Below are 72089 nucleotides of genomic sequence, written 5' to 3' on the forward strand. Positions count from 1 at the left end.
ATTGAACTAGTACAGTTTTGCTATTGTATATTAAGGCCCCAAGTTGGGTATATAAAAATTGTGCTTAAAAGACAAAAAAAGGAGAGATTTTGGTTTTTGATTGTGGCTCCTGGAGTGGATGTAAAACTGATATGACTGCCAGTTTCTAAAAGAGCTCAAATGTGTTTTTTTTGTCCTTGAAAATTTCATGCATCCACATGAAGTGACGAGGGATCAAAAATACCAAAAAAATGAAAAAGCACCAACTTTCGCCCTATGTTTTTCAAGGCAAACTTGGAAAAATATTCATAGTATGAAGGTAAGGTATTGCATGGCTTCAGAAGTTATTATAGACAAAAAACAGCTGATTCTGAGGGGTCAGGTGGAAACATTTTCCACTTTTGGTCAATTGTATTTTGAATTATCCAAATTTGTTCTACTGGTATTTCAATATTACAATCAGACCTTATTTAAAGTGTTGATCAGAATTAAGAGATCAATGTTTGGACCTTTTGGAGACAGTTTTAAATGAACTGACATTATAAAGACAAGCCAAACAAAACACTGCATTTGAATTTTATTTTTTTCCCCAAGTGATACATCTATGTAAAAGATTTCATGACCTCGCATGACAAATACGGTACAGCTTTTTCACTCCTCTTTACAGCTATTATAAGATTTTTGATGAACAACAATTTTTACATTTTGCAAGATATGTATAGGACCTGACGGGTCAGTATACTGAATGGCTCAACCAATAAAGTCTTACCTTTCAAACAAATTTCAACATCACAATAATGAATGTGAACCGAAATACTTAATCTTTAGAAAGCTTTCCAAGAAGTCTACTGAACATAACGGCAAACAACAATATTTTGGAAATTCTAAGGATATCAAAATTGCTGCAATTTAATCTTTAATCATATGCGACTGAAAGTCTCCTGGTTTGACTCTGTTCACCATCCACACACACACATACGGATCTTGACATGTGTGGCCCAGGTGGCATGGCACATGAGCACAAATGTCTCAAAATAATTTCTTTTTTTTTAGTAAAAAAAAAAAAAAGGAGTACATTTACAAGAGAATAGCAAATATTAAAGCGTATTTCCCCTTCTCTCTTGACTGACAACAAGACAAAAGAATTACAGTCAGGTGTGTCGAAGCACCAGTGGAGTCAGTTTTTAGAGCATGTCCTACAAGTAGCAGGTCTTAAAGGGTTGGGAGTGCCGGTGAAGAGGAGTGGAGGTCTTCAGTCCAGAAGACAGCTTGATCACTGAAGATTCATAGCAGAGACAGAACATCAGACACACACCAGCAATCTCAGCAGGTGTTAATGGTCCTCCACTTTGGTGTGACCGCGAATTGTAAAAACTAATACACTGTATATGTGAATCAGCCATGCTTGAGATGATTACAGGAGTAATCCTGGAGCGCGAACAGACAGCTGTTAGCATGGTGGCGGTGGTACCACTTTTAGCATCATCCCTGCTGATCGGAATGACTCAGTCCATTGTGTCCGGGTACAGCATCAGCACAGTGGTGTCAGTAATCAGATGTTTCCCTTATTAGATATGTGTGGTTAGAAGAATTCAACAAATCTGCATACTCAATCAACAGTAGATGAAGACACTAATACAGCTTTAGAAACAAAGGAAAGCCCTGAAAGCACTCCACCTTTTTTTAGTGTTTTATAATTAAACATCAAATCAAACTGCCAAAACTCTGTTAAATACACAGAAATATCCTACATAATAATGATCAGTCAGTTGTGAGGACAGTATGGCAGCAGGTCCACAGCTTCATGAAACAAACAAACAAAAAAAATCTGCAAATATTTCCTGTTTTGTCCAATAACTGAAGAGAACAGTTGTCCATTTTGAGTCAGTTGGTTTTTCTTGTGTGTGCAGTGTTCAACCCGAGAAGAAGTCTTTCCAACTACGCTGACGTATTGATGGGCCTGGTGGTGGTGATAGAGTAAGACATACTGTGTGTGCGTGTGTGTGTGTGCATATATATGTGTGTGTGTGTGTGTGTGTGTGTGTGTGTGTGTGTGTGTGTGTGTGTGTGTGTGTGTGTGTGTGTGTGTGTGTGTGTGTGTGTGTGTGTGTGTGTGTGTGTGTGTGTGTGTGTGTGTATCTCCCAAGGGATATCCCATTCCTTTTTCTTCTTTTTTGGTTCACAGGAGAGAGAACATCCTAGCTGCCTTCAAGTCATAATCAGCACAGAACAGCCAGCAACACCAACTATCACTCCACACAAAGCATTAATCCTTCTCTTTCACCGTGCCATTCACAGCACACTAATACAGGAAAGGTTTATCAGGAAAGGTTTCGTGTCTATCTTTGGGATTTATTTGAAACATACAAATAAGACTATACTCTGATCAGCTGCAACACTGAAACCACCTGCCTCATATTGTGTAGGCTCAGCTCGTGCCACCAAAACACCTCAGACCTGTCAAGACCTGGACATCACAGACTTCTGAAGGTGGCACCAAGATGTAGGTGCATAGGGTGATCTTCCTACACATCCAACAGATGCTTGATTGGATTGAGATTTGGGGAATTTGATGGCCAAGTCAACACATTGAACCCACTGTTATGCTCCTCAAACCATTCCTTAATAATGTTATTGGAGTGGCAGGAGGCATTATCCTGTTTAAAGAGGCCACTGCCATCAGGGCATGTAACGAGATTCGTCTTATCCAACACTGTTCAGGTAGGTGTCAAAGTAACATCAACATAGGTGCCAAGACCCACAGTGTCTTGGCAGAACATTGTCCAAAACTTCACACGGCTTCCACTGGCTTGCCTTTTTCCAATAGTCCATGCTGTCATCTCTTGTCCAGGTAACTGAGGAAGACACACCCAGCCGCCCACGTGAGTTCAAAGGAACTGTGATTTATCAGACCTTCCTTCCACTGCTTTTCCTGCTTCCAGAACATCAACTTCAATATCTCACTCTCTGTCAGGTGCCATTATAACAAGACGATCAAAGATATTCCCTTTACCCGTCAGTGTTTTTTATTGTTGCAGCCAACCAGTGTAAGTCTTTTTGAAATTTCTGCTTCAAGTATCAAATGATATTTTTTAAGTTTCATTCCCTCATTATTGTCGCAACCTCTCATATATTTTTTTCTTTCAACTGACGTACGTTTAGGAATACACTGCACTATATGTGAACCTCAAGTGCCTAACATATTTTAACAAGAACCTTGCAAGATCCAAATGAGGCTGCTGAGGCTACAGTATTTCTACTTTTCCCTTATCCAACACATGGAGAAGAACAATTAAAAAACACACTTAAAGTGATTAAAAGTCTTTGATAATGAGTGCTCCATCTATCTGTATCAACTCAAATTTATAAAATTTTCTTTATAATTTTGACATGTATAGGTTCAGTGTGCAGTACACATTTTACCAACTGTAAAACGTCTTCAATTAATGATTTGTTGCTATTAGACAATATAACTATTATCTTTCATCTTTAATAAATAAGATTACATTTTTCCCCCAGATAGTCACAACTTATGTTTGTCTTTTTTTTTTTTTTTTAGCAGCTAGGACGTGTTTACCCAGCACGATGGCCTCCTTTTGTTTGCATCCACTGATGCTTCCGTTCTCCTCCAACTGTAGGCGAGCAGAAGATGGACAGGCAATTTCAACAGAGGAGGCAGGCAGAGAAAGAACGACAGAAAGATATTGAGAGAGCAGTTGGGGATTGTGGGTCAGGTGGTGTGGGTTGTGTGAAGATGGGAGAGTGGTGTTTCTGTGCCTATCCATCAGTGCCGTTCTTGTTGGGGGTGTTGATGGTGGTTCCGTCTGGCTGCTGGCCATCTTTGCGTGGTGGCATCCTCTCATTTATCCTGTCCAGGCCACGCGCTTCCTCAAAGTTGCGAATCTTCCTTGTAGGAGAGAAGCCTTGAATGGCTGAAGGGCAGAAGAGACACCAAAGAAAATGATCAGAAACTGGAAACCCTTGAGTAATATTCCTACTTTACAGCAAGTATTTGCTGTCAGCCACATTGTTTAGCTTCTTATCAGCCTCAATCAAACTGGACTCCTTGTGGAATTTTATCTGATAAGCACAAAACGCAGTATCTGCCTAATACAGTACACATGATCCGCAAATAAAAAACATGCACAGGTAAACAATGACTCCTAGTGTTCAAACACCAGTGGGACAAGCTAGTACAATAAAACACGTCACACTTTATAGACTTACGGTGATGTCCCGAAACAGCCAAGGGAACCAGACAGAAAACATGTGCAAATGAAAAGCAAACTTGTAAACGCTGTTCAGACATACTTATCAGTCATTTAAGTTATCAAGGTAAACAGAGAATGAAAACTCAGAGGTGAATGTTTTACAGGTGGATTATTCTGAAACAAGGCCCTCAAGGACACTCTTGCACAACCAGATATCTGTGATAATGAAGGATTAGTTCTCTATTGAACTGACCATATTTAAATTCAGTGATTACTAAGCAGGGCTACTTGTCTTAATAATTGGCTAATTTAACAGTTAAGAAGCTGATAATTACCAAACAAATAATTAAAAATAGCTAAGGGCAATGCATATACACTACCATTCAAAATTTTGGGGTCACTTAGAAATGTCCTTATTTTTTAAAGAAAATCAGTTTTTTTTAAATGAAGACAACATTAAATGAATGATAAATAAATTAATGTGGTAAATGACTATTCTAGCTGGAAACGGATGATTTTTAATGGAATATCTACATAGGGGTAGAGAGGCCCATTTCCAGAAACCATCACTCCTGTGTTCTAATGCTACATTGTGTTAGCTAATGGTGTTGAAAGGCTAATTGATGATTAGAAAACCCTTGTGCAGTTATGTTAGCACATGAATAAAAGTGTGAGTTTTCATGGAAAACATGAAATTGCCTGGGTGTTCCCAAACTTTTGAATGGTACATTGTGTTAAAATAATCTGCTAAAAGTAACAATGAAGTAGTGGAAACAATTGGCTACTTAAATAATTGGCTACTTAAACAACTGGCTACTAATTAGCTAAAAGCAATGGCTAAATGCTGAAATAATAAGCTAAGAGTAATGATTAAATAATTAGCTAAAAGTTATAATGAAGTAACTGCATAGTAAATATAATTAGCTACATATAATGATCAAGTAGTTGATATTAACTAAATAATGAGCTAGAAGTGAAAATTAGGTCGTTGAAAAAATTTATAAGAATAATGAGATAAATAAGTAGCTAAAACAGCTAAATGGTACAAACTAACATTTAAATGTTAAGTTCGTTAGCTGAAAGTACTGGCTAAATCGTGGAAATAACTAGCTAAAAAGTACCAGTTACTCAATATTCACTTTAAAGTAAGTTGGAATTAGCACATTTGAACATGACTGGTGGGTTCTATTAAGTGGTGTCTGAGTTTGTCTATTCTGGATGTGTGATAAAGCAGACAAGAAAGTTGGGAGCACCTACACTACCGTTCAAAAGTTTGGAGTCACTCAGAAATTTCCTTATTTTTGAAAGAAACTGTTTTTTCAATGAAGATAATTGAAAAAAAAAAAACATTAAATGAATCACAAATCCAATCTAGACATTGCTAATGTGGTAAATGACTATTCTAGCTGGAAACAGCTGATTTTTAATGGAATATCTCCATAGGGGTACAGAGGAACATTTCCAGCAACAATCACTCCTGTGTTCTAATGCTACATTGTGTTAGCTAATGGTGCTGAAAGGCTAATTGATGATTATAAAACCTTTGTGCAATAATGTTAGCACATGAATAAAAGTGTGAGTTTTCATGGAAAACATGAAAATGCCTGGGTGACCCCAAACTGTTGAATAGTAGTGTTGTTTAAGTGAGACTGCTTGTATAAATAGTCCCTTTGCTGTGTCCGTGTCAAGTTATACTTTCTATCTGTTGACGTGTTCCGCACCTAATCTATCCAGAATATGATCTGCTACCCTCTGGGAGGAGATACAGGGTACATATGGGTTTGAAGAGACGCCTGAGAATCACTATGGTGTTGCATGTTTGATAACTTTTGTATTCTATGTGATGTATGATGTATGGAATATGTATTACTTACTTCTTTTTTTTTTTTTAGGGCACTTCGCCAGAAGTCCAAGACAAATTTCCCTATGGGGACAATAAAGTATATCTTACCTTATCTTATCTAATCCTAATCTAAATCTCTTTCATTTTGTGGATTTGATAAAATTAGTGTTTCTCAACAGGTTGAGGCCTGTTGAAGCAGCTATCATCACTCAACCAAACGGAGCAGACAGTGTAGCAACAGCCAACTGGTGTAACAGGATTAGTTTCTGTGAATATCCCAGGCAGGGATGTCCCTGGTCTTATCTTAGCCAGGTCTTAGCAGGCTTTTCTCTGCATGGGGACCCACACTTGGCAACTAAAGCCTATGTGGCAACACTCTTGTCCCTTGTTGACTTGTTGTCAACAGCGACAAAGGACAAGGTTTGAAACCCAGTCTATATAACTAATTACAAAACATTTTGTAACATACGCTTTCTTTTTCTAAATCAGTCGTAAGCCAGATTCAACTAACACTGGTGAAATCAATTTTGTTAAAACAGTTTCTTTCAATGCATTTTAATAGACTATTTCATAATTTTTGCAACTAAATACAGTCATATTGTTGTTTCTTTTAACGCTTTTCTACCCAGTAGAACACAAACTCATTTTATAATAACAGAACCAATGTGATCAGCAGACACTGATTATGCAAGAGGAACCAGTAATACATTATCAGTAAGTGGGCAATCATTAATATAAAAAGAGTGGGGAAACTAACAAATAAACAATAAAACTACACATTTTAAGAATAGGACTGTTTTTAAAGGGTGAGTTACACACACAAAACACAAACAAAAGGTTTGAGCCATACAGCCAATGCATACCTTTTGCTTTAGCTGCCTCAATGGTAGCTATGTTAATGGGAGTTGAGGAAGAGAGGAGAGGGGTTGGAAAGGGAGTCATCAAAGGCAGCCAGAGACAGCAAATGCAACAGTAAAATCAAACTGCAAACCCCAGTGTAATAAACAGATAGCAGAATATAGGCCAACACCCATTTCATGGTCATGTAGGGGTAAAATGTCATCAAAACACATTAGTGAGTGGGCGGTAAGGTAAGAGTGAAGAAGGCTGTTGGAGATTTAAGATGGTGCTGGTGTTAAAGGGTCATGTGACGACTTAGGTGTGGAGAGTTGAGGGGGGATTTGGCTGAGAACTAAGAATCTAAGAACTGGAGCGAGATGGGCAACAATGACCAGGCAGGATGGCGCATTTGCACAGTCCAAACCTGCAGCACACATGCAGTCAGATGCTCATTCAGGCAGAGACAATGATAAATAAAAAAAATTAATATGGATCAATATATGATTGCAGGACATTTTGTAACATAGTTGACAGGTATCATACTTGACATTTTTTTGCTGTTTTCAGGCCTAAAAATCAACATTTCTTTTCTTCCAACCAAACACCACATGGCATTTTTAGACAAAGATTCTTCTAAATATTATATATACAATTCAGTAAAATTGAAATTGAAAGTTATTTATAAAGATAATGTAGTAAACCTGTAGACGTGCGATAAATCCACACTTGACTCACACACTATTTTATATTAAATAACTCAGAAAGCCTTGGAGTCTTGCCACTCTTTTCTTCAGGAGGAAATGACATCATGTGGAGCAGATCATGTGATTTGGAATTAACACACTTCCTTGAGAGGTGTTTTTGTAATGGGTAAATTATTTGAAAGTGATTTCCAGGACACAGATACAATTTGTTATTTTCCATATAAAATTTGATATATTGCCAAAAAAGAAATATCTGTAAAATAAATAAGCTCATTTTATTGTTGTTTAGCTAATTAGAAGGTGGTTGTTACTAAATTCAGATGGTTATTTAGTTGACATTTTAGTGATATTCAGTAATTTTTTTATTAATAAGTGACAGTTTCCAAAATAAATAATTATGGAATTTGTAAAGCCATGATCATAACATAAAAAACATTAGTTTTTTTATTTTTAATAAAAATGGATGCAAGACATATCCCATGGACTTCAAAAATCCCTCAATTATATATTGATCCATATAATTTTAGAAACATAACAAACATTATGAATATTTCTCTTTTAACATGGATGCTTGGCATTGTGGAACTCGACATATTGAATTAGTTAATTTGCTTCTTATCGGATGTGTAGGTCTATTTAAAGCATCTAATTCAATCACAAGAAATATTTTTCAGAGAAATGGTTATGAATTCTTACTGAAAGAGTTGCGTTAAAACAGAAGTCTGCATAATGAATTTTTGCCACGTCTACTTTTCCTCTGCAGGACAGCATAGCAGCAGGTGCTTTGTTGTTGGTTACACTTGGGAAAACAGTTTGTCCTAACGTCCTCAGACAGAGCTGTGTGCCTCAGTGCATTCTCTCAGAACATCAGAATATAATATCAGCAGTAGTATAGTGGATTAATAATAAAGAAAACACAATCATATGCCCTCTCTTTGTTTGAACCAGCCTATCTGACCTGAAAACCATGGCTAAGGGAGCAGACATGGACAATGACAGTATCCGAAAGGCCATAACGTGGTTTCTCCTTCGATTGCTCTGCAGCTTCTGTGAGCTTCCAGTGTGGCTCTCAGCATGTCCTCTGGTGGACAAAGCCAGGCGCTGACCTTTAGATCAGAGGGTCAGTAGCCACGTCCAGGTGGCAGGATGACCTGTCACCTGGGGGGGTCAAAGTGTGCTTCCTGTGGCGGGCATGCATCATTGATCTAGAACCTTTCAAAGAGACTAGCAGAACAGGGAAGCTAGTCTTCACAAACTGGAAGCAAGCATGGAAAGTGTTTAGCTTCAGATGTTTTTGCAATATGTATATTGCTACAATTACATTTAGAACATTCCCAACTCTAACCAAGCTACCTCATTGCCCACGTTTTGACGATCTACTGTGATTGAGCTGAAAAAGCCTTTTTGGTTCTTTGCAGGAATAAGGAGCAAACAAAACTGTCAGCTTGGTTTCAACTGCATGAAGGTGTTCTAATATTGACATTTTAGCAACTGCAGTAATGTTGACCTTTATATCTCGCTCATGATCCTTTATTTGACATTATACATCTACTTACTTGAACTTAAACGAATGTGTCTACATTTTGGAATATTCATTTAGTTGCTTGAGTTTTAAAAGCTAGATGAGACAATTTGTACTACTCCTGTTTGCAGCACTTGCTTTTTGTGCTATTCTTCATCATAAAGCCTCAAAACAGAGCTGAACAGCTAATCTAACTGTGTAAAGACAACAAAACCCAATTACAGACAAACAAGAGGCCATGTTCCACTGCAGGAACTTACATGCAGTTTTAGGGTGGCCTGAACATTTGTGTGTGTTCTTCAGGCAATGAAGTACCTATTCCAGTGAATGTACTTCTGAGCAGCCCTGAAAAAATGCTTTTCAAATGAGTCACACAAACGTGGTATAATTTGTTCATCAGTTAGCCTTAGAAGTGCCTGGAGGTGGGGTTGTTGCCTTCGGACAGAGCAAAGCCAACTGTTTCTCCCTGTTCCCAGTCTTTATGCGAAGATAGCCAGCCCTGCCTAGGTGCTGGGTCCAGCTACAGATTTGCTATATAAACTTGAGCGCAGTGTCAATCTTCTTACCTAAATCTTAGCATGAATATCAATCGGTATACTTTCAGGTTTGTACGTTTGCCTTTCAAACTGCAAATCTTTCCTCGTAAGTATAGCTTACAAATAGTATTAGTGCACTGTAGTTACCCAGTGTCTTGAATAGTTTTCTGAACTGATGTGCTTGAGGATTAACAGATCATGTAACACCGCTTCTTTGCCATGAAGAAGGAAAAAAACAGGTTTGCCCATGAAATACAGTGTTTAGAACAACACAGGCCTGGTGACAAAGAGTGAGAAAGTGTCCCTAAGGGTTGACAGTCTGCCAAATGGCAGCTTCCAAGGATGAATCAAAGAGTAGGATTACTGAGTGTAGAACACACTTACCAGTCTGTAAGGTCTGCTTTCCCCCTGACAACACTCCCAGCGGAAGAGTTCCAGTTGGAGTCAGGCCTTTGAGTGTTAACACACTCTCACTTTCCTCCCTAGTCCACAAACGAAACACAGGCACACAAGGTACATGCAAATTACATTTTAGTAAACAAGGCGACAGACACCTGGTGGTTATGATGCTGTTCTGCAGCTATGAGGTCATGAGTTCAAGCATCACAGGATGTTTAACCTGTGTCCACTCACTCGCTGCTGGATAAGAGTGACAGACTGTCAGTTGTAAGTGCTTCAAGCCAAACTGCTAATATGTGTCCTGGATTTATAAGTGGGTCACTGACAACTTGTGTCAATTTTAGCAGCTGAAGCAATATTTTTTAGGATCAGTTAGCAGTGTAAAGATTGGTGTCAACACACTTTTATGTGAACATTTCTTTTACATTACCGTTCAAAAGTTTGGGGAGACAATTTCATGTTTTCCATGAAAATTCATTTTTATTCATGTGCTAACATAACTGCACAAGGGTTTTCTAATCATCAGTTAGCCTTTCAACATGATTAGCTAACACAATGTAGCATTAGAACACAGGAGTGATGGTTGCTGGAAATGTTCCTCTGTACCCCTATGTAGATATTCCATTAATAGTCAGGCGTTTCCAGCTAGAATAGTCATTTTGGTAAATGACTATTCTAGTTGTAAACAGTCTAGACATTAACAATGTCTAGACTGGATTTCTCATTCATTTAATGTTAACTTCACTGAAAAAAAATGCTTTTATTTTAAAAAATAAGGACATTTCTAAATGACCCCAAACTTTTGAATGGTAGTGTATACAGTCATGTTAAAAATGATTAGACCACCCTTGTTTTCTTCTATTACTTGTTCATTTTAATGCCTGGTACAACTAAAGGTACATTTGTTTGGACAAATATAATGATAGCAACAACAATAGCTGAGAAGAGTTTAATTTAAGAGCTGATATTTAAGAGCTGGCCATTTTCCATGGTTTTCTTGGTAAGAACCAATATCACTGAAATTCTTCCATCAATAGCTATGGCATCGTACTGCCAAAAACCGTGCTGTTAGGCATTTCATGTTTTCTGTCTGTTTTAGTCACATGATACACACAGGGGTTAGTACTTGATTCATAACCATTTTTTCTGATGACTGCAGCCATGCGTCTTGGCATCGCTCTCCACCAGCTTGTGACATTGTTCTGCTGTCACAGCAGCCCATTCTTGTTGCACAAATTCAAACTAATTTGTTTTGTTTTTGGGCTTGTGGTTCTTCATTTTGCGTTTGATGATTTTCCACAGGTGTTCCATTGGATTTAGATCTGGTGATTGAGCAGGCCAAGGCATGGTTCCCATGTTCTGGTTCTCCATTCAGGCTTTAACTGACCTTGCCGTGTGGCAAGGAGCATCGTCTTGTTGGAAAATCCAGCCATTGGAGGCAGGAAAGAGTCTTCCAGCTGACGGTAGAAGAATGTTTTCAAGAGTAGCCCTGTACATACCCTGGTTCATTCGTCCTTCACACAACTGCATTTGCCCTGTTCCACCCATACTGAAACAACCCCAGATCACCACTGATCCATCCCCATGTTTTAATGTAGGGGCAAGACAGTCTGGTTTGTAGGCTTCTCCAGGCTTCCTCCTAACCAGTAAGTTGGCTGGAGTGGGCATCAACTGAAAATTGGATTCATCACTGAAGAGAACCTTAGCCCAATCATCAACAGTCCAATCCTTGTGATCCCCAGCAAAGAGTAACCAGGCTTTCCTCTGTCTTTCCTTGATGAAGGGCTTCTTCCGTGCCCTGTGTGACTTCAGACCAGCTTCAAGAAGTTGGTTTCCAACTGTCCTTGCCGAACAAGTCTCATTTCTCCAGTGCCCACTCTTTTTAAGGTCCCTGGAGGTCTGACCACAATTTCTGACACAAGAACGAATGAGTGATGGTCAGCTGGTGGGGTAGAAAGACGTTTCCTGTTGTGGCCAGCTAGTTCCACCCATACTGAAACAACCCCAGATCGTCACTGATCCACCCTCAGGTTTTAATGTAGGGGCAAGACAGTCTGGTTTGTAGGTTTCTCTAGGCTTCTTCCTAACCAGTAAGTTGGCTGTTGTGGCCAGCTAGCAGTTTGGTAGTACCATGTTGGGCTTGTATTTTCTTTGTGTAATGAACGGCTGTCTTGGAGATCTCCAGTTTTTTTACCATCTGTCTCTCACTCATGTCAATTTCCAGCAGTGCCAAGATGGATGCCTTTGTGGCTTCACATAATTCTTTTGTTTTAGGCATAATGTGCGAGCTGACAACTTCTGGGTTGGGTTACAGCTGCAATGTAAGCTGGAAACCACTCTAGGCCTTTGCATCTGCAGTGCTGCTTATGACATGAAATGGCCTCTTATATACCCTGGGAATACAATTAAGATTAAGCATGTGAAATAGGACATGAAGTATTATTTAATCAGCTGCATTTTTTGTCGTGTTTATTGTATTCTTCAGGTAATATGCCTTTAGTGGTACCAGGCATTGAAATGAACAAGAAGTTGAAGAAAAAAAACGTTGGTCTAATATTTTTTTTGTGATTGTATTTTCAAAAATTTTCTCTACTCCTTCAAAAGAGACTGTGGGTTACATCTGAAATCGGACCTTTGCAAAGCTTTGCAAAGTTGCAAATTGCACATTTTGAAAATTGAAAAAAAAAAAATGATAATGGAAAAAATAGATGATGAACATGTTTTCAGATACTGAAATGTATCAGTATATTTAATACCACTGACCCATATACACTGGTCTGAAAGACAGACTGCTCTACATCTTACCCACTTGCAGCAGTGTGACAAGCTAGTAACAGCAGCAGCATAATCCGGAATAATGTCTAATGCCATTATACTGTCTAGGTGCTTCGTGACTCATCTTGTGCCAGCTCATTAATCCTGGCAGACCAACATTGTGTTCTCAAACACAGCTTTATTGTGGACTCCCTTCCTTTCACCAACTCTTCTGCATCCTACTGGCCCTGTGGTAAAATGCATTTTATGTTGCTATTCTGACAGCTGACTGCACTGAGAGCCATATATATGAACATAGCGTGTTTCCAGATAGAGTATTATCATAAAAAGGGAATAGGATCATCAAAGGGACAGTGTAAAAGACAGGGTCAGACCTGAGAACAGAGAAGACTCGGGCCATTTTTCCCACAGCGCGAATCTTGTTCCGGATCACCTCCTTACGCATCGCTGAGGTGCCACCTGGGAACAATTTCAAATTGGAAGGTTAAAACATAGCACATTGCTGTTTCCATCCTTTGCTACTAATTTCTTAGTACTTAATACTCAAAATAAAACAAAAAATGCTGGTTGAAAGACTAGGGAGAAAAGAACAAGGGATGAAGCAGTAATACATCTAAGAGATGAACTAAGTGCAGAGCGGCTGTACTTCAGGGAGCAGACTTCTCTCATCAACACCAGACGTGACAGAAGTTGAATTATGCTGAAGCACTGCGCAGAAATCACCTTCCAGCATTTGATGTCAAGTAAGAGTGTGCTGGGATTCATTTTCAATTCATCTAATTTAAAAAGCAAATTAAAAATGTGATTCCCAGAAGAACCAGAGATGGTTGTGGTGAAAGTCTACGATCTAAACACTGTAAATGTGCACAAATGAGCACACATATCATATCTATATATATTTAGATCAAAGCGACCATTATTGTATCAACATCTCTGAATTGTTAAAGCTTTTAGACAAAAATGTGAGTAATATTGACACTTGCTTCCTGCAAGAACAGTCATCTCTTAGGAACAGTCTATCTACCATCACGATAAATTTATAGCAGATTAGGTACTGTTCATAACAGCTAATGTTAACTTCTTTAAACTAACGTACTAAAAGCTCTTAACCTGAGCTTGGTGCCACTCATAGATTTATCAGGCTAACGTCTTACCATTCAGGCCTTGTTTACACATACATGGGTATTTCTTAAAACGGGTTATTCTTCGTTCTCAAACAAAATCTCTGTCCACATCATGCAAAAACACAATTGATGTTCTGTCAAGAGCATGCCAAAACAACAGACGGTGATATAATCCTAACCGTAAAGCCAGAATGACCTATTAAAATCCTGAAAAACACTATTAATGGTTTTCATACCAACAATGGAAGGAGGGAATCATATGTATGGACTGTTTCTGATGCCTCTATTCATAAATTTAATAGAACAGCAATTGTACATTTGTGTGTAAACATGTAAAAAGTCCTTTTAGGAACATTATCACCAGCACTACTTTGCCCACATCCGCCACTGCACAAAATCACGTCATGTAAACAAAGCAGAAAACTGTGCTCATATTGACTCTCAAAAGCCAAAACTCCTTTTCCCCCTATATATCAATACTTCAAACGCAATTACAGTCTGAATATATTCAACCTAGAAGGAGTTTTTCAAAAGCTCTATTTTCAAACTGTGTTTGTGTGTGTTTCAAGAAAAAAATCTAAATGTATCATGCAGACTGAATCATATTAACCATAAGAGATTTTGAAGGTATCAGCTGGCCAATTTCTATTTGTGACAAAAATTAACATCACCTTGTACAGTGTACTATCTATTGCCAAAATCAAAAGAAGGCATCGACCAATATAGTTTATTTGGGCCAACATAATTCAGATTATTAATAGTCAACAGTAACCAACATTTGGGGCCATGAAAATCAAAAGTAAAAATGACATTCAGAATAACAATGCAAAACTTTAATTATCTACCTTTGTTAACTCATTATTATTATTTTTTTTACAAATGTTTAATTAAGAGAGAACATTTCAGCATATATCTTTCAGTGTTGGTTTTAAGGTTGGCAGTTTTCCACATTGTGTAACCAATCAGATAGACAGACCACAGTGTAGAGACTACAGATGGGGACTCAGCTGCATGGCTGTATCGCATTTATAAATTAATTTTTGATGAGAATCAGTTAAAAAAAAAAAAAAAGGATAAGTGGACAAATACTACACACCAATTTTGATAATTATCTAGTCTGATAATCAAATCCCTAATGAAAAAGGTCTAAGTCCAGATTGTCATTCTTTTAAATGTACCTTCATAAAGATCGTCTCCCTCGGACATGAGCTCGTCATCAGAGCAAATGTTCAGTACATTCACCAGCATCTCCGTCACTGTCAGGGAGAGAAGCCACAAAACAACTTAAGTTAAGACTGGCGCCAAATATATGTTTGAGGCACGTTTGTGGCATTGCCTGTCCTCACTATGAAAGTTTGTTTTATCTGGAAAAGAACACTTTCAGAGTAAATTTAAATTTCGTTTTAAACCCAATTGTCTAAAAGGTATACATTTATACAAATTATGGTAGGTCTAAATGTTCTGCTGATGTTCAGCAGGTTGAGATAGAACCAACACACCTTTTACAATAATTAGCCTTTAGCAGGAAAGCCACAAAAACGTCCCAATGTAAAACCATGCAGTAACCAGGGCATTATGCACTTGATCATTTCAGTTTCCATCTTGTCAACTGTTGGGCTGCTTTTTTCCAGATGGCAATTTCAGATTTAGATATGGAAGTTTCTAAGGAGCATAATGGCAGACAAATTGAGTAAATTGGCTAAAACATGCAAAGCATTTATTTCTAAAAGAACTTCTGACTCTTCAGTGGTTTACAAAGCAAGCAACATTTACTATTTCATTGTGAATTGTGTTCATCTCTCTCTGTTAAAATTCCACCAGCTGTGTTCTGAATGAACAATGAAAAAGTACACTTTTTCACACTTTCAATTTACCGTAAACTGACCCATTTTAAAATTCACTCCTACTCTGGACAATTCTGGATATTCTACAAAGCCACTGGATCATAGACAACTGCATATAACATTTATTTTTAGCTTCCTAGCTACATTTTCACTTTCAAACAACAAACATACCTTTCTCTCCAACAAAAGGCAAAGACCATGTAAAGACATCCATAAAGTTGGGCAACCAGTAAGGGTGGGGGGAGCAGTTGAACTGCCTAATGTTCATCACGTTGTTCTCATATTTTAACACAGCAGCTAGGATTGACAGAGTGAAAGAGATAGGAGGAGAGATTCAAGGTCTGAAGCCTGGTAAATACAAGAAGAACAACATTAGTGAGAAAAAATGACAGAAACCTTTGTTGTTGTAGACGTCTAGGTAATTTGGAGCCGAAAAGATTGTGATTAATGAAGGGAAGCCTGTGGTCTGGCTTTTTCTGTACATCCGATACCTGTGCAGCCACAAATAGAAACCCTCATTACGTATATTCTACAATAAAATCTGCTGAAAATTCATTTTCAAAATATCACTTACCCTGCATCCTGTGCTTCATGGGCTCTTATTACTGACAGCAAGTTATTATTTATCAAAAAGTCACAGACTGCCGAGTAACTGCAAAGAGAAAGAGAACCAGAGAAAAAGAGGGCAAACCTGTTAAACCACTGTCAAAGCTTATTCCAAACTTAAGCCATTACAGCACCAGCATGATGCCACTCAAGGCCAATTGACTGTTGTTGGCCTAAAGAAATACTTTGATATTTATTTTCAGCAGGCTGTGCCGTCTGGCCTGTTGAGCTAGGGGTTTAAATATGCTGAGCATCCAGAGGTAGAAATCTGAGTATTTATGGGCTCCATAAAGTTGAGAACTAAAGCCAGAGGAAAAGCAGGCAAGCTCAGCTGAATGAGGCTACTTTAGGGTACCACTAATCCACTAGTGAAGCTCAAGATATATTAGTGGGGGTACACAAATCAGAATCACGCCAAGGTGGATCGTTTCTTACAGTTACCACCTCTACGGATTTAAGACCAGGCAGGATTCAGCTGAACCAAGTACTTGTGTCTTACTTTAGCTTAAACCACTAGCTAGTCTAAAATTGTGATTAACCCAGTGGTGCCACTGAATCTTAAGAAACTAAAACTTCATCAATATGTTGGTTTTTTTTAAGGGCAAATGTCAACATCGATTATCAGTATCAACAAGATCAATGAGTCATATGTGAAACTGATATACATTTGTAGTTAAAAAAAAAAACTAAATCTTGATGCCAGAATAACACAATCTCTAACAAAAAACATATTTATGCTTTAAAGAGACAAAGTTTCAACACCTATCCTTAAGTTTCAATCGGCTATTACTGGAAGCATGTAACAAATCAGCTTAACCCTTCTCCTGTGTTCAGGAGAAGCTAAAGAGCATAGTGACTACAGACAGAGAGAGGAGGCTGAAACACAGCCAAATCAGCACATTTATAAATTCATGTAATTTATTGGGAATCCATTTAAAGAAACAACAATACCAATATTTGAAGGTAATTACATGATTAGGCATTTGATCCTATTTTTGTGAAACATAGAGTAACTAATTCTCATTTTACATTACTATCAAACAGCATTTTAATGAAGCATCTATAAGAACCAGTCACCTCTTTCATACTTTGGTGCTAATATGTTAGGAAGCTAACACCGCCGTTGCTAGTAAGCTCAGTCAGCAGTACTTGGGCACAGAAGTGCTATAAGCTAAATGCTAACTGGTGCTAAAGAATTTGGGGAAAATGTCTGATTGCAGTTTTTCTGACATTTAGTGGGATTGCGATTTGAACTGCAATATAATTTTGTAAGGTAAAGTTAACTGTCGCATAAGTAGGTTGGTATGAATTTGTGAAACCACTTGACATAGCAGTTTAGGTGTGAGACGTGCTGCATAATATTGTATACCCTAAAGTTTGCCAGTTGCATTGTACCAAATATCAATTTGAAATTTTATTAATCATTCAGCACCAATGCCAACTGATATCAACAGGTACAGTATTTACCATTTTCTTCAAGTTTAATTTAGAACATGCTAATACTTGCTAGTTAACACTAAACACAGCTACGTACAGCTAAGGCTGATGAGAATTATATTAGCTTTGCAGGTCATGAACTCACATATAAGACAAAAATACATTTTGGTGTGATGATGACAATGAGCAGGATCATCAACTATGTTACAGTTTATCCTGAAGGAGACCTAATAGAGCAAACTACATATAGAATAAGACCTAGTTAACCTGGTGAAACCTGTTTTAATGAAGAGATGCATTATTCTGTTCTTTGTACATACATTTGTGGCTACATTTGAACTTACACACAGCTGATGTAACCAACAGGATATCAACAAAGGCAATAAATGGTTGGACTTTCATTCAGAAAGAGATTTTTAAAAATTGCTCCCTGACATTAACATGCTAAAATGTTTGCCTGTGCAAGTGCTATTCTGTTTAATTAAAATAACTGCTTGATTTTTCTTTTCTAAACAGCCTGTTATATCTTTTGACCTACAGAACTGCACATAAGTTAATTTTATTGTGCTATTAAGTTGTTTATTTGTCTGCTATTGAGTATTTAGAACCCATTAGACTGATCGGTGGCACGATAAGTAAGACTGCGGTCTTGTGATTTTGGGGGCAGTCGTGGCGCAACGGTTAAGTTCTGGACTACTGATCCAAAGGCCAGAGGTTCAAACGCCGATGCGGCCACTGTCAGGCCCTTGAGCAAGGCCCTGAACCCTTCCTGCTCCAGGGGCGCCATACCATGGCTGACCCTGCGCTCTGACCACCCCCCCAATTGGGAGGGGGTCAGAGGGGGTCAATAAGCTGTTTAACCTACAAAAAGTGATGCACCATCCTCTGACCTGTGTGATGCAGTCTATTTTATATTTCATTATCATAGGTCATTATCATTGTTAATATTTCAATAAAATCCTGTATTTGTATCACTCTGGCAGTGGTACTTCTGCAGAGTTCGACTACAGCACGATGAAGGCAGTTTAATGTAATACCTGAAAAAGTAAGAGCAACCTCTGACGGAGTTATGGTTGAAGTGTTCAGATGTCTTTTCACTGCCATAGTCCTCACCAGGGTCAGCCCAAATCAGGTCGCACATTGGCCCAAATGCTGGAGGCTCTTTAAACCTGTCTAACTGTTGATTACAAAACACAAATACACTTGCTTGAGATGATGTATGATTTACGTCAAATTCTTACGAGCAGGAAACCACACTGTTAAAAGGAAATGTAATTTTGCAAATGTAATTTTAGATGAGTAAAACCATATAAAAAAAGCCATGGAGATTCATAGATCTTCCGTGCTTCATTACTACTTCGTATGTCAGTGGGGATCACTTACTTTCCTTATGTCATCGAGGCAGTTGATTTCCGGTGAGAGTCCACCATGTACACACAGGAACTGTTGGTTAAGTAGGGCAGCGAGGGGCAGGCAGTCAAAGGCCTCCATACAGGCATCATACACCCGTTCAGAGTATTTAATTTTACCTGCAGCAAAAACACAGCAACAAACACAAAATACAAAAAATATGTAATTCTTGCTGTTCATTTCTGTATCTGTATTTGCATATTATAGTAAAAAAAAATATTAGATCATCCTTGTTTTCTTCTATTTCTTGTTAATTTTAAAGCCTGGTACAACTAAAGGTACATTTGTTTGGACAAATATAATAATAACAACACAATATCTCAGAAGAGCTTAATTTAGGAGCTGATATCTAGACATGTTCCATGGTTTTCTTGATAATAACCGAAATTACTTCAGTTCTTCCATCAATAGCTATGGCATTGTACTGCCAAAAACCGTGCTGTTAGGCATTCCATGTTTTCTTTTCTGTCTGTTTTAGTCACATGATAAACACAGGGGTTAGTACTTGATTGCATAACCATTGTTTTTGATGTTTTTGATGATGCGTGTTTTGGCATCGCTCTCCACCAGCTTGTGACACTGTTCTGCTGTCACAGCAGCCCATTCTTGTTGCACAAATTCAAACTAATTTGTTTTGTTTTTGGGCTTGTGGTTCTCCATTTTGCGTTTGATGATTTTCCACAGGTGTTCCATTGGATTTAGATCTGGTGATTGAGCAGGCCAAGGCATGGTTCCCATGTTCTGGTTCTCCATTCAGGCTTTAACTGACCTTGCCGTGTGGCAAGGAGCATCGTCTTGTTGGAAAATCCAGCCATTGGAGGCAGGAAAGAGTCTTCCAGCTGACGGTAGAAGAATGTTTTCAAGAGTAGCCCTGTACATACCCTGGTTCATTCGTCCTTCACACAACTGCATTTGCCCTGTTCCACCCATACTGAAACAACCCCAGATCACCACTGATCTACCCCCATGTTTTAATGTAGGGGCAAGACAGTCTGGTTTGTAGGCTTCTCTAGGCTTCCTCCTAACCAGTAAGTTGGCTGGAGTGGGCATCAACTGAAAATTGGATTCATCACTGAAGAGAACCTTAGCCCAATCATCAACAGTCCAATCCTTGTGATCCCCAGCAAAGAGTAACCAGGCTTTCCTCTGTCTTTCCTTGATGAAGGGCTTCTTCCGTGCCCTGTGTGACTTCAGACCAGCTTCAAGAAGTTGGTTTCCAACTGTCCTTGCCGAACAAGTCTCATTTCTCCAGTGCCCACTCTTTTTAAGGTCCCTGGAGGTCTGACCACAATTCCTGACACAAGAACGAATGAGTGATGGTCATCTGGTGGGGTAGAAAGACGTTTCCTGTTGCAGCCACCTAGCAGTTTGGTAGTACCATGTTGGGCTTGTTTTTTCTTGGTGTAATGAATGGCTGTCTTGGAGATCCCCAGTTTTCTTCACTACCTGTCTCTCACTCATGTCAATTTCCAGCAGTGCCAAGATGGCTGCCTTTGCGGCTTCACATAATTCTTTTGTTTTAGGCATAATGTGCGAGTTGACAACTTCTGAGTTGGGCCACAGCTTGAATGTAAGCAGGAAACCGCTCTAGGCCTTTGCATGTGCAGTGCTGCTTATGACATGAAATGGCCTCTTATATACCCTGGGAATATAATTAAGTTCAAGCATGTCAAATAGGACATAAAGTATTATGTAATCAGCTGCATTTTTTGTCGTGGTCATTGTAGTCTTCAGGTAATATGCCTTTAGTGGTACCAGGCATTGAAATGAACAAGAAATTGAAGAAAACAAGTTTGGTCTAATAACTTTTTCCATGACTGTATCAAATGAGGTCAGGAGGAAGTCGACTCCTTATAGGGCAGGAGCAGCTAGGATACAATGCCAGGGACAACTTAGTGCAGCAATCAAATCAGGAAAGTGTGTGAGCTTTGTACTTGAAATAAATGTGCATAATTAAACTTGTGAAAATTTAAGTGTAGTTATTGACCCCCATTTTACCTCTAAATTAAACTTTTTTTTTAATGATGAGACAATTCATCCATCCATCCATCCATTATCTATACACCGCTTAATCCTCACTAGGGTCGCGGGGGGGGCTGGAGCCTATCCCAGCTGACTCGGGCGAAGGCAGGGGACACCCTGGACAGGTCGCCAGTCTGTCGCAGGGCCACATACAAAGACAAACAAGCACTCTCACATTCACACCTACGGGCAATTTAGAATAATCAATTAACCTCAGCATATTTTTGGACTGTGGGAGGAAGCCGGAGTACCTGGAGAGAACCCACGCATGCACAGGGAGAACATGCAAACTCCATGCAGAAAGATCCCGGGAAAGCCGGGACGCGAACCAGGGACCTTCTTGCTGCAAGGCGAAAGTGCTAACCACTACGCCACTGTGCAGTCCTGAGACAATTCATTATTTGACTATTTCTGCCAAATACTTCTGAAACTAGATCAGAGATCTAATCCAGTTTTTGCAGCTAGAGACGGCTGGAGTTACATTTCGGGGATCAACTGGTCGAAGGCTCCGCAGCCATACGTAACTCGTGAGTTGCAAGCTGTACAACACACTTTGCAACTAAAGTACTTACAACATGTGTATTGCAGGCAGTCATTCATATCCAAGGTGTGATTGATTATTTACATATTTTAAGACTACTACAATATTGCTTCAGTAAAAACCATGTGTGACCTTGTCCTTTTTTGAAGCTTGAGAAAATTTGGACTGCACGAGTTGACTGGTGGTGTCGATGTTGCAATTTTGTACACATTTCTTATTTCCCTCTTTAAAGTCAATGAGTGTTTATGCATTTATATTGTGTTTTCTCAATATGCCACTTGTCGTGTGTCACAAGATGTGAAGACATACCAGACTTTTAGAGTTTTAGTATCTTAGTGAAAATAAAACTGGCATAACACAAAACTGCAATAAAACCTCTCTCTTGACTGCTTTAGCCAAGTATGAATGAAGACTTCTTGTTGTTTAAGATTCAAATATCAAAAATGAATAACAACAACAACACAACAGAAATTACAAATATTGAAAGAAGGAAACTGCTGGGGAGGTGAAGAGATCAACTGCTTTAAAACACTGTTTACTACTATGTAAGCTATATTACAACAAGTCAAAGTCAGCGGGCAGTTATGTTCACAGTTGCAATAAGCTTGGGCCATGAAAAGCCAGCGATGTGAACCACTGATTTACACTTAAGTGGTTAAATCCAAATGAAACCATGTTTCTGATGATCTTTTTAAAATATAGGTCCTTAAAAGTCATCAAAAATAACTAATATTGACTGAAATGTAATATTTATTGTGAATTTTTAGCTATATCACTAACCCTAAGTTGTAATCCTTTACAACTGCAACACCTAATCTCTGAAGGGAATCCATCATTTCAGGTAAAGACTAAAGAACCAGAGCAATATACTAATATTATATTCAATAACATATTCAATCAGAAAGCTTTAGACTCTTCATTCACTAAACATGTTTTTGCTGCTGCATGAAGAAATAAGTGCTAGACACAGGTGAGTAATTTGCAATTTAGTCAGCAGCCTCTGAGCAAGCCTTATAACTCAGACTAACAAATGCCATTTTTTTCCAGCCTCTGAAACTTTATCTTCCAATTTAGTCTACACACATGCTCTATGAAATAACAGATATTCAAATCTCTAAGTCTACACTGCCTCCAACAATCACCATCCAAACCACTCACAAGTGTGTGTGTGTGCTGATTAGGTGGTGTGTGGGTGTGTGTGGGTGAAGATGTAGTAAGCGAAATCCATTTGCAGTTGGCAAGGCTTTGTCTTTGCTGTCTGCCAAAGTGACTTTGTCTCCGAGTTTGCATACTAATACAACCCCACCTGCTTTGCACACACAGAGAGATGGATTCACGCACACAGCTGTCACAGATTGAAATCAGTGTGTGTCTAACTGTCTGAAACGCATGAACAGCATGCCTGGCTGCTCTCCATGCTCCAGCAATTCATCGTCTACAACATGAAAAGGAAAATCTTTCTTCTCTTTTGTGGAGACTGTAATGCTAATGAACTGCCACATCTTGTGATGGGACTTCCACATTCTCCACACACTTTGTAACAAACACGTCCTACTCGTGGGAAGCTAGTCATGTCATTAAGAAGAATCTGTCAGAGCTACCACACTCCTTTTTCTGTGGAACGAAGCTCAACTTTATAAATTCTTTTATTTTTCAAAATTGTGTTTTTATGTTTCTAATTTGTATATGTGCTATGAGAAAGTGACAGGATCAACAAACCTTAAAAAATGCCTGACAGGTTGAGGGAAAATATCAAATTGCAATTTTTCTGACAGATATTGCAGTTTGATTTATCAATCCATTTTTTACAGTCAAGTTTACTGTGCAACAGTTTTAATAACCCTGACACAACAATTTAAACCCTGAGTCTGATGGCTCATAACGTACATCCTGAATTTCAGCCTTTGCCATGTGCTAATTGCAACATTTCAATATGCAAATTCAATTTAAAATCAATTAAGTGCCTAAGTGATCCTGGACTCACATCACAGACCTGATTGATGCAGACCATTCTGAAGTGCTACAGAGAGCATAGGAGCACATCACACCGGCCTTCTTATGGCTGAAAGAGGCCCTGCACTTACATTCCTGTTTGAAGGTGAAGTACTCTGTGAGGTGCCGGCACTCGTGGTTCCCACGCAGGAGGAAGAGTGTGGTGGGGTGGTTGATCTTGAGCGACCAGAGGTAGAGAACACACTGGTAGGACAGACAGAGAGCGAGGGAGAACACATAAAAAGTCAGAGGTGTGACAATTACAACATTTAGCATTGACAGAGAAAAGCAGCAAATGGTCCCAACAGACATGCTGGAACCAGAGAACGACTGGAGCTCTAGCCTGAAAAATAACCCAATCAAATCAGCATAGTTGCTCATAGGTTATTTGCCGGTCAACTTTTTAATTAATCACATAATCATTTCCATTTAATCAGATAAATGGCCATCAATCTGGCCAGCACAACACCATCTCACCATAGGAAAAGCCAATTAAAGTAAAATTTGCAGGTGAAGAAAATTGATTCCGGACTTGTAGTTAAGTGGTATGAACCTGCCACAGGTATCACACACTGACACACACATACTCAAGTCGGTCCAGCCGTCCACAACAAATCTAACACAGAGCATGAGACTTGATGGTCTTGTTGGATTCAATGTTTGCTCTGCAGACAGCACAACTTGTTGTACAGCTGCGCTCTGCACATAACAGCAAAAGACCGTCAAGTAGCAGTAGCCACATAGATTCTCCTCTTTATCTTTTATGTTTTAGTCTCACCTCGATCAAGTGGCCTTGATCAAGATAAGTTTAACTACCATTTATGCTTCATGTTGCAGCAACAGTCTACAGATGATTTTAATCAAATGGAACCAGTGGAAATTCACATCAGTTGTGCCAGGCTGTAAACACACCTACAAGTAACCATGGCATGCAAAAATGGGATTTATTTTGCCTTTACTAACATATCTTATAGTAGAAGCAATAGGATGCTTCCCTCTGAGCATAGTATAAGCTTTAACAACAAAACGCACGCACGTGCACACACACCTGCATACACACCTGCATACACACCTGCACACACACACACACACACACACACACACACACACACACACACACACACACACACACACACACACACACACACACACACACACACCAGCATTTACAATCCAAATAAACTTGCTTCCTCTTGAGTGCTCAGAAAAGACACTGTTCTATAGCTACCACTCTGAGCCCCTTGCTTTAACATGCACCAGCCATGGCCTGCTATTAATTCACTGGAACATTAAGAATATGGTGCCAGGGTACCCAGAGCCAGCAGGTGTGTATTCACATTAAAGACAGGGGAGACAACTACCGTATCTTATTCCCTTCTATTGTTGAGAGGAATATTGAAGTGTGAAGTATAGGTAAATGTGTTGAGGAGGCTGTCGCTGTGACTTGATCTCTTATGTGCGGAGGCGGAGAGAGGGACATGGCTTGGACAGGCTGGAAGCTGACATGGGTTTTAATGAGAGCCCTCTGCACTCTTTTAGCCAGCCACTCTGTATCGGAGCCTGGAGTCGAGGAGGAAGACAAAGGAAACGGCACAAAGCTTTGTGTGGCCGACATGAACACTGGCTACCTTCACCTCAAATCCATATACACACATACTTCAGCCTGTGCCTGGGGTGTGCAGGGGCTGGGCTGGGAAGAGACGAGTCAGTGCACTGACACTCTCTTGGATCAAAGAGAGCCCACTAAGTAGATAAAGAAGAGCACACAGAATAAAACGCATCTTTCACATTCACTGAAGTTAGACTGACAAATTGCTGGCCAGCAATGGTACAAGATGGTGAATCTTTTAGTTGCCTTGGTAACCACATCCTGATATCCATTTTACTCTATCTGTCTTATGTGCTATTGAAGTGAGCTCTGTGGCCTTTAAAATGAAGAGAACTTTCAGTGCTGCTAGTGAGAGCAAACAGCTATAAATGTGGAGCTTTAAGACTTTGTATTGCTTTGTAGTTTATACATTTATCATTATAGTTGTTTGGTTACAGTCATGACTTTTGCCTGAGAGTGACAAATATCTTAACCAAGTGACAGCTGTTCATTATTGATTATGTTTTACCAGTTACTTTCTCCATTAATCCAATAACCATTTTTAGGGTCCGACCTATTTATCGGGCGGCCGATAAAAACGGTCGACTATAGCCCTTTCCAAAATAATCATCATCGGGCCGGACTTTTGCCGATTAAACGCCGATATATTCTTAATTTTTCATAAAATAGTACATGCTGTTAAATGATGATGTTGCACCATTTGTCCAATACATGGAGCTCTGACTCCATTCAGTCCTCAGTAACGTACAGGAGTAAGCTACAGCCAGGCAACATTACAGGAGTGGGCTCAGTCGACAGGTGAGTTTATAACCGCGTTGTGACAATGACTCAACATGTCTCCTGTTTCAGTTTAACTCTCTTTGCCATGTGTCAGACAAGTGATGCATGCTTCGTTGTGTCCGTACTGCTTTTCATTTACATGCATCTACATCGGCATCGCTAAAATTGTGCTAACCTAGCTTAAGTTACTCCCTGTCTGTTTATGTTAGCAATAACATCGCTGTAGTTATGCCAACCTAGCCATAGCATTAGTTAACAGCTTAAAAGCCAGTAAATAACTACAGAAATAACCTAAGTGTAGAAAATATTTTGTATAGTGTTTGCTCTTTGGTCGTCAACATGAGACAAAGCCTGTCCTCCTCTGCTTATAATGTTAGCAACAGGAAAGCAGCAACTGGCCAGGACTAGCATCCTTGACATCAGCATCAGAGCTTCTATCATTCTCGGCACTGTCACCAGATTGAGACTGGGTTGCATTTAAAAAACCTACATAGTTTGGCCTGAATTTAAGATGTTTGGCATCAACATCTGACCATCTATGGTTGTAACATTTGTTGGGAATGTTACAAGTTGTCATCAAATCCAGCAATGTTATCTTCATTGTCTCACAGATCAACTCAGTGTGTATGGGAAGGCTGCTGAAACAGGCAGCACTAATCTGAAGCTTAAATGAAACAACTGCAGTTATACATGGGGTTAGTAACATGAATAAAATATTTTGTTTTTGTTTTCCTTTGGTTTTTAATGGGAGGCAGATGGGGAAACACTGTATGCCATTAAAGTCAATCCAATGTCAGGCAGTCCTTAAAAATGAACCAGACAGTATATTCACAGGCCAAATGACTGGTCCCTTTGGGCAGCATTCTTAATTATATTAGGATAATTGCTTGACTACAAATTATGCAAGCATACAATGAATGTTCCAATACTTTTAATTAGCTGATCCATGTTAGATCTGGCACAGTACTGACAGCAGGATGAACACTCCTTTCTGATCACAAATGTGCTTCAGCTCTACAGTAACACTGATAAATGCTGTGGCTCAGACAAGTTAAACAGTTTTTCAAGTGACATTGAGGTCAACCACCTCTTTTGGGTTGGGAGTGCTTCAAGAGTCACTTTCCAGTGGAAATAAGTGGGAAAACAATCACAGTGGCAATTTTTAGTGTCTTCGGTGGAGATAAACCTACCGACTTCACCATCAGCCTCTTATTCCTTATTCTGTTTCAATCCCCTCTTTTCATCGTTGACATTTCACCCACATCAATGTACTATTGAGTGCCTATCAAAAAACCCTACAGGGAGGTCAGAGTGTTAGCATACTGCTTTGTTAACTCTCACACGGAGGCCACTAAACTCTGTCTTTGTTGAAAAAATGTAAAAACACTTGAGATAAATCAGGACTGCTTAACCACTTAAAGGGAAAAAAAACTATTATCTACCCTTCATACTAGTCACATCAACAGAATATATTTCCCTTTATCATATTTCTAAAAAGAGTACTCTACCCACTGCTAGACTCAGTTTTCAGAAAGTTAAGTGAGGTCAGATGATTCTTATTATTAAAACCTTGTAGTCTTTAATCCCCAACACAACAGTCTCCTACACCTGTGAGATAACTTTTGGATTGTAAGCTCAATATTGATTTGTAACAACACTTTAGTGTAAACTACAAGGCCTCCATGTTCCATAACAAGTGCTAAAAAAAAAAAAAATCAGACTAAGTCCTTCAAACTTGCAGGAACAAATTGAGAAGAGGTGAAGTATTCTCATGTTGAGTCATGTTCAATAAAGAAGACACTGTTATTATTGTTCCTCACTGTTCTCACTCTTTCATTGCCACCTGGTACAACTTCTGCTTATTTTTTTGTGAGCATCAATCCTAACAGTTTTCAAAAAAACATTTAAATGGCTGGCTAACTATCCATCCATCCATCCATTATCTATACACCGCTTAATCCTCACTAGGGTCGCGGGGGGGTGCTGGAGCCTATCCCAGCTGACTCAGGCGAAGGCAGGGGACACCCTAGACAGGTCGCCAGTCTGTCGCAGGGCTACATATATAGACAAACAAGCACTCACACATTCACACCTACAGGCAATTTAGAATAATCAATTAACCTCAGCATATTTTTGGACTGTGGGAGGAAGCCGGTGTACCCGGAGAAAACCCACGCATGCACAGGGAGAACATGCAAACTCCATGCAGAAAGATCCCGGGAAAGCCGGGACGCAAACCAGGGATCTTCTCGCTGCAAGGCGAAAGTGCTAACCACTACACCACTGTGCAGCCCGGCTGGCTAACTAATTTCAACAATTTGTCTACTCGAGCAGAAAAACTGTTTTTCATGTAACATATGCAAATCATAAATAAAGTACAATTGTTGGGAATATAGATTTTTTTAAACAATGAAACTGGGTCACCATTTTAACTGCAAAGAATCCGAAGCCTCAACAGTCCCAACCCTCCAATCAGGAACCTCAATAAGAAAACTGGCATGTAGTTTGTGCAGTCAGACTGCTGCTCCATGTTCAAATCCTCAATCTTATTTTTAATTGCTCCAATAAGTAGCCGCTGAACTGTGACCTGTGAAGGTGCCACTGAAAAAGAACTTCACACAGCAAAACCAATTTAGCCAACAAGCACTACAGCAAGATTTGAAACCAGCACTGCCGTAATATTCTCACTACAGGTAACTATCTTAATAATCTTGACAGTCAATATGGGACGCACCATCACTATCCAGTTTGTTTTCATTACATCAAGTCCTTTCAGATTGGCATGCAGCCAGTGGTCCTAATTCACATGCACGACACTACTAGGCAGCATCAGCAGCCATCAACACACTGACAACAGGCCAGTTTACAGTAAGATCTGACATTATGACAGCTTAACCCGATGCTAAGTTAAATATATCCAGTGTCACCAATCACATACCAATGCCAAAGAGCTGTGACAATAGACCTAACCATATCAAAATGTTAAGTGTCTACTGTTGACATTTTGAATTGGTGTGTTTATCATTTAGTCATAAACCAGTTCATTATCACTACAGCAGAAATGAATGAGACTTGGCCTCAACAGTCTCATTTTTCACTTCTTAAATGCATTTAATTTTATCTCACTGTAAATGAAAAGTTGAATCGTGAAGATAAACCATAAAACCAATTTCTGTTCTAATGGAAATGTAATCAATTCAACAATGGAACACTGAATATTCCATTTCCACTTTATGAAAAAAAAAATGCCTATGGGTTAAATCATATTTTAATACTGACACACTCGGAGTCAACAAATGGATGCTGATCAGCCCAGTGAAATCAGCATAAGTGAACAAAATCTAAACCTTGTTTGACAACTGAGAGCAAAATATTAACTGCTTAGTTCACAACAGTACTCAAATGACTTTTATACAGTATGATGATAAATCATCCATGCATTATCCATACACCGCTTAATCCTCATTAGGATCATAGGGGGCTGGAGTCTATCCCAGCTGACTGAGGGTGAAGGCAGGGGACACCCTGGATAGGTCACCAGTCTGTCGCAGGGCTACATACACAGACAAACAATGTCACTCACATTCACACCTACGGACAATGTAGAATCACCAATTAACCTCAGCATATTTTTGGACAGTGGGGGGAAGCCGGAGTACCTGGAGAACATGGAGACAGGGAAACACAGGGAGAACATGCAAACTCCATGCAGAAAGATCCCGGGAAGGCCAGGATGCGAACCGGGGATCTTCTAGCTGCAAGGCGACGGTGCTAACCACCACTCCACTGTGCAGTCCACGGTAAAATCAGTTTTTAACAAATTAATAAAACGTAATAGCACAACTTACCTCAATACTGAAGTATCCTCGATCTACGTAGTCACCAAGGAAGAGATAGCGTGTGTTACTGGGTGATCCTCCCACTTCAAACAACTTCATAAGGTCAAAAAACTGTCCATGGACATCGCCACATACTGCCAAAAGACAAACACAAATCACTTTCAGAAAAGTCAAGCATGGAAACATCCAAATAACCAAATGGAAGCCTATGCATTTGATTACCACGCAGATTGCACATTGACATTCCATTCAATTCTTCAAATCAGTATTTAAATCCAAACTTAATCCACCTACAATCCATTATGTCAATTTTCTACAAGGTTAATCATAGAAAGCACAAAAAATACATACTAAATACCTTCAATACTGACAGTTTTCCATGTTTTAAAAGTGTTTCCTAACCTTGATGATGGGTGACATCTATAATAACAGCAAGGATATTAAAAATGCTGACCATGGCAGTGCGAGTTTAATTCAGATCAAATGATTCAACTGATGCGTTTCGCAGTAACATCCAGAGCAATTTTATTTGGCTTTTCAGATTAACTCCACGCATCTATTGAGTTAATTGATGCAACAAATTAATTTTACACCCGCCAATCATATTCACTGAGAACACCAAATAAACATGACAAATACTTTCTTTATTTGCATTGTTCTGTCCTTGATGCGTGCTGAACATCTACGACAGGCAGCTAAACACTCCACTTCAATCAAAAACTGTGGCCGTGGTTTAACGGGTTTATTGAATGAAGCAAAGTGTGAAACGACGATACAATCACAATGTCACGTATGTTAAAGCTGCCGATTACTCCATGCGCTGTCAACTTCTACAAGTTACTTCTTGAATAAAGTTTTAATTCAAAATGAACAAAACATAGACAGCTGAACTAAAAACAACCAGTCGGTGGTGTTATTGTGCAGCAAGCTCTCTCTTCTCTGCAAAAAATACATTTAAATAACTGAAAACAGATATAAGCAATGATTTTTTGAACTTTAACACAAATATTATCACCCAAAACAGAACATGCATAACATATAACAGCAGACTTCAGAATATTTCTCAGTCCTATTGAAGTCCATGAAGCAGTTAGCATCCTCATATTATCTCTTCTAACATGCAACTGTGAGCTTTATAGGTTGTACTGGCTGCTCAAATCAATCATATAACCAAGCAAAGATAGTTTATCACATGCTATTTTGGCTTTAATTAAAGCTTTATGTGAGAAAACCTGAGAAATAGAGGATCATATTTTTTAACAGCTGGTTAAAAGGTCAGCTAAGAAGGAGCAGATATTTTTTATTGACAATTGAGTTGACTCTGAAAGCCTGCAAGACCCTTTGATCTGGCACAGGAGTCAGTGTACACCAACTGCCAGTATACAGAAACAGCACTGGAATGGAATAAGGCTGAAGAAGGTGCTGTGTTTACTCATAATTTTCAACACTTTCTCTGATATCTGGAAGTGACAAATACAGTGGTCCCTCGTCATATGGCAGTTCACTTTTAGTGGTCTCACTGCATCGCGGATTTTTAAATTGCATTTAATATGACAGATTTTTTGCTATATCGCAATATATATGTATTTTTATATATTTATTATAGTGGCAAGCTGTGTTGAAGAACCACGCTGGAGAAAGGCTATCTGCCTTGTATGCACTCTGCATCTGGCAGATGCTTTTTATTTTCATCACTAATTAAGATATGTGTAACAGAAATAAACAGAGCAAATTCAATAAAGATTTGTGATGGAGTTTGTATTATTCTCCATTTTGACACCAAGATTTATATTCTTACCACAAATGTGTATCATGTCCAAATATCGGTTGTCAGTCTTCTTTGTTTCCTAATAATAAGTACTGGTCTTGGAAAAAACACATGGTTGAACCTCGATAGTTTCTTTGGGCTACTGGTGGCTATCCGCCAGCCTACCTGTTATAGGTGCCTCCACCTCCAACATGCACTTCTCTTGACGGAGAATGTTGGCCCCATCATTGATGATCCTGAGAGCCACATCTTCCTCCACCCTTCCCTCCTTGACAAGATGGGTGCGGAGCAACTCAGCATTGGGCTTGCCATCTTCAAATAGCTCTTTTATAGTCAACTTATGTTGTGGAGGGTATGGCACAGCTACAGAGAAAAGAGCAACATGATTTGTTAAGATAAGCATGTCACAGCAGAGGTTTTCAAACTGAAGGACCCCGCTGGGTGGGGGGAATATAAGAACTGAAGGAGAGAGATGCAAGGTGTGAGCCACAGTTTGTGTCAAAATTTAAACTGCTCTCTTGAGTCATGATTCTGTCAAATTTTAACAGAGACATGATGATACACATTTTTATCACATTACTTTCAGTGTGACTAACTTTTCCTCAGAGTATCATTATCTCTCATGAATAATTTGCTTATAAATCATGCAATAATGACAATCTATATGACCAGAGAACTTGCTGCAGAATCATTGTTTTCTATGTTTTCTTCTTCATCAATGTGATCCAGTGATAGATGTCTTACATCCTTGGGCACATTACAGACAGGAAGTGCTAACAATTAATTCTTCATATTTTTAATGGTGCTATCTTTCCAAACATAGGCTTAAAAACAGGCCTCAAACTGGAGCACACAACAAATTAAGTAACTGATTACTGGCTGTTCTCATCTGCCAAAGCCTTGAAAATATGGCAATTTTGAAAGTGATAAGGCTTGAAATTTTACCGCTTCTCTTGTCCATTTACTAGAGATTTCTGTTGGAAACCAGGGCTTTATTGTTACCACTCACAGATTCAACTAGCATGCCATTCAGTTCATTCTGATGGCTTGTTCAAGTTGAAAAACATATTCAATAGACAAATGAAATGCTGCTGTGAAAGAAAAGATGTCACTTTCCTAGTATCCATTCTCCTATAACCTCAGATCAAACTGTCAAGGAGAAGAAATATGCTGCATCTGAGGCTGCATTTACTTAAGCTGCAATCATGAGAGGTGATATTTGCATTGACTGAGCCATGGTAAAGCCAGTTGCACAGGAGGAGGGACGCATACACCTACGTGATAATGCCATGTGAGAGATGCACAAGACAGACAGAAGGAAGCCTTGTGCTTCACTTGACCCACCCTTTCTTGGTATGCTGCTCCACACCACCTACACAATCTTTTTACCATCATCATAAAAGGTCACTGCTTTTGAGGCTGAGACCTGAGAGCTTCATGATCAAAACACAGTTAAGTGTAACAAGTAAAACTGTGAAATTTATCAGAGAATTCAGCAGTAGGGAAGTAGTGCAGTTGAGGCAGTTACAAACTGTGTAAACATTAATGACACACTAAATGAAGACAGCTATTCCATACTTGAAAAGATAAACAGTGTCTTTTATGATGTGATTAGGAAAGCAATGTTTAATCCAATTCTCTAGAATGGGACCTTAATGGAGGAAACTATATCAAGTACTAATTCATGAAAAGTTGTGTAACTGTCAGTTTTAAGTGTTCACTGAGGAGATTAGTGCTTTAACATTGGCAGCAGCTTCATTAGTTCAAAAAGCTCCAGGGGCAGATAGCTGTACTTAATCTGTACTTATTCAAAACAATAGTAGAATGTGGTCCAAGCCCTCTCACTCCCAGGGCCTGTGAGGTAAAAGGGATTACTGCAATATGCCTAATAACAGGCCAGACACACACGAAATGCATTATGCCACCAATTAAGCATGGTGTAAAGCTAGTCTGTTACACTGCCTGTAAGGCATGTAGAACACTATGGTGCAAACACTGCAGAAGAGTTCTAAAAATTTGTCTTTCAATAGCTAAAAATGTGAGCATAAAAAACAGGGGTAACCTTGCATATTACACAGTTCTAGTGATGAATTCATCCTGGACTCCTGATACACTATATTGCCAAAAGTATTCACTCACCTGCCTTGACTCGCATATGAACGTAAGTGACATCTCATTCCTAATCCATAGGGTTCAATATGACGTCGGTCCACCCTTTGCAGCTATAACAGCTTCAACTCTTCTGGGAAGGCTGTCCACAAGGTTTAGGAGTGTGTTTATGAGAATTTTTGACCATTATTCCAGAAGCGCATTTGTGAGGTCACACACTGATTTTGGACGAGAAGGCCTGTCTCTCAGTCTCCGCTCTAATTCATCCCAAAGGTGTTCTATCGGGTTGAGGTCAGGACTCTGTGCAGGCCAGTCAAGTTCATCCACACCAGACTCTGTCATCCATGTCTTTATGGACCTTGCTTTGTGCACTGGTGCACAGTCATGTTGGAAGAGGAAGGGGCCAGCTCCAAACTGTTCCCACAAAGTTGGGAGCATGGAATTGTCCAAAATGTCTTGGTATGCTGAAGCATTCAGAGTTCCTTTCACTGGAACTAAGGGGCCAAGCCCAGCTCCTGAGAAACAACCCCACACAATAATCCCCCCTCCACCAAACTTTACACTTGGCACAATGCAGTCCGACAAGTGTCCTTCTCCTGGCAACCGCCAAACCCAGACTCGTCCATCAGATTGCCAGATGGAGAAGCGCGATTCATCACTCCAGAGAACGCGTCTCCACTGCTCTAGAGTCCAGTGGCGGTGTGCTTTACACCACTGCATCCCACGCTTTGCATTGCACTTGGTGATGTAATGGCTTGGATGCAGCTGCTCGGCCATGGAAACCCATTCCATGAAGCTCTCTGCTGAAGCACTGTTCTTGAGCTAATCTGAAGGCCACATGAAGTTTGAAGGTCTGTAGCGATTGACTGCAGAAAGTTGGCAACCTCTTCGCACTATGCACCTCAGCATCTGCTGACCCCGCTCCATCAGTTTATGGTGGCCTACCACTTCGTGGCTGAGTTGCTGTCGTTCCCACACACTTCCACTTTCTTATAATACAGCTGACAGTTGACTGTGGAATATTTAGGAACGAGGAAATGTCATGACTGGATTTGTTGCACAGGTGGCATCCTATCACAGTTCCACGCTGGAATTCACTGATCTCCTGAGAGCGACCCATTCTTTCACAAATGTTTGTAAAAGCAGTCTGCATGCCTAGGTGCTTGATTTTATACACCTGTGGCCATGGAAGCGATTGGAACACCTGATTCTGATTATTTGGATGGGTGAGCGAATACTTTTGGCAATATAGTGTATCATCCACATCCACCTGCAGGTCAGTCCACAGGACACCCTGAGCCATCAAATGTGATATAAAAATCAATATCAGCTTGTGCAGATCAGTACTACTTGTGCGATAAATCAGTGCCAGTGGCAATGAACAAGAAAGAGAAAGAGAGGCATTTGAGAATGTTGTCACACCCACACAGAGCAAATCAAAGTGCAATATGAAAAGAGCATTAATGGGTTTTTACTGTGGGTGCATTCACTAATCAGTGATGCAGAGCCTGAGTGCAGAGGTAGCAAAATGTATTTGTCGCATAGGTTTATGTCGCAGTCTGTATTTTGAGAAACATACAAACTGATCCAATAAAGGTTTTTATAGCAAAAGTAACGTATTGAAAATATCTGACAAGCTGCTTTTTTATTGCTGGTGCAATAAAGCGAAGGCAATGAATATGGAATTGTAGGTGGTGTTCAATTCTGAGCAAGAGGTAGAAGTAACTGATTGTGGTTAGGCCACAGACCTACACAGTCTAGCCTGCAGTGCAAAAGCTAGAGCACAGCTCCAACTTGGCTAGCCTGTCCTGAGGACAAGCTGTCATGAGTTGACCAGTGTGGTATAAATAAACAGTAAGTGCTCCCAGGCCTACAAGGCATGGCCGCGAAGAGAGCTGTAAGCTGAGGTACGAGCCTTAAGAACAGATTAGGTAAAGCCTCTATTAGCAAGGGCTTCCAGATTCAGGGGCTGTGAACGTAAAAGCTCTGTCACACTGAAGGAAGGTTCCTGTACAAACAAAGCAGACTGCAAAAAATGAAGACTGAGAATGGGGAGCATCACGAGCATCAGGCAACTAGACCATGAAACATCTCAGGCAATAGCTGTGTTGGCCAAATTTGCAAGCATTTGCCTGGAGGGTGGCAGCAATTTACCCACGTTGGACAATAATAACTGGTTCGAATGTCAACAAATTGAAAACTTCATCCAGGTCAACAGGAATAAACTTTCTGCTCCCCAATAATAACAACAACAATAAATTTTGGGTTGATTTGCCTTTTACAATCGAGGCTGAACAAGTCTGTTCAAAGACAGATACAACTGAATCTGGCTGCCAGTAAGCAGCACCCCTCAGTTGAAACAGACTACACTTGCAGTGAATAAATAGACAATGGTGCAGACAAAAGTGAAGCAACCCAATAAAGAGAAATGTTTTGTTCAAAATAATAAGCTAATATTATAATAATGAGCTGACGCCGCCCTGAGACTGGCTTCTTATTAGAGACTGCCTGGCCTAATTAACATTAATGTTTGATGAACTCTTCAAAACCACACACACACAGTAGGCCACTGCTGCACTGCATAAACACCCGCAGTCTGGCATGACAACAAACGAGTCAAGAAACAAAGACACTACTATCTACTATCCTGCCCACTGAGGATAATGTTTTGGACAGTGATATGAGCCAGCGTCTAGAATATGTTTGCTGTTGTTTCAAAATCAACACAATAGAGGAGGATTGAATTACAAGGATACGGCTGGGCAGCGATGAATGGAGCGGACTGTGGCTGGATGAATCATGAAGTCCACTTCAGATTGCTCTAATTATCTGTGAATGCGTTACTCTGGCAAGCTAAATAATCAGACATGGGGTTTATTTGCCATGTCGATCTGTCAATCACATGGGGTGGTAGTGGCATACATTCCCCCTCTGGCCTCTTTTTGATTTGATTTCAGACGCATGGGGACAGCTTTAACACATGGCAACAATCCAGTTCAATTACTATCAAAGATGACATGAATCTTTTTTCGCTTCAAGCAGGCATGACTTCAAAAACCAAATGAAGCCAAGTTTTGTCTTGAGTAAGATCACGTGGCATCACACACCTAGTAGTCTACAATTTATTCAGCCTGGGGAGACAAAATATGATTTAATGACCGAATGATTGAGCTACCAGGTCAAAGGTAATATCCAGCAATGAATGAGCTTAACTACTGGTTTACACAACCAAAGCAGCATTAGACTTGCACAGTCTCCGGGTTAAGCCCTCTTACAGGCCCCGGTTACGTAGCAAACCCCAAACCTGCGGTGACATTTTACAATGTTAATCTAGGAATCTGTACTCCAAAAAAACTGACGATGAGAATGACTACAAATGTGTGACTTTTCAATACTAGTTTGGAAAAAGCAAAGCTGTCCTTACTCCAGTCTATATTGCTTCTTTCTCTTTTCTTCCCTGTCACATTCTCTCTCTCCACCGTGTAGCGGGCCATGTTGGGAACATCACTGGGGAGATTCTTTCCACAATTAACTCACTCTCTCCCTGCTGGCTCACACTTCAGCATTCCAGTTCCCTGGCAGGACACTCTTCCAGTGCCCTTGCAGACAGACAGTGATGCAGGCAGTAAGTTATAGAACTGGTGGCGGAAGTGGTGGCAGGGGTGGGGTTGGGTTCTGCCCTCTGAGGAACTACCTCAGACTTGGCTGGGCCTGACCTGTCTCAAGGAGACCCAACAAATGGTGCCCTGACTGCCCAAACAGCCAAGACAACCTCAGTGCAAAGGAATTCATCTTGTTAAGGTCTGCTGGTAACCTGAGCAGACCTTGAGCATTTCCATGCGTGAGCAAGGACCCCATGATGTTACAATACATTCATCCTAAATATAAAGGAGGCTGGGGGGGACAGCTATGTACATTATATATACCAGCGGACAACTATCATGCCGTTTATAAATCACAGCCTGAAAAAAAGATGCTCTAATTCGTGCTCATCCGCAGACACCTGAGCATCCCCTCATCACACTGAGCAGCTGAGTGATTCTGTGTGCATCTCACTATAACAGAACAGTAAAAATGACGATTACCATACAGATAACTCTTGTTGCATACTCAGATATGACTGCGGATTTGGCTGCTGAGAGCAAACATTTGCTCCATGACTTTTAGAGTGTAAGTATTTAAACAAAGTTTTTTTTTCTCGAAAAGCCACAGGTGGTTTTCAATGCATCAACCTCCAGTCAAATCATTTACAGTGCTTGTACAGTAATCTCTCAACACTGACTCACCTTTTATCAGCCGTTCCGTTGTGGACTGTTTCTCCTGTTTGTCTTTTTCCTTTCCTGACATCTTCGCTTCGACTCGAGGCTAATTTGGGGGTTCAAATCTTGCACAGCTCTCAGTCCAGCTCGCCCGCAGACAAGCTAACAGATAAGTGTTACCTCCGTCTTGACTTTCGGTCGGGGTCAGAGGCACTACTTTTATGTTTGCTCTTTCTAACAAACAGTGAAGATTAGTGAGTGGAGGAGGTCCAGCCCTTGCTGGGGTTTGACTTGCTAATAACCTAGCTAGCTTGCAGCAACGTTAATGCTAGCGAATAATTAAAGCACAAAGTAGTAATTTTGACACAACTGTGGAAATGTGGTTGAAATAAAAACAGGAAACCGTTTGCTGTGCAATAGTTGTCAAGTACAGTAAATAATACGTGGATGTCACCCAGAGGAAGGCTGCTGTTAGCAGCTAATCCGATTTAGTTACTCTTTTTCAGCTAGTTAGCCAGCTAACATCTTAACGTATTGGCAAATCGGCGGACAGGCAAAGACAGCAGCGCAACACTGGCGTTTCATCTTCTAAGTGCAGGTCGGTTATTGTAGGAAAATATGACGGCGGCAGGACGCTGAATCGTGATTATTTAGTATGCAAAAACAGCGCGACTCCTTTCAAGATGCAGACAGCGTATCCTCCTCCTCGGATTAAACTCTAATCTGACAGTGAGTGAGGAGCAGCGGCGGATTTCCTACAACATGGTGGAGCCGATGTGACGTGACTATGGAAACGAACACGTGGGCTGGAGGTGCGTTCAAAAACACCAAGCTCCTGTCTGACCTGCTGCTGCCTGCCTGCCAGGCAAAGTTAAAGGTCTTCTACTGTGAAAGTACACGTTCATTGTATTTTGTGGTTGTTGTACATTTAGAGCAGGGTTGTCAAATATGCCGCCCGCGGGCCAAAACGGCGCGCCAGAGGGTCCAATCCGGCCCGCCGGACGACTTTGTAAAGTGTAACAGTTACAGAGAAGACATTAACTACTGATTGTAAATTAGTAAAACTATAAATTTAAAATAATTTATAGACCATAAGTTGTTTTGATCATAAAGTAAAATACTAGATTGCTCATTGTTGTTTTGTCGCTTTGTCTCATTTTTGTAATATTTTGTCTTGTTTTTGTTGTTTTTTGATCTTTTTTGTCTGACTTTTGTCATGTGTCACGTTTTGTCATTTTGTTTTCAAGGTTTTGTCTTTTTTTTGTCTGATTTTTTATCGTTTTCATCACGTTTTTGTCGTTTTGTTTCTCATTTTTGTCGTTCTGTGTTTCCTTTTGACTCGCTTGTGTTTTTTGTCTCATTTTGTCATTTTGTGTTTTGCTTTATTCATTGTTTTGTGTATCGTTTTTGTCGTTTTGTTTCACGGTTTTGTCTTTTTTTGGCTTGTTTGTCCATTTTTTGTCGCTTTGTAACTTTTTTGTCTAATTGTTGTCACTTTTTTGTTTTTTTCCTATCGTTTGTCTCATTTTTTGTCATTTGTTTCTCGCTTTTGTTGTTTTGTGTCTGTTTTTTGTAATATTTTGTTTTGTATTTGTTGTTTTTTTGTCTTTTTTAAAAATGTGTCATTCAGTTCCAGATAGCTATGACTAAATACTGTGTTCCTTTGTAGACACTGTGATCTGTAAGTTGTACTGTGTAAATGATAAACTGAGGCTGAATGTTGCTGAAGTTGAATTTATTTTTCTTTAAAAAATTCAGGATGTTCAAAATGCTTTGTAGAAAGATAATTCCTTAAATGTGAACATTTTCAGAATGCTTTGCACTAAAACAAAGGAAAGATTTGGAGTTGTGGTTATTTATAGGTTACTATGCTGTGATTTTACTGGTCCGGCTCACTTGAGATAAAATTGGGTTGAATGTGACCCCTGAACTAAAATGAGTTTGACACCCCTGATTTAGAGATAAGGGCCATTTCAGAATTGGAGAACATTTTACGTCCCACCCATCAAATTTCAAATAATCCATGAGTTGCAGTCTTCCACACCTCTCTGCAGTTTCCTCTCAGCTGTCACCCTCCAGTAATTCAGTTAGCTTTATTGAGACTGTGTCTGTCCCCCGACCACCAAAATTCAATAAATTAAACAATTCAAAAAATAAACAAAAGACATAGTAACCATAAAAATCAAATAAAAATTAATACCACTATTTCAACTGAGCGAAGAAACAGGACAATTAAATGTGGTCTGTTAAATATTAGATCTCTCTCGTCTAAATCTCTGTTAGTAAATGATTTGATAACTGATAACCAGATTGATTTGTTCTGTTTGACTGAAACCTGGTTGCAGCAGGAAGAATATGTTAGTCTAAATTAATCAACTCCCCCTAGTCATACTGTCATGTTCCTCGAATCACAGGCCGAGGGGGAGGAGTGGCAGTAATTTACCTCTCTAGCTTAAAAATGAACCAGAGACCTAAACCTAGTTACAGTTCATTTGAAAATCTCACTCTCAGTCTCTCTAATCCAGATTTAAAAGCTCAGAAACCAGTTTTATTTGTTGTTGTATATCGTCCTCCTGCTCCTTACTCTGAATTTTTATCTCAATTCTCAGACTTTTTATCTGATTTAGTGCTCAGTTCAGATAAAGTGATTATTGTGGGTGACTTTAACATTCATGTTGACGTGGACAGTGACAGCCTTACGACTGCTTTTAATTCAATATTAGACTCAATTGGGTTTTCTCAACATGTAAATAAACCAACTCATAGTTTTAATCACACCCCTGGCCTCGTTCTGACTTATGGCATAGAAATCAAACAGTTAACAGTATTTCCCCAGAACCCTCTTCTTTCTGACCACTTTATGATAACATTTCAGTTTGCAACAATAGACTGTATAGGAATTAAGAATAAATATCATTACAGTAGATGTCTGTCTGAAAATTCGGTGACTAAATTTAAGGAAATAATACCCTCTCTATTTAATTCAGCACCACTTACTGATATAATGGAAGGGAAATATTATAATTTTACCCCCACAGAAGTGGATTATATTGTTAATAATGCTGCAGCCTCACTGCGTACAACACTTGATAGTGTTGCACCTGTAAAAAAGAAAGTTCTATCTCAGAGAGGACCTGCTCCTTGGTATAATTCCCAGCTGCGGACTTTAAAGCAGGCGTCCCGACAGCTGGAAAGGAAGTGGTACTCCACTTAGAAATTTAGAAGAAGTATATGTAGCTTGGAAAAATAGTCTAGTAATTTATAAAAAAGCTCTTCGTAATGCCAGGACAACATGTTATTCATCTTTAATAGAGGAAAACAAGAACAACCCCAGGTTTCTCTTCAGCACTGTAGCCAGGCTGACAAAGAGTCAGAGGTCTGTTGAACCTTGTATTCCTTTAGCTTTGAGCAGTAACGACTTCATGAGCTTCTTTACAAATAAAATTATTACGATTAGAGAAAAAAATAATCTGGCCCTTCCTACAAATGTCACGAATGTATCATCGAGTACAGATGCTTTAGAATTGGCTGTAAGACCAGATGGATATTTAGAATTTTTCACTCCCATACATCTCTCTGAAATCATTTCAATAGTTTCTACATCCAAACCATTGACATGTCTTTTAGATCCTATCCCAACTAGACTGTTCAAGGAGGCTTTACCTTTAATTAATTCCTCAATGTTAGATCTGATTAATCTCTCTCTAGTAACAGGCTATGTACCACAGGCGTTTAAGATTGCTGTAATCAAACCTTCACTTAAAAAGCCCACTCTTGATCCAGATGTTTTAGCCAACTATAGACCAATTTCCAACCTCCCATTTCTCTCCAAAATTCTGGAAAGAACAATTGCAAATCAATTATTTGAACATTTACAAAGGAATATCTTGTTTGAAGAGTTTCAGTCAGGCTTCAGAGTGCATCATAGCACAGAAACAGCTCTGGTGAAAGTTACTAATGACCTTCCCATAGCGTCAGATAATGGACTGGTCTCTATACTTATTTTATTGGACCTTAGTGCAGCATTCGATACAATCGACCACAAACTTTTATTACAGCGACTAGAACATTGTATTGGCATTAAAGGGACAGCACTGGACTGGTTTAAATCCTACTTATCAGACAGGTTCCAGTTTGTGCATGTCAACAATGACTCTTCTGAGCATACTAGGGTTAATCATGGCGTTCCTCAGGGTTCTGTCTTAGGACCAATACTGTTCACATTATACATGCTTCCTTTAGGCAGTGCTTCCTAATAATATTATTAGGAAGCACTGTATTAATTTCCATTGTTATGCTGATGACACTCAATTGTATTTATCTATGAAGCCAAATGAAACTAATCAGCTAGCTAGACTGCAAGATTGTCTTAAGGCCATAAAGACCTGGATGACCTATAATTTCTTTCTACTAAATTCAGACAAGACTGAAGTCATTGGATTTGGCCCCAAACATCTTAGAAAAATTGCTTTCAAAGCATATAGTTACTCTGGATGGCATCACATTGGCCTCCAGTACTACTGTGAGGAACCTCTGCGTTATCTTTGACCAGGACATGTCCTTTAACTCACACATAAAACACATCTGTAGGACTTCCTTTTTCCACCTGAGAAATATTGTGAAAATCAGGAACATCCTGTCTCAGAGTGATGCAAAAAAACTAGTCCATGCATTTGTTACTTCTAGGCTTGACTACTGTAATTCCTTATTATCAGGTTGTCCCAAAAGCTCTCTGAAACATCTACAGCTGATCCAAAATGCTGCAGCCAGAGTACTGTCGGGAGTTAGCAAGAGAGATCATATTTCTCCTATACTGGTTTCTCTTCATTGGCTTCCTGTTAAATCTAGAATAGAATTCAAAATCCTTCTTCTGACATATAAAGCTCTTAACAACCAATCTCCATCATATTTTAAAGACCTGATAGTACCATATTATCCTAGCAGAACTCTTCGCTCTCAGACTGCAGGCTTACTTGTTGTTCCTAGAATCTCTAAAAGTAGAATGGGAGGCAGAGCCTTCAGTTATCAGGCGCCTCTCCTGTGGAACCAGCTCCCAGTTTGGGTTCGGGAGGCGGACACCCTCTCTATTTTTAAGACCAGGCTTAAAACCTTCCTTTTTGACAAAGCTTATAGTTAGGGCTGACTGGGGGACCCTGACGGGGTGAGCTGGTGTTTTCATTTGCACAACTGACTTCCCCTCTTGACGTCCCTTTAGTCTGCCCCTAGTTATGCTGCTATAGGGCTAGGCTGCTGGGGGACCTCTCTTGATGCACTGCGCCCTTCTCTAACTACCTATGTATTTACTATATATACTGCATTACACTCACTCTGTTTCTCCCTGTGTCCTTTCTCCGAGTGTCCCTGGTCCCAGAGCTGGATGCTTCAGATGTGTGGTTGTTCTCCCACCTCCAGCTGCCCATTTCCACCGATCTACTCTGCATTGCCCTTACTATACTTGATTTGCTCATCTACATATTTTTGAATTTACCACCAGCTATATATGTAGTATATTTAAAGCCAGAGCCATACACCATAGCAGTAAACTATAATTAGTTTCCATGTTAGTTATACGTAGCATGTATCATCTGTCTTATCATGCATGTATTAAACTGTGTGTTTTATGGTCCTTATGTCCCCTCCTACCGCTCTATCTCTATCCCTCTACCTCTATCCCTCTACCTCCATCTGTAACCCTCTACCTCCTGGAGCTCCTTCTCCAACAGACTGTTACAGCTGCGCTGTCACAGTGAGCACTACAGGTGCACATTCATACCATACTCTATACAGCTGTACCCACTCTGTGATAGATAACTCACTCATTTATGTCAATACCCGTGTGTAAACTGGCACTGTATTATAGCTACCTGTTCCATATTGTAAATTCCAAATATTATTCCTAATTCTTCTATTTTGTAATGTGTATATCCTACTATTGTATAATTCTATTGCTGTTCTGGTCTATTTAAGATTACCGTTCTGAGCTACTGTGACAACAAAATTTCCCTTGTGGATGAATAAAGCCTGTCTCAATCTAAGTCTAAGTCTACCCTTCTACCTCTTCTGTCCTTCTCAACCCGCCCGGCCAGCAGGCAGATGGGTCCCCCCACATTAGAGCCGGGTTCTGCTCGAGATTTTTTTCACTGTTAAAAGGGTGTTTTCCTTGCCACTCTTGCCTTTTGGCTTGCTCTGGGGGTCAGGCATACGGGTTCTGTAAAGCGTCTCGATACAATTTGACTGTAATTGGCACTATATAAATAAAATTGAATTGAATTGAATTGAAATGTACAAAATACTATAACATGCAGTTGTTGTGTAAGTTTACTTGTCCCGAGACTAAATCTAAAAAAAACTCGGAGAAAAGAATATTTGAAAATATTTTTTAAAATACCAAATAAATCTGGAGTTCCCCCTAAAATGTCATTTTACTCTTGTCCCACCCTGCTGAGGTCCAAACTGAATCTCAAATAAAACAGGTGAAAAGAAATTTAAATCTCCTTTATTTGTATTAATTTTTTTACTGATGTCTCTTGTAACTGTGGGAACATTTTTTAACAAACAGATGTGAACGGTGAATCACATGATACGCTGGAATTAACATCATCAAACAGTTTTCCAAAAGAATGTGTAGAGCAAAGCTATGTCCTCTCTTCTATTATTCATATTTTCATCACGGCCTTGATTGAATGTCCCACTCTACCTCATGTAACCCTGCTATGCATATTATCAGGAAAAGACAACTTTTTATTTATTTATTTTTTAAACTTTTTTCCATTATAAGATGATCCTCAAGCAGTAACAGCTAGCTAAATATCTGGCTTCTACTGTTGAGAAAAAGTTAACATTAGCATGGATTAGCAACCCTGTTACTGTGATTAGAGTAGGGTTAGCAAACAAAAAATGGTACCATTGATGTGTAAGTTGAGCTAATCAAGTCTTTGATAGTTTATTACCTATTACTGATGAATATGGAGGAGAAAATTGTAAAAGAGACGGTTTATTTTTCAAACATTTTGAAGTCCAAATGTCCTCGAATTCTGGAATGACCCGTATAACATCAAACCTGTTATGATATGAAGACGTTTATTCTGACACACCTCAACACACACCAACATTCTGTTATATTTACATGGAAAATGATGCTCAGACAAAAGAAGCCATATAAAGTTCTGGTCTCACACACTGGTCCCGGTGTCAGCTGATATCCAGTCAACTGTTTTTCCATGCACTTTTATTCAGAGTTGCAGAGAGAGTCTTCTTCTTGAAAGGGGAGGGGACAGCAATTTCATGTATAGCTACAGACACTGAAACAACCTGTTTGGAAGAGGGCTATAACAAGGACTTTGTTATCGTGAAAGGAACCATCTTTGCTGTATTTTGAGATCAAAAACTGAAAGGCACATTCTTGGACATGAGGGACTTGCATTAATTTGGTGAAAAGGAGAATAATATGGTATCTTTAATGTTCCCTGTAGCTATCAAAAAGGTTTGTGAAGTCTTTTGTTGTCATTTTCCTAACTGTATGTGAATTTTTCATGAGTTTGCCTGTTTCTCAACTCAGTCTAATATACAATATATAAAACACAAATCATGTTTCAATCAGATTTCATTTGACTGATTGAAATAAAATTAGATAGTTGAAAACTAAGAAAAATAAATAAATAATGCAACACACCCATTCTGCCCCCTTTGAATTAGGCATGCCTCTGAAGTCTGTTCACCTCTCAGTCCACCCGACACAACAAATGGTAAAATTTGTTTGACTATGCACATACTCACAGAATTGGAGTTAGAGTTTCACCCAGTATAATTACTCTGCCAAGGAACACGGCAGAGTTATGTGACGATCGGCGTACGTTTGTGTGTATGTCCACCTTTTTGTCTGTGTGTTTGCAACATTACTCAAAAACAGATTAACAGAGTTGGATGATATTTTCAGGGAAGGTCAGAAATGACACAAGGACCCAGTGATTAGATTTTGGCAGTGATGCAGCTTATCGTCTGGATTCATGGATTTGTTAAAGATTTCTGTATAGCGGCATAGCGTCACTGTAACCATGACAACAAGTGAACACTACATCCTGATTGCGATCCTGCTACAAATCGGCCACTGCAGACTTATCCGTCGGAAATCATACAATAACTAAGCAGCCTTAGCTGAGTACTGCGTTCTCTGAGTGCTTTTGTTGTTTAAATTGTAATACCATCTAAAAAAAAATGTATCAAATATAATGAAAAAAAAAATAACATTGGGCCTAGAGAAATTTTCCAAGCATAAAAACAAAAGAAGATATCATTTTCTGTGCCAACCTCACCCTTAAAAATGATTTGGCTCTGTCACTGAACAAGTTACATGGTAGATTTTCCATTGTGATTAAAATCCTTCTCCTTCATCCTTCACATGGCAACTCTCGTCAATAGACCCCCTAAATGTAGTGTTTTAAAGTCCCCTGCCAATGAAAATTTTTGTTCTACCTTGTCAACATGTCCACATGGGGATTTTATATGCTAGAAATCACATCATGAGTGAAATATGTTGTCAGCACCATAGGTGGGAGTAAGTAGAGACAAATGCAGGAACTTCATAGACTTGCACATTCTGAAGGAAGCATACATGTGGTTACACCTAACCCAGTTTTAGACAGGAAGGGATTATTTTCATGGATAAATGAATGAATAACTTTGAAACAGAGAGATGAATTTTTAGGGTTTAACATGTAAATGGAAATGTCACTATGATTACAGCTTTGACAGTGTAGATATGTACCTGTAAATACATCAACATGAAGCAATGCACCGCTGTTCGTATTGTAAGATGTGCCAGGCAAATCACAACACAGGGTACTGTGAAGTCACTCAGGTTTATTCCCAATGCCTTTAGTGAAATTTTTCATTCATTACCAACCCTGAACACTAGGTGGCTGTCTTGTTTAATATTAAAAAATATGTTGCTCAAAGTAAAAAAAAAAAAAAAAAACGCATCCTATTATGGAGCTTTCAGTGTATCAGTCATTGGAAGACATGAAGTGAGAAGTCAGATTTGTTCAGTGTGATAATAAAGAACCTAAATGAAAATAGATATAAAAAAAAATTGAGATTTATTGAACTTGAAAATAGCATTAAATTCCACTTAAACATTCATTATAAGTACATACCTACAACATTACACTGAAATTATCACCAACCACATATAAAACCATGAATGCAGAGGAGCAGTTTGAACGCAAAAAGCAGCTCAACAGCTAAAAAATAAAGTTTTAAAGAGGAATCTTTAAACTGAACACAAAGAGCAAAGGCCATGCACAAGAGAATTATCCATTGTTAGTCGTTAGAAATGCTGGTTCATCGAGATGTTTCAGATTTTTCTGTAGTTTTGCCTGCTGACATGTATGTTTTATCCATTTCTTTGCCTTGAGGTGAAGTATGATCACAGCAATGACACTAATCATTTTAGAGCCCTGTTATTTTACCCATTAAAAAAAAAAACAAAAAAAACAGCAACATCATCACATGCAAAAATCTTTGAATTCACCCCATCAAAGAAAGAGAAGTACAAGCACCACTGGACACACAGCCTGAGGGTGTCCCTCGTCTCTCTGGCACATGTTATGTATTGATTTTCTGCTACTAGAGAGAAATAAAGTCTGTCAATCCAACAGTCAGAGTTTTTAAAAACCTTCTAATAAAGTGAAACATAAAATCAGCAGCAGGAGAGTAATATCAAATACTGGGCTAGTTATTATCTATAGAGTTGGGGCATGGGATTCTAGCATCTACGGCTGAGCATAGAGAAACATGGAGTAGTCAGAAGGACGTGATCAACGTCACTTCAAGTGTAGGCACTCGTGGCTCTTCAACAGTGCACAGCGACAGCAGTTGGGAGTGGGACATAGAAACTATTTTTTAAAAATCGCACCAGAAAAAAATGTTTCCTCCCAAAGCCGGGTTGATGTTCCAAGTTCCCCTTGACGACATCTGGCTTGCATGTTTACAAAAGAGTGTTTCAGCTCAAGATCATAAACAGATATCTTGGAAACAATGAAAGATATTCTTACTAAATGTTTCACTTACATAAAAAAAGATTGTAGCAAAAAAATTTAACACAGACGTGGGAAGTCTTTGGTGCTCAGTGTGACAGAAAACTGAACTGAACCATACAGTATGTATGAAATCCAAAGAACTGTTGGCATAATTTCCAACCCCAACTGAGGGTGTTAAAGACAATGGACATCCTAAAGGAGTGTTGCATTACAACAGGAACCCACAGAAAACGACACACATCTGAAGTGTACTGTATGGCTATACATAAATCCTTCATTTTAGGTGCGGCTTTACAGGCCAATTCATTTATTAGAACAGTTCAGCCGCTAATCCTCTCCTTCACTTCCCTTTAGACTTCTGTCCTGACATGGACCAGTAAGCTATTTTGAACCAGGCAGGTCTGGACTTTCTTTAGACATATGGATGTATTGAAGAAGAGACACACCAACCAAAACCCTCCTTTCCACATGTTAATCAGTCTATTGTGGCGGTTATTAACATAAATCTATTAGTACTATATCATAAGAAGATGCTGAAATTTAAATATTCCTCTGTACCTAAAAAAAAAAAAATAAATCATGGCATAGACGATGCAGTTTTTGCCTGAATATACTCTGGGAAATTATTTTTTCATCTAAACTGCACAGTAATTAGGGTCTCTCCTTGCTTGCATATATGTTACCAGTAAAATAGTATGCTGCATATGGAAATGACTAATCAAATTGTTTTCCGTTTGACTTTAGTGTTCCATAAATGCCTGAGGAACATGTTTGAAGGGAGGTGAGAAACTAACTGGGGGCTCTGCCTGGAGACAAAGTGCTGATAAATGACAGGTCCCAGGTCAGCAGCCCACAGATTGTCACTTTTTTCACCACAGCCTATTTCGGGGCCTCCACCAAAGGGACTCAGGCTAAGTGACAGTCAAGGCCGATCTCGCCACGTCTTTATTTATGCATTTATTTTTAGGGAGTGTTGGAGTGAGAGGTCAAATCCACAGAGATTATTGGAGATCTGTTTCAGCTGAACGTGACCAGACCAGCCGGTGAAGGTCTGCCTTCTTGTGTTGTGATTGGTTGTAAACCAAGGCGGCAGACGGCAGAGAAATGTTGCCCTCAGGGGAGTTCCAGTAGTGAAAAGTCCTTGACACAAACTGCACTCTCTGAGTTGCAGCTTCTTTAATTTACTGCATGATGAAGCCAGGCTGCGGGGTCATACGAGGTGGAGGCCTTTGAGGCAGAGCAGGGGGGTACTGAGAGAGGTAGTGGCTGGGGTAGCCAGAGGAGACGTTGGGGAAGGGTTGCCCGGTTCTAGGAGGAATTGGTGGGTATGGCGCTGCTGAACAGAAGACAGGAGGCTGGAGGGCAGTGGTTGGAGCTGGCACTTGATTTAGAAGTGGTGCTGGCTGGGATGGAGGAGGTGGTGGTTTCCTCCTGGGCTGGGGGACAGGGGAGGAGCTGCTGCCGGCCTCAGTGAGGACGGAGGCTGCTGCTGACATATCCTGAGATCGCGAGGGAGGGACTGAAGCCTGAGGGAGTCCCTGACCCTTCAGCACCATCTCCTGCAGCTTTTCGATCTTTACCCGTCTCAAGTGGGCCAGCTTCCTTTTGTTCTGGTAGGCATCGATGAAGGAGTCCAGGGTCATGTCACCATCCAGGAAAGAATCAGCCATATTCTGTAGACAGAAGTACAGAGAGTTGGAACAGTTTTAGATGACAGAGAAGTCCCTACTGACTGATTCAACACTGAGTGGAGAGCCATTGTGAGTCATGAAGATGTAAATAGCATCCAGGGAGAATCACAGAGAAATAAACCCAGCCACTCAGACAAACTGCTGAGGAATTTAACATTATGATAATCATATCGAGACCATTTCTGCACTCATTAATTTCACCTGTAAAATATCAGAAGTCATGACAAATGCCTGTCATAAGTGATTAAATGAATAAAAACAGTTAATACTTTGTTTATCTGAAGATTTATTCTACATTAATAACATATGTCAATAACTGTCAAAGTGATTTTATAGCCCACTAGTTGTGTGATTGCACAAAAGTCACATTTTCTGAGGGGTACATTTATCAAAAAGGACAATTTGTGGGCTAAATGTGGGTGTAAGAATGTAAGATCATATATAAAACAAGTCTGGCTTTTATCAAACAAGCACAGATGCACTTTTATCCACAGAACAATGACAGGTCCCACCTATTCTACATCCATCCACCACAAACAGGCTGATTTATATACCTATACACATTTTACATAGTGTGAGACCTAGTAGCCTCGATGTGCAGTTACTTATTGTGGACAAAAGTAGCAACCAAGAAAGATGCAGGTAAAAACATCACTGACGGTATCATCCCTAACCTGATAGGACAGATGGTTTGTTTCACGAAACCATCTGAAAGTCATCCTCAGAAACTGTGTAAAGGACAGGCACTTTTACAGAATACCTGGCAGGGGGTTGGATGAACCATCTGTCTATCATCGTCTATCACGGTCTAACTCACAGCCGTAGCTGCCAGTAGGTTCCTCATTGGAGGCTCCAACCGTGAAACAGCAACAAGCACATTGCTTGTGGCCTGGCAAGATAGATCATGTTATGATTGTGCAAGAACCCAGCTGCATCACAAGGTAACAGCGTCCTATGATCATGTGGGAAAAGTTCCCAGCAATGTAAATTTGTCTCATTCTGCTTGTAATTGTGTTACATTGTGTTGTACAACAGTTCCACTGTTTCCACACTTTGTCGGTTGTCAAATACTTATTTACATACTAGTGTGAGTATATCACTAAGTGTGTTGTGTACAATTAGTCAACATCTCCCTGTCCTATGACAGAGTATGGTATGACTGAGATGCTGTTACAAACACAGTATAATGCCAAACATCTGCACTAACAGTTCTTGGCTAACAGTTCTTGGCTAACAGTAATTAGCCAAGAACTTGTTATCAAACAGTGAATTTTCATCTCACTAAACCAAACTGCTTTCTATGACACTTGAAGAAGTGGAACATATAAAGATAAACAGAACAAGATACAGTACAGGATCAGATTTTTTTAAAAAAATGACTTCATTTCGTCTATTATTTAAACAGAAGAAAGAATTATAGTACAGAGGCTAAAGACCGGAAACCAGATCATCTAATATTAGTTTACTTTTTGATGGCTACACAACGTCTATAATACTAGAAAACCTATTACAATTAATGGCAGTAAGACAAGTTGTATCAATAATGCTGAATGATCACAGAAAAATTGTCATTATCCAATTCTCTGGATCTTATATCAAGCTGCTGCTGTTTTCAGTGATGTACACCATGACAAAATAAAACTGGGTTCTCTAATGGTAAAATGCAGTATTGCCTACATTTATGAAGAAGCAACCTAATAGTTTGTTTGATAGATGAAAACCCTGAGTAGACAAATAGTTACTGCAGAGATGTAAAAAAAACGGTCCTGGGGCTTAGATTTGAACAATGAGGCCTCTGAAAGGAGCCACAGGAAAGACGGGTATATGAACTACTGACTGGTGATACATGAAGTCATCCTTGAAGAGAGCTGTAGAATGCTTACCTCTGTCTCCTCTTCTATTTTGGCTCCCTCTGCCTGCAGTAGGGCCAGCAAAATGTCCAGGGAGGTGTTTCCTGACTTGTGGTCTGTGAAACAACGAGACAGAGGAACAACATAAATGTTATTATTCTGCTGGACCTGAACTGAGAAAAGAAACGGTCAGTGTTTTTAGCAGTCAGACTTAAATGTGTTTGACAGCATGTACAGCTGCCCATAATTGTCTGGTCACTACTGCACTTTCTGATGAAACGAAATTAAATTAGTTACTACAGACACTCTAACACGTGGCATAAACTGATTTCTTTATTGGAAGAACATTACTGTGATAATACATAGGCACACTAAACCTAATGTTACAGCTTTCACTGTAGTTTTTCTGATTATCATCCCCTTACTGTGAGCCACATTTGTATTAGCAAATCAGTACAATTGATCACCTTGTTTACACAATCTTTTCAGAACATTTGGGTCACAAGATTCATTTGTAGCATTTACACACTGTGATTCATGCAGGAAATAATCAAGCAGCTCAAAAAAGGGAGAAAAAATTCCCTCAACTCTTAAACATTAATATGTTTGTAACAACAGATTTTATTTTGCCCTTCAGACAAAGCTGAGGCAGGACATGTGAACTCCTGAGACTGGCACATCCAAACAGCCATCGGTGCCTCTCTGTTTGCTGTGAACTTGCAAAGCCCAACTGAGTTGCCTCAAAAACTTTGGTGTCTCTAAGGAGGAACACAGTTTTGTTTGTGTTCCCAAGTAGGGCTGAAAGTCAACACCAGCTGGAGTAGGGACTGCACACACAGGGTGGCACTCTGACAATACCAGTGACACAACAATAGTTACTGATCTCCAATATAGTACTGTAAACTTACCAACGCTTCACCAAGCCAAGCAACAAGAGAGACTCCAGTCTAACCTGATAGGTAATTTTGGGCTTTCTGGTGTGGAAACCAAGTCAACAAAGATTTAGATGTCATTTTTGCAGTGGACATTGAGCTCAACCTAGATTTTCACAATTTATGCTAATTGCACAAAACAATGTGCACCTGATACTCAGGGGAAGGTCAGCTTAGTTTGCATTTGTGAGTGTATCTCCAATGCAAATTACAGTAGGTAGTTTATTTCATGTGACTCTTTATTAAGATCCCATATAGGCCAGATAGATATAAATACAGTTTATATTTATAAAGAATGACAACGCATGATCTACAGTTTAAAAAAAAATAAATAAATTTATATATTTTATATATATATATATATATATATATATTTTTTTTTTTTTTTTTTTTTAAATTTATTTATTTATTTTTTTTTTTTTAAATACATTAACATGGTAAATACTTGAAACCCTGGTTTCAATTTTAGTTGGTGGAAAAAGAATTTACAAATGTAAAATGTTCCCACAAAGTGAGTGTACAAAACACAAATAAATCTCATCAGAGATTACTTTCATCTTTGGCCATCTATAGCATGAGCCTAAAAGTCAGCAGACCAACAACTAAGATCCAAACTTAGGCAGAATAGTGGATATCGAGAGTGATCACTGTCTGACTGCACTCTCTCAACTCAATTTAAGACACTAGTCGAACAAATGTGAGACGTGCTAATTTTACTAAAATAAGTATTGAAATACAAGATTTTTACAAATGAAACAAACAAAAACAATAATGTTCAGCTATTGGACTAACTGTGTCACTGGTTGCTATTGTTGTTTTCAACCTCTCTATCTATATAAATTTACATCTAATGTGAAAAATGTGACGAAGACTATTGCCTTGACTTTTGAATTCAGGTTTCACACATAGGAATACTTCTGTATTTTGATTTAAAATCACTGTGATACATCCCCTACCTGTACAAAATCAAATTTATAAATTCATAAAATGCTTTCTGTCAAAAAAGGTGTCATATGCATGCTTTAATCATAACAGCTCCCTCCAGTCCAAATTTATAACTGGTTCCCCTGTTAAATGTGGGTTAAAAATAGTAGCTAGGTGACGGTGACCAAGTGTAAGCAAAGCAAAAAGAAAACATGTCAGAAAAAAAATACGAGGTTAGGTGTTGACAAAAGGTATGGCCAAGCCACTTTCTCCTCCACCCTCCTAGTGTGGTCCAGAATTCTGGTCCCAGCTGTCCTAGGAGCTTCCTCCCACACAATAGCAGCGCATGATATGAAGTACACTAATGCAGTAATCTGAAACCACACAAAGTTTGACACAGCTTTATCAAGCTGGTAATCGCTTCCGCACGTAAAGGATATGACTTATTTGCTCGGAAAAACGGGAAATTAGGAAACTTAAAGGCAACCTGCTTTTATCAGCACAGGCAAAAGTTGCAATAAAAAAAGACCTGGTAATAAAATTAAGAAAAAGATTAGAGTGGGCAACTCAAACAGGGGCTATAGTCCCCAACGCAGCGGCCTGGGTTCAATTCCAGGTCAGGGCCCTCTACTTCAGGTCTTCCCCCAATTCTTCTCCCTGCTTTCCTGTCTGCCTCTCAATTATGCCTATAATAAACCCAACAAAAGGCCAAAAAAATAACTTAAAAAAAAGAAAAATATTAGAGGAAACTGTGAGAGATAGTGGAGACATTTCCAGACACACCTTATAAATGGCCTTGACAACTACACGTTTCAGGGGAAGAGCAATGTCCCTTTCTTATGATGTAATATCGGTGAGTGAAACCAGAAAGTAAAAATATAACTGAACCTTCAATACTGAAATGCCTCAACTCATAATGTCTCGCTCTCAAGTTTAAAACACTAGCTGCATACTTCTGTTTTACAGACACTTGTTAAGAAGCTTGTAGAACTGGCTAACACAATAACACTCATCTTGTCAAATTCCATAAGAACAAGATCAGTGACTACACAGACAAAGCTGACATAAACTGCAGCTACAGCATAGCCACTTCTTTAGTCAGAAAACAAACATTAAAATTAATTATCCAAATTGTATAAATTTGTGTACCAAAAATACAGAACTGAAATTCTGAAACTGAACTCAATTTTTGCCTCAGAATTCTTGGCATTAGATTCAAAAATTATAACTGGTTTGCCACATTTTACTGACGCACTCAGTAGGGAAAAAAAACCTTCAAACAGGGACTTCATGCTTGACACAAAGCCTTTTTCCAGTCTCTCTCCCATAACAAGGCTGACTCTCAGGCATATCAGCAGCACTTCTTCCACACAAAGCGGTGATTCTCTGGCAGAGCACAGAGCCTGCTGAGCACAACACATAGTCTGGGCCTCGAGATCATGAGACGGCCATTTAGTATATGTATCCACGTCGACCTAGGCTGTGAGTATTTGAGGGAGGGGGTCGTTTTTGGCCTGCCTCGCTGCCTTTCTCTCACTCTTACCCCTCCAACTTCCCTGCCTGCCAGTCCCATCATCACTACTCCCTCACACCCACTGTGGCTGTTTTACACCAGCTTGCCTGGCAGTACAATGGTCTACTGAAGGCTGCCATCCACAGAGGCAGTGGACGGTGGTGGGGGAAAGGGAGGAGGGGGGACTGCCCTGTTATTTGGCCTCCAGAGCCTACTGGACAGTGAAGTTTAATGCAGATGCCACACATTTCTTGGAGAAAAGAATATGAGTGTAGTGGAGCTGGTGTTGTAACTGTATGGTAGTGAAACCACAGAAAGCTACTGTACACTCAGTGTTTCATCTCAGTCAGACGGCTGGGTTTCTCTCAACTCTGAGCATCGTTGTCCTTCCCCAGCTGCTCTTCAGTAAATCCACAACTAGGTCGGATAGTGCATGGAAGGCGGGGGCGGGGGGGACACTGATTAACCTACATTTGACAAAGCCATCACTTGCCGACAACAAACAAAACCACACTGCGTGTATTGACTCCTGACTCCTGTATGAGTAACGCCATGCAACAAGACACTGCTTTTGAGGGTCAAGACTGCTATTATGCCCTCAAGCAAAATATGTCTCAACTGAGATTTAACAGAATCGCATTTTGCTACATAATCTTGTAATGACATTGACAACCTTTCAAAGCTTTCAGAGTGTTCATCCTTCAAAGGGAAGGAGACAAAGTCAAACTTTTATCAGCGTAGCCAAGAAATTAGTAGCTGGCATGTTATTTTCAGAGAGCTGCTTGGCAACCACTGCATCAACAAGGTCACAAGTATCGTCACTCCGACTTCTTCCTCACACTAGGAAGTGCTGTGAAGGTGTGTCAGTGACAGATAGAACACCCCTACATGTCTTTAAAGATCCCACAGCGAAAATCCAAGCCAGATCTGGAACTTGCTCAACCCCAGCAGAGTTTAATTACAGCTGCAGTAGCATGACAAACAAGGTTTCTGGTAAAATGGCTGCTACAGCCCTTGATGGGAACTGTGGAAACTGGTCAAACCGGTCTCTCCAGTATGTGTTCATGCAGAACAAATACACAATGATGACAAAAGCATGACATAACAGCTCAGCCCTCTGTGAAACCAACTGGCATTATGAACAGGTTCATGCTTGAACTGCAGCCATCTCTATTATTTGAATAAACTTATTAAGTTACTTGAAAATAACTGTAACATACACACACTAAAACCAATGTTACTTTCTTCTGTTATAATTGTATCACAACATCTACCAAAATGTAATTTGTGATTACTTCAGGTCATTTTAATCAGCAAAAAGACAAAATTTTGATGGCTCCAGCTTCTCAAAGTGAAGATTTACTGCTTCTCCTGGCCATACATTACAGTAAATACAATAGAAATGCTGCAAAAAGCTATTTACATTATTGCTAACCTGCCTCAAATAAGCAGTTATAGTAAGTAAACAATGAAATGTTGAAATGTCTTCAATTTGTTTGTTTTGCCCAACTGAAGAAAAAAAACAGTAGCTCATCACAAACAAAAATCATTGCATCTTTAACTGGAAAAGTACTCATAGAGTGCAGTACTCCGCCAAGGCTCTTCAGCTGATGTATCATTTCCGACAGATGAAATCGTTAATAAAAAAATGACTTTGCGCTGAGCACAAGCATGTGTTATGCATGAGCATGGTATGTATGAATACCAAATTGCGTGTAAATGATTCTTATAAAAGGCTGTTGATCAGTTCATCACTTTTGGCAAACCTTTGTTTTGCTACTGTTAAAATAACCTTTCCTTCCATGCGTTTATTTTGAAGACATATTTTTAATGTTGCGGGCTTTTATTTTATCACCATTCCAGCAGCACAGGAAGCGATTCTCTAAGTAGCGGTTTCTTGACATGACGAAGACGCTGCCGAAAAGTCAGAAAACTCAAATAAAGATGAAAGACAACGGTAACACGCTGTTGCTGTCTAGCAAAGGATGTCTCTAAACTTAGAAGCACCTAGCTGGAATGGGGACAAGGTCTTACGGTGAAGAAATGAGTGAAGGACAGAAAGGTGAATTTGTGTTCAAAATAAGGCTGACGGCTGAACTTAACGTGTCTGGCTGGGGTTTGCTACATTGCGTGACCTAAATATGTAGTGGATGGCAGGAATTGATGGGACTCAGAAACAGCCCACAGTTTAATCATTTGTTCCTTGTATGATTTCCCACTAATAAATGACAGTCAGTTTGTAGTAGGATCGCAATCATGTGATTGTCAGCAGGTAACTGACACAATGTTCACATCGTGGTTACAGCAACACCATGCCGTCTGCTATATCTCCCAATGGGAAATCTTTAACAAAGCTGTAGATCCAGACTATAAGCCGCATCACTGCCAAAATCTAATCACTTGGTCCTTGTGTCATTTCTGACCTCCTCTGAAAATTTCATCCAAATCTGTTGCTCCGTTTTTCAGTAATGTTTCACACAGACAGACAGAAGACAGACAGACAGATTCACAGATTCACAGACAAACGTATGCCGATCGTCACATAACTCCATCCGTTCCTTGGCGGAGTAATGAATAGCTCTGGGTTCTGGACTTCTGGGACACAGCGATGAGCATTTTTCAGCGATAGGTTTATTTTATTTATTTATTTATTTTTTAGTTTAGGTTTATTATAGACCAAGAAATTGATTGTTTCTGAAAATATTCAACAGATTAATCGATAATAAAAAAGAAATGCTTGTCAGTCCTGCATCTGTGATACAAGGCTTAGCAAGGGTATAAAATAAATGGGTCATCCAGCCGGGCCTGGCAGATATAAACTCTCAGGGCGTCCCAGGAGACAAGTAGTTAAGACGCAGAAGAATGTAAAGTCAATTGCAGCCATGTACTTCTCTTCCTCAGCCCATGTTTCCAGTTTGGAACTCAGCTGTTAATATCAAAGGCTTCACCCAGTCCAACGGATTTCTCATTACACAAAGAAAAGGTAATGTTATTCAGAAATGATTTGTCTTGACTAATATGTACTGAACATAGTCAGTTACATACATGCACTTTGTTGGTAAGGATACTGGTATCTGGGATGAACACTAAGTGTTTTGGGAAAGCTGTTTATATCCCAATATATTAAAATCCTAAAAGCCTGCAGAGGCTGTAACTGAAAGATAAAACAGCATGGTTGTGACTGGTAATGTGCCCCATGTGTATTGCATTATTTGGAGCTCTCCCTCCATTTGTCTAAGTATCAGTTCACAATGACGTCATGGATAACAGAGTATTCAAATTTCGCAAGGACTGGGTAACATTAAAAATTCAAGATCTTGTACTCAATAAAAAATGTTTGTCAGTATATTGTGATAGTGACCATACTGCCGCTGTACCTAGAGTGGACTTGCGAAGCTGATAGGACTCGAAGCTCTCCTGAAGGCAACTGTAGCGCTTGGTGAGCTGCTCTTTCTTGTGCTCCAGTCTGGGCTGCAGGGCAAGGTTTTTCTCTGCCAGGGTTCGATTATTGACCAGCGTCCTCTCTTTGCTCTGCTGGACGTCCTGCATCTTCAAAAGAAAACAAATACACATCAGTAATTACTTCACCTTTGTCATGACAGGCAATCTTAGAAAACAAGACTTCTCTCTTAGATACAGGACTCAGTTACAATTTACAGTGACTGACTGCTGAGGAGCATCTAGGAAACAAAAAGGATACTTAAAAGTTATCGCAGTGATTATTAACAATGAATCATCACACTTAAAGTGGCAGTTTTCACACAACTCCCACAAACCTTTTCACATATTTAGAAAGACAAATCCTGACTACAAATGTGTCGTACGATGGTTGAAAATGTGCACTTTTTCTTTGCAACAAGAAAACTTCAACTGCTGCCATGATTTCAGTTACAAAAGAACTCAAGTACTTTATCATGAAGAGGGGTAACAGAAGTGTGTCGAAATTAGAGGTCGACCGATATGGGATTTTCAAAGGCCGATGCCGATACCAATTTTTAAAAAAATTTTCTGCCGATGGCCGATATCTAAAGCCGATTGTAGAAGCTGATTTTTAAGGCCGATATCTTTTTTTTTTTTTTTTAAAGCACATCGATTACAAAAGGCAATTTAAACACTAAAAGTATATACATGTATATATTACAAATTAAATACACTAGTAGAACTCTAACATTTATTGAACACAAAAAGTGAAAAAGTACAATGACATAAAAAAAACTTAAAGTTTACAAAAAATACAATAAAAAAGGAACCTGAAAGTGGTTAGGGTTAGGCTTGTTGTTGCCTGGCTCACTTGCTCCGCTCATGCTCCGCTCTCTGAGTGCCGGGGGTCCTTCTAAGGGAAAAGCGGTCGCGGCAGCTGCCCGTACGGGTGCCTGATCACAAATTGGCTTTTTATTTCTAAATATCGGCCGATGGCCGATATTGAAAAACGTCCATATATCGGCCCAAAATATCGGCCGGCCGATATATCGGTCGACCTCTAGTCGAAATAGCTTTAAATAGCTTCTTCATTAAATTCGAATCAGATAATCCATCAGCTACTGTGCTCTCAGAACAGTAGTTTCTGCATAATTAATCCAATTTAACTTATTATTTAGCAACTAGACAAACCGTGCTGGCAGGTCCTAAAAAAAAAAAAAAAAAAAATCATAATTAAAACTAGGGAAACACACAACACTGAAACTAGATAAGCAACTGCTGCAAAGCCATACTAAAGAAAGCAATTTGTTATTTAGTCTCTTTATCTAAATACTACACAATGTAAGTAAGGACTAATTTGACCATGAACAATCTGAGGAAGATTTAACCAGGAGAGGTGGAGCAACTCAAACACCTCTGATTAGAGGTCAACTGATATAGTTTTTCAACTCCAGTACTGATTGTTAGTAATCTAGAAGACTGACTTGCAGGAGAAATTAAAATCTTGGTGTCAAAATAACACAAACCTCAACACAAAACTTCAGTAAATATTTTTGTTTTTCACTTTTACAAAAGTACACTTAAAAGTATAATTCATTTTTCAGCATTGACAGGGTATATAATTGGTCAATCCCAATCTATCACAACCAAGCTGGAATGGTTTCTATTTCAACAAACAATAAACCCTTGTGACTCGTCACAGCAGGAAAATCACAGGTGGATCTCATATTGTTCATAATGGCTGCATTTCATTCGGGTGTGATAATACCTGCTCCCTGCTGTTTTACATGCTGCCTCACTCACTGTGTGGCTGAGGTGAGCCTTCAGTACATTTAGATTGCAGACACTTGGGGTTATGGCAGCTGCAGAGTAGCTTGACGGTTAGCACTGTTGCTTTGCAGCTAGATCCCTGTGATCAGACCGGCGAACAGCCCAAGGTGTCCCCTGCCTTTGCCCTAAGTCAGCTGGGATAGACTCCAGCCCTGGGGTTGCCAACATCACTAGTATAAATTTCACATTTACAAAAGGGAACTGGATGAATATCAGCAATTTTCAAATCAGTGGTAAATTAAAAAAAAAAAAAAAAATTCAATGTAATACATTTGTTTAAAAATATGCTCCTTTGGCTCTGATGCCGCAACCTGCTGTCACCAGTGTGTGATTTTGAGCAATATCCCACCCAAGGTGCTGTTTGACGGTTAGATGTTATGGATAACAGCTGATCAACACTCAAAGAAAGGCTCACAAGTTCTCTTTGAACTGAACACATGTGAAGCATAAAGAAACATAGCCACTTCAACAAACCTTTGCGTTCATCTAATTTTGAAACCAAGCTTTCATCCTTCCTGAAAATGTATACTGTTATTAAATCTTAGGTATTGGTCTCCTTAGTACCCCCTTAAAAAGGCCAATCCCTACTCAAAAATTTCAAACAAGGAGGCACAGACAAGCCAGAATTTGTGAATATACAGCATATTTTACAAATTGTGCTTGAAAAATAATGAATAAATAAACAAATATTATTGATTTTTTGCTAAGTAATGAACAGTTTCAGTTTTAGACACAAGTGATACAACCAAAACAAAAGGGTTTCAGTAATTAAACTGTGACAAGAACTTACCAGAAAAAGCAAATTTTGTCTGCGTAAATGACTAAACTTGCACTGGGGACAACTATCTCTGAATAATACATACATAAAGTAGGAACACAGCACAACACCTGTGCTCTTCCTCTTTTGATGAGTCAAAGTACATACAGTGGACAAAGTCTATTGCTGATGTTCAGTCACTTGTTTTCTTCACAGGCCTGACATTTCATACTGGGTCAGCAGCCCATTCAATGATTACCTGTGCTTTATTACTAGGAATCCATTATGTATGAATATGCAGTCATGGAAAAAAATATTAGATCATCCTTGTTTTCTTCAATTTCTTGTTCATTTTAATGCCTGGTACAACTAAAGGTACATTTGTTTGGACAGATATTATGATAACACAAGGGTGGTCTAATCATTTTTTTCTGAAACTGTATATCTGAAGTGGAGAAGAATCAACTGCAATTATACGATATTTCTACGGTGCACACTGGCTGGAGAACCAAAACAATGAACTTCAAAGGGGCTAAAAGTGGATATGACTCATGTGTCCCATAAGTCATTTCCAAGTATAACACTTCCTATAGTGACCTTTTCACTTTACACTGAGTCATATAATGCAGTGCTATAATAATAAATACCCCTCAAAAGGATGCTTCAGCAAAGTTAGCATTGCGTTTACATAAAGTTGTATGGGTCATGCTGAAGAACTGCTGGATCCCACATTTCCAAACTCAGTTGCACCTTTCATCCCTAAAGACCATTTCCTTCAAACCCCATAGCCAAAATTCCTAATTCTATTAAAGGTCTGGATAGAGCTAGACCTGACAGACATTATTGTGGCTAATTTTTGTACAAATGTTGGAAACCTTCTTGCAGAACTGTTTTCAAAAGATGGATAGTGCTCTTTGTGAAGAGTAAACTGAACATTGTTAAAAAACTGTGCAAATCTGAACTAAAATAATAAATACAAGTACGAAGAGCAACATGCCACAGTGTAACCAGTAGAGGATTTAATAAAGAACAATTCTCCTGCTACCCCTCAAATGACTCATTTTACACAACTAGCCAACACGTTGTACGTGCAAACATAATCACAACTGAGCGAGAAGGTGCAGAAAAACTCTGTAGCACAAGTCATGATTATGGAATAATTTTTAAAAGTGTAGGAGGTAGTCGGAGGGAAGGGGAACAACAATCTTCCATGCAGGAAAAGCAAAATGTGCCTGTTACCACTACACTTTGCACCATCACATCCTGAGATGAGCAGTCTCCCGTTTCCAAGAGCAGATTTGTCCATTCACTGTGGTCATGCTGAAGAAGCAGACCTTTAAATAGCATCTGTAACTGCAGGCCTGTTCTGTGAAACCAAACACATAATTCTTTGCTGAAATTAGAGGTGCAACTAAAAATTATTTTCCTTCTTGATTAATTTACTGAATATTTTCTTGATTAATCAGTTAAGATGTTTTATTTATAAAATACCAGGAAATAGTGACAAATGTTAATTAGAGCTTCTTAAAACCCAAAATGACGTCCTCAAATGTCTTGTTTTGTCCAAAACCCAAAGATATTCAGTTTACTGTCACAGTAGGAGAAAAGAAAAAAATAACAACATTTAGGAAGCTGGAATTTTGATTTCACAGACCCCGTTCTTTTCTAACAAATTAATTTTGATTGACATGTTTTTATACATTTTAAATATTCAAAATATCAATATTATAAATGGGCTAAAAATCGCGTATAGGCAGGATTATAACTGATGTCAGTAGGTGGCTTTCCACTACAGAAACTCAGCAGGTGCAAAGTAATGTGAATGTTTACAGAAATGGCCACAGTCATTGTTGTCTTTCTGTTTCCATGACAGTGTAGGATAGAACATTTTTGACCATAACGTTTACTTTGAGTGCTCCAAACAATGGAGGTTTGATATGTGAGCCTCTATGGAGAATTTTACGTGTTTATGGCAAAATTTAAGGAGAAGACTCCTGCTTGATGACAAAATCAAGAGGGAAGAAAAATATTGCTCATTGCTGTATCTAAGTTTAACTATCAGCATTTGTCCTCTCCGAGTATATCCAATCTGTGTGGAGCCGTTTTCCAGGTATGCTCAGAGGTACTTACTCTGGAGTAGTTATAGTCTACTCCCGCAAAAACAACCCTGAGGGGGTTTAGAAGGGGCACTTTGCACAAATGCTTGGGCCACCCTAAAATGGGTTGCAAATTACTACACTGGAAAAGGGCCTATTAGTAAAGCATGTAAAATTTGTTGTACCCACCCCAACTGAACAGCTTTTGAACGAGACCCTCCTTGGATTAATCCTAAAAACATAAGAAGCTATCGTAATCTTAATTTACTATAAAATGTATGGTATTACAGAAGGCTTAAATAAGCCAAAACACGCAGTGCTAAAACTGGGAAAACTGGGTCATGCTGCTGAGTGGATGAAGTCTTACAGTTCTAAATGTACATCTTGCTGTCACAGCTCATATCCAACATGAGACAGAAACATCCAACTATACTGTACGAGCAGGTCTAAATTAATGTATAGCAGAACATCAGTGATGCAAAGTATCTACATATATGACACGTTTAAAACATTTGAAAAACCAGGATACACTGAATATAAACAAATTCACAACAGCGTTATTTGCATTATTCAAAAGGCATGACACATGCAGCAGTTGGTGTGTGTTCTTCTAAACGAGAAGATTATGGCCCATAGCAAAGCATGTGTCTACATCTGAGACGAGGGTTTCTGTCCGCACACTACAGCTGTATACTCAGGACTTCTCAGCATTCTTAGGTTTCACTCAAAGCCTTCTGACATCGAGTACCTTTGTTTCCATCCAGTGTACTGTAAAGAAAGAATTTCCCAGACAGTTCCACCATTGACTCAGGCATGCCTTTACTTGGTTAATTCTCTTCCATGTATTATCTTATGACTAACTTGAGTCAACAACTGCAATGTCATTGCTATGGGACGAGGAAAATGAAACCATGGAGACAATCACACAGGGTGGGGATCAAAAACAGAAGTGACACGACAAAAGGCAGCCTCACAGCACAGCATTCATCAAAATGGCTAATAATACCACACTGTGTTCATTTGGTGCATTTACGGCAACATACAGTAGCTCACACTGTAGTTTCTCATGTCCATGAATGGAGGTTTTTTTATTTCGTATGAGGCAGTGAGGCCTCGCTGTTACGCAAAATGATCTTAAGTTAGACTGCTGGAGTGAAAGCCACAGCACCATGACAACAGACCAGAAAAATTCCTGTCCTGACAGTGTGTGTTTAATGTTTGTAATTACTGATCAGGTACAAAGTGAAGGGTCAAAGAAAGAAGTGTGAAGTGTTTCTTCAGCATTTACACTTCAGCTGGAAAAAAAAAGTAAAGACAAAAGTGGGAAAATTGTTCCAACAGCAGGGATCTGGTTGGACTGATTCAGCAGGAGGACATCAGGGTAGATTGAAGTCCACACTGACTGTTTTGGAAGGAGCAGCAGCAGCAGCATGGGGAATAATCAGAGGCTCAAATCCTGCATAAAATGCTAATCTGTTAGCCCTCCCTCTTGATATGCCACATATCTGTCTGTGGCAAAAAAAAAAAAAACCTTTCCAAGGACTATGGCTGGTAATCGCTCTGTGTATGGAAAAAGTGATGCTTATCAGGTGTTTATCATGACAAGGGCAGACTTTTGATCCAGTGGAAAGCAAGTACACATTAATTGGCAATTGCTGAGTCCGTGTATTTCTGGAATGAGGCCAGATAGTCCACATATGAGCTAAATGGCTTTAAGGTGTGAATTCATGTTACTTTGCTCCCACTTGGCTCACATACATTGAAGCCGGTACATACATACATACATACATACATGCATGCATGTATGTATGCATGAATGTATGCATGTATACATACATGCATACATTCAACCAGTAGCTTGTAATGTGGCTACAATCTGTTTTATTTCATGTCGTATTTATAATTCTGAGCTGAAGAATAGATCGTATTCATGATAAGAGCTGTTTTCCAACTGTCTACCTGTGACGAGAGGAGAAGCAGCCTTATATTGGCGTATTTTTGACAGGAATTTGGTATGACAACATGTCATGACACCGAGTCGAAGCTAGGCCATTACTTAAATCCTTTTCATCTTTAAACAAAAAGGAGTCAACATTAATGTAACAACAAAAGCGTCTTCTGGTTCGTACATGTTACTGAACAGAGACGAGCCGCTGCTGTTTCGGGAAGTCGAGCCTCTTGGAGAAACCATGTCGGAAACTCGAAATCCTCGAGTGTTCAAACTTGAGACAATGCTCGCCCTGCTCCGTCCCAAGGTTAACGATTTTGAACCATATTTTCAGGTTTCGGGACATTTCAGTTCGGTTGACAAGACATATTTATGATTAAATCCCAACCGTGGTTCGAAGCAAACATTTCCGTAGCTGAACGTAGCGTGTGTTGGGAAACACAACAAAGGCTCGGAGAGGAAAAAAAACCCCACAGTGACCGAGAAAAAGGAGCTAACACCGGACTACAAAAAGAGCTGAGCGTAACATACCTCGTCCATCTCCTGAACCATTTTTGTGAGTTTTTCGTCGTCCTCCAGAATTTCGTTGAGCTGAGTCATCGTGTAAGCGCCGAACTTGTCGTTAAAACTGGACATTTTGGCTGTGGTTGTGTTTCTCCTCGCTGTGCTCCTCTGGCCGCCTCAGACTGTGACAGCTGACTGAGCCTCCTAACAGGAAGCACAGCGGATACAGGCCCGCTGCTGCCTTCATGGGCCGTCAGAAATACTGCAACCACCGCCGAACCACACGTCATGGAGGACTATTGAGCAGTAATCAACGGTTAGCACTGACTGCACCTTGATTTACCACACTACCGAAGCTATAATTATTACTCGCCAAGGAAAGCGGCGGAGGTATGTGAAGATATAACAGCGTTGGTTTGTCTGTCTGTTAGCAACATTACTCAAAAGCTGACTAACGGATTTGGATGAAATTTTCAGGGAAGGTCAGAAATAACAGAAGGACCAACTGATTAGATTTTGGCAGTGATACGGCTTATAGTCTGGATCCACAGATTTGTTGAAGATTTCTGTATTATTGCGAGATAGTGGCACTGCGGCACTGTAACCATGACAACAAGAGAACATACTGCCTGATCACATGATTGCGATCAACCATTGCTACTTATCGGGACTTGTCCGTCGGAAATGATACAAGGAACAATCGATTAAATTGTGGGGGTATTTCCGAGTCCCATCAATTCCAGATTTAGGTCACAAGATTTGGTATATGTACATAATGTACACATGCATAACACAAGCCTGTGCTCAGCTCAAGGTCATTGTGTTTGTGGGTATATCTATATTAAAATGACATATTCAATGTTGCCATGATTTCTGATGATCAATAACTAATAAACAAATGCTGCATTTCTAAAAAAAAAAAAAAAAAAAAAAGGAAATACTGCATTTCTGACTAAAAGATACGAATGACTGGTAGGAAAGTCCAAATCACTGTTGGGAGTCCGGTTAGAACTCTAAATAAGGAGCCTCTGGTTGGTTTGTTGTCTTTTAATGAACTTGACTTACATTAGTCGTTGCCAGTGTGGTTTCTACAACACAAATACCAATAAAACATAAATATCTAAATAACATAAATGTGAATACAACTGTACTATGAAATGAAAGCACACATGACACACGAATCTAAACGCTTCTGCGTTCAACAAGTGCATGTGAACAACGCATGCATCCAATTAGCAAAGAGAATATTCATAAGATATGCCTCATTCATTATCTTACCATTATCTTACACATAACTCACCTATTTTCACGCACAGGCTTTGGCATTCGACACAAACAAACCACCAACTTAAACTGTTAAGGTCTTAACAAGCAACAGTACTGAAAAACGTGAACTTTCTGTCTCTCCTTTCCTCATCTCTCCTCTCTCACGCTGCGCTGCAGGTCTAAGCTCCGCCCCTTAAAGGGCCAGCATGACAGTCTCTGGGCAGCCTTTTCTACAGCCGCCCCCGCATTCACCTGTGAATGCGAACAACTAAAAGGCTGAAAGAAGGGGTGATCAATCGTCCTTAGGCAGGGCAGGTAGGCTGATGAGTCTTGCCACTGGCCGGACGTAGGTTCTTCCCTTCACCGTCACCTCAGCAGATCTGATTCGGGTGTCTGGTCCAGGAAAGACTTGGGAGACTTTCCCCACAGGCCACATAGCCCGTGGCAGCTGACTGTCAACTATCATAACAACGTCTCCAACTTGAAGATTGGCTGACTCAGTCTGCCATTTCTGTCGGGCTTGGAGTCCTGGCAGATAGTGCTTAATGAAACGTTGCCAGAAATGATCAGCCAACATTTGGCTATGTCTCCATCTTCTTCGCCCTATAATCTCTGGGCCATCATAGACGACCTGCGGCAGCGAAGCGTCCCGCCGCCCCATGAGGAGACAGTTGGGTGTGACTGGGTCAGGGTCCGCTACGTCAGATGAGGTGTAGCCCAGGGGTTTTGAATTGAGTATTCCCTCAATTTCAATTAAGACTGTGTGCAACACTTCGTCAGTAACTGTTTGGGCCCCAATGGTCACCTTGAGAGCGGTCTTCAGAGAGCGAATTTCCCTTTCCCAACATCCTCCAAAGTGTGGGGATCCAGGGGGGTTGAAGACAAACTTGATTTGCTGGCTGGCTAGCTGCTCCTTGAGGTCAGGATGAAGTGTCTGAAATGCCTCCTGGAGCTCACGTTCTCCTCCTCGGAAGTTTGTCCCCTGATCACACAGGATTTCTCTAGGTTTCCCTCGCCTGGCCACAAAGCGTCTCAGGGCCATTAGGAATGCATCAGAGCTCATACTGGGAATCAGGTCAAGGTGGACGGCTCTGGTGGTTAAGCATTTAAACAAAATCCCCCACCTCTTCTCGTTCCTGCGTCCTATCTTGATGCTGTATGGCCCAAAGCAATCCACGCCAGTAGAATAAAATGCCGGCTTGAAGAGACGCAGTCGGGCTGGAGGGAGATCTGCCATCCTGGGTGGATTTGGGTGACCTCTCCACTTCTTGCACTCAGCACAGGTTCTTTGGTGGCGGCGTACTGCTTCACGTCCACGTAGCACCCAATATCTCCTTCTGATCTCAGCGAACACCCTCTCTGGCCCCGGATGCTGGAGTTTCCCATCATAATCTTGTATGATGAGTCGGGTCAGAGCATGTTTGGGGTTGAGGACAATGGGGTGCACTTCATCTTTTGTCATGTCAGGATTGCGGCGAAGTCGACCTCCTACTCTGATGAGCCCTGTCTTCTCATCAAACTCAGGGGCAAGTAGAAGAAGACGACTAGATTTGGCAATGGGTTTGTCAGCCTTTAACTGAGTCACTTCTTCAGGAAATGAATCTCTCTGGGCTTGTTGCAAGGCTTCCAGTTCAGCAGCATCATAGGAATCAGCAGTGAGAGGACTGTTGGGGTCAGCCGCCCCGTGAAGCTGATGCTGATGCGCGGTGGCCTCCAGAAAGCTGTCCCAGGTCTGGTACTGGAGTGGATCTGGAACACTAGAACTGGACATGGTTAGGACAATGTGTCGTTTCAACTCACATTCAGGATCGCTCTGGAGTGGAGGCGGGAGATCAGGCCAGTTTTGCGGAGCGTGTTTCAGGAAAGCAGGGCCATCTGTCCATCTACCGCCCCGACTAATGTCTCGGAGGGTGAGGCCACGGGTGATGTCGTCTGCCGGGTTTTCTCGTGAGGGCACATACCTCCATGTAGCGGCTTCAGTCAGCTCTTGTATCTCCGCCACAAGAGTGCCCACAAAGACCTTGTATCTGCAGGAGTCTGAGTCCAACCAGGTTAGGACAGTGGCTGAGTCAGACCACAAAGTGCAACTGTGTATGGGAAGGGTTAACTCGGTACTAATGACTTTGTAGAGTTGAGCACCTGTTAGAGCGGCGCACAACTCTAAACGAGGGACAGATTGCTGCTTCCTTGGGGCAACACGAGACCAGGCTACAAGGAAGGCAACCTGAACTTCTCCCTCTGGATTCTCTGTCCTCAGATAAGCCACTGATCCATATGCCTGTTCAGAGGTGTCACAGAACACATGGAGGTCTCTTGTGCAATGGGGCTGATCCAGATTGGAACTGGTGTAGCACCTGGGCAGTGTTATCTCGGACAAGTGTGCCAGCTCCGCTTCCCATGCATGCCACTTCTCCAGGAGCTCCTCTGGGAGTTGTGGGTCATCCCAATCCCTCCTCTTTTCCCACAGGTAGCGCACAATGACTTTGGCTCTTGTGGTATAGGGCACTATGTAGCCAAGAGGATCGTACTGGCTAGCTAAAACTCTATATATGTTCCTCATAGTAGTCACTGAGCAATCAATGTGTCTGTGTTTATAAGTGAGGGTGTCAGCCTTACAGTTCCAGTGTAGTCCAAGGGCTGGCTCTTGGATGTCTTGTTGACCTTGACTGAGCCACAACTCACAGCTGGATGATTTCTGGTCTGGAGGGAGATGGTCAACGACACTTGGATCATTACTTGCCCACTGTCTCAGCTCGAATCCCCCATCAGCCAGGAGATGGCGCAGTTTGTCTACAAGAGTCCTGGCTGTTGCTGGACAAGCGAGACTGTGTAAACAGTTGTCCACATAGAAAGATTTGTTAATAACAACACGCACGTCTTCTTCTGGCTTGCTGTGGTCTGTGACGTGTTGTTGCAACGCAAACGTTGCGCAACAAGGGCTGCAAGTAGTTCCAAAGGGAAGTACCTGCCACTCGTACACATCAGGTGGATGGTCCCGTTGCATGTCCCTCCATAAGAACCGCAGAAGAGGTCGATCCTCAGGCAGGAGCCGCACTTGGTGGAACATGCCACGGATATCGCTACTAAAGGCAACAGCATGCTCTCTGAAGCGTAATAGCACAGCGAGCAAGGCGGGGCCAAGAGTGGGACCTGGCAGGAGGAGCTGGTTGAGGTTGTGACCTTGGTACTGGAATGAGCAGTTGTACACCACACGGTTCCTTCCATTATGTTGAACCATATGGTGGGGTATATACCAAGCTTCTACACTGCTCTCAACTTGGTGATCTTCCAACTTCACTGCATATCCAGCTTCTACAAGTTTCTCGATCTCCCTCTGATATGTCGCTGCTTGTTCCGGAGATTTGGCTAAGCGCTTCTCTGTACCTCTCAGGAGTGGCAATACAGCTTCTGGAGATGCTTTGAGGAGAGGCATGTTCTTGACTCGAAGCAGGGGTGTAGCGTAACGCTTGGTGCCATTGGCATTAACTCTCACTGTCTTTTCTTGAATGAGCTTGACTGCCTCTTGGTCCTGTCGTGACCTTACCGCCAACTTCTCACTGCGGTAAGGGAGCACATCCATCTGCCATAACTTCTCTACACATGAGAACAGCTCTGTGGGGGATGGTGCAGATGTGAAAAGGCAGTGACTTACATTAGGGCTGGACTTGATGGCTTGAGCTGGTCCCTGTAGCGTCCATCCGAGGAGCGTCTTCACAGCTGCTGGCCCACCAGGTGGCCCTAGTCTGACTGGCTCTATGGGTGTTATGAGGTGCGTATGGTCTGCACCAACCAGCAGCATGGGATGGACTCTATTTAGAGGTGAAAGGGGCAAACCGGACAGATGTTTATACTTCTGCTGGAGTGAGGCAACTGGATGAGAATGCTCTGCTAAACTCAGTTGCTCGGCTGTAAATGCATTCTGGATACTATACATCTTGTCAGGATTGGCAGCAGGTGAAATCGTGAAAGACACTGTTGCCCCATGGAGCTTCTCCACTTCTTGTCTGACTGTGCGGAGAGCCAACACCTCTTTACTTCCTTTGAGACCCAGCTGTTTGGCAGCAGGCTGGAGAAGTATCGTCCGCTCAGATCCGTCGTCTAGAACAGCATACGTTTCCAAGAACTTGTCACCGTTCCTCAAGAAGACTTTACTGATCTTCAGTAACACCTTGCAGTTGTAGGCTGGGCGGTCGACGTACAGTATTTTGTTAGCAGTGTTCACAAGGCAGCTTTCTGTTGAAGGTGGAACTGGTGCCTGCTCCTCCTTGTCTCCCCGCTCATTCACCTCATGCAGCACTAGCAGATGTCTCCTACCACATATCTTGCAGGGAGCTTTAAGTTGCACTTCGCCGCTTGGTGATTGCGTCCACAACGCCAGCACTTATTGTTCCCTTTGATCCATGTCACCTTTTGCTCCTTGCTCAAGTCCTTGAAATTAGAACAGTTGTTCAGGAAGTGCTTGTCATTGTCGCAATAGGGACAGTAGGCATTTACCTTCTCCACTCTCCTTGACTTGCTGGTTAGCTGTTTAGATGCAGGTGGTGCTGTCGCAGTGCTTGATCCTGAATCCTTTTCAGTGCCCAGGAGGATAGTAGCAGACTTACTTGATGGTTTGAGAGTGCGTTTGGTATCAGGCTTCTTGTTAAACGACTCTTCTCTCTTAGGGGGTCTAATGCTGTCTTCCTGAACTTCTAGCTCGTATTCTAGCCAATCAGCAAAGTCGACGAGGGTGGGAATGGCGACTCTCTGTGGGTGGATGAATCTCTTAAAGCTGGTGTTGAGGTCATGGGGAAGTTTACTTAACAACCTCGAAACATGAGAGCCACAAGTTAACTCTACCTGGCCCCTTTGATCCAGCTGTTCCAACATGCCTACTAATGACCGCACATTGAGGGCAAACAGACGAAAGCCTTTAACATCACCACTGCGTATGTTTGGACCATCCATTAAATCTGCAATCCGTTGAACTGCGAGCTTGTGGGGCTGTCCATACATCCTGGTGAGAGCCATCATTGTATCTGTATAGGGTTGCATGGAGTTGCAATAGGAGTCGGCTACGAGTGAGGCTTCTTCACACTTAAGATGGTCTGTGAGAATCTGGTACTTATATCTCTCAGTGGCATTATCTGGTAATAGATTCTCTAGAGCAATCTTCATGCGTGCAAACTCTCT

The 72089-nt window shown here is 40.2% G+C and overlaps 3 protein-coding genes across 9 annotated transcripts in view; all 3 read right to left on the reverse strand.

Annotated features, from left to right (window-relative positions):
* Positions 1-1997: 1997 nt before the first annotated feature.
* On the reverse strand, positions 1998-38908 carry ppp3cca (protein phosphatase 3, catalytic subunit, gamma isozyme, a). 6 transcript variants are annotated; one of them, XM_023288170.3, is made up of 14 exons: positions 38177-38906; positions 31947-32144; positions 30023-30147; positions 23878-23989; positions 19204-19349; positions 18858-18997; positions 16352-16429; positions 16174-16268; positions 15949-16074; positions 15112-15189; positions 13184-13268; positions 10020-10117; positions 6897-6923; positions 1998-3911 (listed from the first exon to the last, which is right to left on the reverse strand). In XM_023288170.3, exons 1-14 carry the CDS (start codon positions 38235-38237, stop codon positions 3757-3759), a joined length of 1524 nt encoding a protein of 507 aa, XP_023143938.1. In that variant the 5' UTR covers positions 38238-38906; the 3' UTR covers positions 1998-3756. The 6 variants fall into 6 exon arrangements, with proteins under 6 accessions (XP_023143938.1, XP_023143939.1, XP_054867684.1 ...); XM_023288171.3 differs by having other exon boundaries at positions 1998-3902; positions 38177-38905; XM_055011709.1 differs by lacking the exon at positions 15949-16074 and having other exon boundaries at positions 38177-38908.
* An 8319-nt stretch (positions 38909-47227) lies between these two features.
* Positions 47228-65854, reverse strand: vps37ba (VPS37B subunit of ESCRT-I a). The gene is made up of 4 exons (XM_023288177.3): positions 65679-65854; positions 58474-58645; positions 51761-51843; positions 47228-49859 (listed from the first exon to the last, which is right to left on the reverse strand). The coding sequence occupies exons 1-4, from the start codon at positions 65781-65783 to the stop codon at positions 49368-49370; spliced, it is 852 nt and encodes a 283-aa protein (XP_023143945.2). The 5' UTR covers positions 65784-65854; the 3' UTR covers positions 47228-49367.
* Positions 65855-65988: 134 nt separating this feature from the next.
* LOC129349190 (uncharacterized) overlaps positions 65989-72089 on the reverse strand; it is an 8136-nt gene continuing 2035 nt past the window's right edge. Inside the window, exons 2-3 of one of the 2 annotated variants that reach the window (XR_008602087.1) lie at positions 66952-72089; positions 65989-66739 (exon numbers count right to left, since the gene is read on the reverse strand). The exon at positions 66952-72089 is cut by the window's right edge and continues 990 nt beyond it. Coding sequence is in view for 1 of the 2 variants with exons in the window: in XM_055011707.1 (XP_054867682.1) it covers positions 67210-70851 (3642 nt within the window). In the remaining variant the exon portion in view is untranslated. The other variant, XM_055011707.1, reaches the window with a different exon arrangement.

The sequence above is a fragment of the Amphiprion ocellaris genome, chromosome 6 (assembly GCF_022539595.1).
Source record: "Amphiprion ocellaris isolate individual 3 ecotype Okinawa chromosome 6, ASM2253959v1, whole genome shotgun sequence".
In the NCBI taxonomy this organism is placed as follows: Eukaryota; Metazoa; Chordata; class Actinopteri; family Pomacentridae; genus Amphiprion; species Amphiprion ocellaris.

Bases quoted from the DNA above. Each gene is read 5' to 3' on its own strand.
- ppp3cca (XM_023288170.3), bottom strand. From the start codon at position 38,237: ATGTCAGGAAAGGAAAAAGACAAACAGGAGAAACAGTCCACAACGGAA. The intron at 32,145-38,176 runs GTGAGTCAGTGT...TTTTCTCTGTAG, and splicing joins AACGGAACGGCTGATAAAAG to CTGTGCCATACCCTCCACAA. The intron at 6,924-10,019 runs GTAAGTGTGTTC...CCATTAACATAG, and splicing joins AAAGCAGACCTTACAGACTG to CTACCATTGAGGCAGCTAAA.
- vps37ba (XM_023288177.3), bottom strand. From the start codon at position 65,783: ATGTCCAGTTTTAACGACAAGTTCGGCGCTTACACGATGACTCAGCTC. The intron at 58,646-65,678 runs GTATGTTACGCT...TTTCTTTTGAAG, and splicing joins TGGTTCAGGAGATGGACGAG to ATGCAGGACGTCCAGCAGAG. The intron at 49,860-51,760 runs GTAAGCATTCTA...TTCTGTCTACAG, and splicing joins AAATAGAAGAGGAGACAGAG to AATATGGCTGATTCTTTCCT.